The 72,089-nt window shown below is 38.2% G+C and overlaps 1 protein-coding gene, 1 long non-coding RNA gene and 1 pseudogene across 8 annotated transcripts; 2 read left to right on the top strand and 1 right to left on the bottom strand.

Annotated features, from left to right (window-relative positions):
* Positions 1-3,865: 3,865 nt before the first annotated feature.
* On the bottom strand, positions 3,866-5,334 carry LOC147499231 (mitochondrial fission 1 protein A-like; annotated as a pseudogene). Its single transcript, XR_015195756.1, has 4 exons — positions 5,133-5,334; positions 4,605-4,743; positions 4,367-4,488; positions 3,866-4,215 (listed from the first exon to the last, which is right to left on the bottom strand). The product of XR_015195756.1 is annotated as a mitochondrial fission 1 protein A-like (transcript).
* Positions 5,335-10,919: 5,585 nt separating this feature from the next.
* LOC147499230 (uncharacterized) lies at positions 10,920-11,422 on the top strand. Its single transcript, XR_015194457.1, has 3 exons — positions 10,920-10,982; positions 11,064-11,231; positions 11,327-11,422. It is a non-coding gene; the product is annotated as an uncharacterized LOC147499230 (long non-coding RNA).
* A 10,637-nt stretch (positions 11,423-22,059) lies between these two features.
* Positions 22,060-67,861, top strand: LOC147499229 (homogentisate phytyltransferase 1, chloroplastic-like). Of its 6 annotated transcripts, none has more exons than XM_086561032.1 (13): positions 22,061-22,244; positions 22,325-22,614; positions 25,066-25,149; positions 25,246-25,320; positions 25,421-25,504; positions 25,695-25,784; positions 26,016-26,117; positions 26,283-26,378; positions 53,548-53,619; positions 53,770-53,865; positions 53,959-54,063; positions 54,383-54,479; positions 67,593-67,861. In XM_086561032.1, the coding sequence occupies exons 1-12, from the start codon at positions 22,181-22,183 to the stop codon at positions 54,461-54,463; spliced, it is 1,239 nt and encodes a 412-aa protein (XP_086417158.1). In that variant the 5' UTR covers positions 22,061-22,180; the 3' UTR covers positions 54,464-54,479; positions 67,593-67,861. The 6 variants fall into 6 exon arrangements, with proteins under 6 accessions (XP_086417162.1, XP_086417158.1, XP_086417160.1 ...); XM_086561034.1 differs by lacking the exon at positions 67,593-67,861 and adding an exon at positions 64,748-65,013; XM_086561033.1 differs by lacking the exon at positions 67,593-67,861 and adding an exon at positions 62,862-63,111.
* Positions 67,862-72,089: the final 4,228 nt, after the last annotated feature.

The following is a 72,089-nucleotide window of genomic DNA, read 5'->3' as shown; positions in this document are numbered from 1 at the left end:
ATATATAGAACATAAAGTAAAGACATAGTGAGGTAAAAAAGAACCTGCGAAGTAGATAGGTACTGATCAAGGTCTTCATTCATACATATGACCTTCATCATATAGGTTCCAATCTCCAAAGATACTTGAATTCGAATTTTGGAACCCGCTAACAACGGGAGTGGAGATTGCTAAAGTAAGAATGCAATAAGATTAAATAATTAGCAAAATTGACATTAATCATATCCATTGTTTAGCTGAGAATACAGAGAGCTAACACACCTGCATTATTAATCATAACATTCATAGAACCTTGGCCAATATCCAAAACGGGGGTGTAAAGGTGATCTCCAATCCTAGATACTTATGACTCCAAGTGTCTTTGCAAAATGTTAAAAAGCTGAGATGTATCTAAGTTTTTGTAATCGATTGTTTGTCTAAAAAATATATATAAATAATTAAACAAAGATGAATAAATATGAATTCCAAGGTAATAGTAGTTGTTTGATGAAGTCTAAGAGGTGATGCAAAAAAGAAGAATTACGCAGTTCTGTAGTAAGTGTAGATGGTTGATCAAGGCCAAGTGAAAAACTATTATGCGAAATGGAATGAGGAGTTGGCTAAATTCATTATTGATGGAATTGGGGACTCGCTGACCTGCAAGACACGATAAGATAAGTGCCTGCGAGTAAGTCAAAGGACTAAACAAATAAATGTGTAAAAAACAATAATATAACAGTACATACATACCTGAATGATCAGATGTTAGTGAGTTTGCACGTTCCCTCTGAATTTCTAGTTGCTCCTCGGACATCATCTTGCGACACTCTATACTGATTTTGCCGTTGCTCCAACCGATCATCATTATTAGAATTAGATAATCGATCGACGCCCGAATTAGTAGCCATTATACACACACACACACACACACACACACACACACACACAACCCAGCTCCTAAAATGACCTTAAATAAGTACCAAATCTAAAACAATCACAATTTCACCTACAAAATGATTTAAAACCTAATCTTTTGTACATATGATCTACTAACCATAAAGAACATCTCTATAAAAATTCAACTCGTTTGACAATTTTTAACATTGGCAAAAGATGATTGCAAAAATTAGACATTTCTGGACCGTTAGATATTTTTCGAAAATGGACAACAAGTTTTATCTAAGTTAAAGGATATCAAACGAGTTGAATTTTTGTAGAGATGTTCTTTATGGTTAGTAGATCATATGCACAAAATATTAGGTTTTAAATAATTTTGTAGGTGAAGTTGTGGTTGTTTTAGATTTGGTCCTTATTTAAGGTCCTTTAGAAGCCGAGCTGTATATATATATACAAGCAGGTTCCGTTTACCATACTTTTTATACCATAGTTTATACCATGCCTAGGGGTGACTTCGGATCGGATTAACCTCCTTCGGAATTTTTCCAAAAAAATTTCGGAACCTAATATGCTAGCCAAATCCAATCCAATTTTTTTTTCGGATTCAAAATATATTTCCAATTTCGGAACTTTCGAACTTTCGGAATAACTCGGAAATTTCGAAATACTTGGTAAATTTTCAAAGATCTCTTTACTTTCAATTATTTTTGGAATATCATACGCCAATGTTCATTGTAGGGAGAGAAAACCATGTCCACAACACCAATGTACCAACAACAATACACACTTGTTTACTGAGAAAACTCATTTTCATTCAAATAAGTAATCTAAGAAAAAACGAGAAAAAAAACATGCAGCCACCAATAGCAAGCATTGCATTCTGTTGAGGTCTGGGTATTTGTAATGTTTCAATCTTTTTTCGTGTGTGGAAATTGAAGCGTGAAGTGTCTGCATAAATAATGGATTATGGTCTTGGACTCTAAGTAGCTTTACATAATATTCTATCTATTGGAATTTGGCTTTTGGATTGGTCTGGAAGTCATTGTATGACTCAATGACATTTTTTTTCATATCATTGTGTTATGGCAAACGGTGTAATGACAGTAGAGTGGTCCAATTCAAGTGGGGAAGTAGCGGTTAAGTATATATTTTCGGAATAAATTGGTAATAATATCGGAAATTTCGGAATTTTCGGATCGGATCGGATTTTAGAATTATATCCAAATCCGATCCAATTTTTTTTCGGAATTTTCGGAAATCGGAAAATCGGCCCATGAAAACTACACCCAGAGCCAGACCAATTTCGGATCGGATTTCGGAAAAATCGGAAATTCGACAAAAAGAGACACCCCTAACCATGCCCCACAACTTTACATACAACATGAATTATAACTTAGTTTTTTGTGGATGTGTTCAACTAGCCATGAAAATCACCTCTACAAATTTTCAGCTCATTTTATAATGTTTAAATATGTCAAAAGATGATTGCAAAATCGAAAAATCTGAGCCCTTTAAAAAAAATCAAAATTGAGAATGATTTTTAACTAGGTTAGAGATTTCTAAATAAGACCAATTTTTGTGAAGATGTTATCAATGGTTAGTAGATCATATCTACAAAGTATTAGCACTTAACTCATCTTGTAGGGAGGTGTGGTATAAATTATGGTATAAAAAATATGGTAAACGGAACTTATCTCACATCCCTTATTGTGCCACCCTTATTGTGCCACTCTTATCTCACATCCCTCCTGGCATAGTACAAAATATCCCGATATATCGCGATATTTGGGGATATCTATCCAGATTTTAGAGAAAGATATATAAATATCACGATATGTTCAGAGATATATACGACTGCAAATATCAGTGATATTTTGACGATATTTACTATATTTGTGATATTTGGGGATATTTTGTGATATTTGGAGATATTTAACGATATTTTGTATATATAACAATTTTATTTAATATTTATCATTATATTTCAAATAAATATAAATAATGTATCATGATATATCAAGAAATATCCACAATATCTACGATATTTGTCGATATTCTAGATATATCCACGATATTTGCATGTGAAACAATGTCAAATATCCCCAAAGAGAGGGATATATCCCACGATACATATCCAGAAATTGAATATCGATAAATATCCATATATCCTGATATTTTGTACTATGCCTCCTGGTCCCTTAGATTAGATCTCTTCTCAAGATCATCAGATCTAATTCACTCAAAAATCGCAAAATTTCAAAATTTCGCAGTATTTCAAAATCGAAAAAACGCGAAATTGGTTTGGAAAACTCATCTCGGTCTTCTTCTTCTCCACTCTAGAAACCAAACTTCTCTATCGATGACCAAGCTTCTCCGCTCCACGCGATGACCAACTCATTGAAGAGTATCTCATTAGGAGAATTCAAAATCGACCATTACCCGTCAACAATATCAAACAAATCAATGTTTATAAGCATAATCCATATGACCTTGCAGGTGCGTTTAATTTGTTTATTATCTTGGTTTTTTTTTTTTTTGTGAACATTTGTTTAGTATATTAATGCTTAAGTCATTAGTTTTATTAGCAACAAAATTAATCTGTGGATTGAATCTAGTCGATTTAAAAAATGAACTGATGTGCCTCTAGCTAGGAACTCATACCCCAAAGTTCCATTTATCATTTAAATTCAAACATATTACAGAGAAGTGAGAGATAGAGGAAAAGGAACAAGAAGAGCCTAATAAAAGAGCTGAAAATGTTATATTTTCTATTCCCCAAATCTATATAATCTTTTCTGCTACAAACCTAATGCAAACTAGAGTCGAGTGCTTACGAACTAGGGCTAGGCCTGCAAATATGTAGGGTCCAATCTGGGTGTCATGTCCAGAGATCATGCCCAACTAGTCCATAGCGGCAATGTGCTGCTGAGCATTCCGTCGAGTTAGATGTCTCACTACACAAGTCGATCCAACGAGACCACAAATGAAAAGGATCAGGTAATGCCATGTGGACCGTTTATGAGGGTCCACACAATAACAAGTCACTGAAAACATATCCAAAAGATAACCACATGGGTTTTGCTAATCATGTTAATATGCACAGTGAATACGGAGGGGGACAAATCATTTCTTGCGAGCCAGTGTTGCAGCAATTCCACCAACCACAAACCCTGCAGCAGTTGCAACAATGCCTATGCCGATCACACCATTTGCAACAAAAAGATTGCTCTCAGAACCGTGTCCATTATAGAGCAAATTAGTAATTATAAGTTTACCTTAAGCTATTTTGTCTTCAACTGTCTTCTTCAGGGTTAAGGCCTGCCTCCAATCAGGTGCGATCTGGAAAGTTGAGTCCATGAAAGGTTATTACAGCCGAGAAGAATAAAGCAAAGAGGCCAAGCTTAAAGTTTCTCATCCTAAACCTACAACAGGAGTATTCTAGCTGCATCATTTTGTGCAGCACCTAAAGTGAATAAATTAAAAAGAGCACCTCCAAGCTTTGTTCCAACAGATGCCTACTCCTTGAATAGTCACCACTCCTGAAATTCCCAACTGCCAGAAGATAAAGCTTCTCCCTCTTTTGTAGCGGACTACCTGGATTGACCAAAGAATCTGGAAAAACCAAGTTAGTAAGTCATAACATGATCGAAAGGAAGATTAGATCAGCACAAACATCCCAACACTATGAATGTCAATAAATGAGATGGAGTAGTGCTTATATGATAAACCTTCAAGCATGGCGAGCCCACGTTGCACATCTTCTGGTTGTTTAGAGTGAACAAGTGCCCACGATAACCTCATGATGCTCTCTTTCTTAATTTCATCTGAGGTACCATTTGTAACCTCTGCAACTTCTCTCTCGCAACCCTGTTAACCACTACAAAGGTAAACACAGGCAAAAGGAAAACAGAAAAAGGTACTCCTATAACATAAACAAGAATCGACATGGATTAAAAATAACTAAGTCCGTTCATTGCGTTAGACAGAAATAATTAACATAATGACCTCTAGCAAAAAAAAAAAAACTAATTAAGTATACGATGATATAAAAGTAGAAATTGTATGTTAGAATACTTTAGGTGTACTTCTTAAAAAATTAACCTTTTGTTCTTCTTCCTTTTTTCCTTCTTTTTTAAATCGACTAGATTCAATCCACAGATTAATTTTGTTGCTAATAAAACTAATGACTTAAGCATTAATATACTACACAAATGTTCACAAAAAAAAAACCAAGAAAATAAACAAATTAAACGCACCTGCAAGGTCATATGGATTATGCTTATAAACATTGATTTGTTTGATATTGTTGACAGGTAATGGTCAATTTTGAATTCTCCTAATGAGATATTCTTCAATGAGTTGGTCATCGCGTGGAGCGGAGAAGCTTGGTTTCTGGAGTGGAGAAGAAGAAGACCGAGATGAATTTTCCAAACCAATTTCGCGTTTTTTGGTTTTTTCGATTTTGAAATACTACAAAATTTTGAAATTTCACGATTTTTGAGTGAATTAGATCTGATGATCTTGAGAAGAGATCTAAGGGACCAGGAGGGGTGTGAGATAAGAGTGGCACAATAAGGGTGGCACTCTAGCCTAACCGATATACGGTTACCGATATATATATATATATATATATATATATATATATATATATATAGCCCGGCTCCTAAAAGACATTGTTAAGTAATTCAAGCAAAATTATGAACTTAAAAGTTGAATTAAGGGCCGATTTTTTGTACATATGATCTCCCCACCATGGAGAACATGCTCACAAAAATTTAGCTTATTCAAAGAAGTCTAACATTAGAACATGCTCACAAAACTTTTAGACCGTTAGATGAAAAGTTCAAAAATGAACACAAATGAACACTAATTTTTACATAGTTAGACATATCCAAATATTATGATTTTTTGTGAGAATGATCTTCATGGTGGGGAGATCATCTCCACAAAAAACTAGACTTTAATTTATTTGTATGTCGAAAATGTGGCTATAATGTGCGCATAATGAATGTGCCTCTCTCTCTCTCTCTCTCTCTATGTATATATATATATATATATATATATATATATATATATATATATATATATATATATATACGGTTTGTCTAGGGTGCCACTCTTAGAGTGCCACCCTTTATCTCACTCTCTTCATTTGAGCCGTCCGATCTAAGCCCTCTAGATCTCAAGATCTAATTCACCAAATTTACCGATATTTACCGATATTTCGATATTTCATCATCTTCTAAAAAAAAAAAAAACCCATCTTCACCAATACTCTCGGCTTCTTCTTCACCAATACTCTCTCTCAGCTTCTTCTTCACCAAAAAAAAAATCAACAAAAACCGATCTTCACCAAAAACCGATCTTCACCAAAAAAAACAGACCGATCTGTTTTTTATTAACAAAAAAATACCAAAAACACTTAAATTGGGTTGGGTTCTCTCTCTCTCTCGGCTTCTTCTTCTCCAATTTGAACCAAGCTTCTGGATTAAGGTATTTTCGAACATTTAATTCGTTCGATTTGTTGTTTAATTAGTAAACAACCCTTTTTTTTTTTGTTCCCTCCAATTGAAAGAAAGAGAGGAGGAGAATAAGTTAAAGAATAGACGTGTGAGAGAGACTCTTAATTATTAATATGGATATTTGAGAATTGAACTGGAAGCAAACTTTGTAGCAAAATAAGTGTCAAATTATCACTAGGTTCAGTGTACTGAAAAGAAAATTAAAGTTTCAATGATGAATTACATGACAAGATACAAAAGAGTAAACACAGTTTAGCTAAAAATAGATGTTGAGTTAAGTTACTATTAGAGAGAATAAATCATGGTTATTTTCATTATTGATTTTGAATTAATAATTTAGCGTAACGGAAGAAGTTATGCGAGAGGATTTTGCATTATAAACTCCTCGGCTACTAAGACAAATTTTAAAATGAAAGTATATTATGAATGCTAACCAATTTGCTGCATTTTTATTTTCTTCCTTTGCTTTTGGATTTTTTGTTTTGTTCGGTGAAAGAGAAAGAAAAAATGTTAAGGTTTGTACGTTTCATCACTCGTCACTAATGCTATACTCATCTTCACATTATCTATTATAAATTGATAATTATGGCTAAGCCTTAACTCTGCCATCCAACAGACATTTCTGTTTCAATATTAAGAATACATCCTCCAATCAATTCCATACATAGGACCCTGTTAGTAGTTGGTACTACTCAACAAACTACACAATCCTCTTTTGTGGAAGGAGTCGGGAAACAATGATTAGTTAAAATCAAGGTATTAAGATGATTGATATTTTTTGGTAAAGAAGTAGATGGATAAGTTTAACTGCATGTTTAAGCCCATACAATTAATAATAATACAATTCTTAGGACTTTGTTGAGGTTTCTGTCAGAGTTTTAAATTCTGTCAGAGTTTTGAACTCTGTCAGAGTTTTAAATTCTGTCAGAGTTCGGTGAACTAGCATATTCGGTGAGTTTTAAATTCGCCGAGTTCGTGAACTCGGCCGAAGTTCGTGAATTTCGTCGAGTTTTGAACTCGGCCGAGTTTTAAATTGTCGAGTTCTAAATTTCGCCGAAGTTCGTGAATTTGCCGAGTTTTGAATTGGCCGAGTTCTAAATTCTCGCCGAGTTGGGTGAACTCGGCGAGTTTTAAATTTGTCGAGTTTTGAACTTTGTCGAGTTTTAAATTTCGCCGAGTTCTAAGTTCATCGAGTTTAATTCGCCGAGTTTTGAATTTCGTGAGAGTTTTGAACTCTGTCAGAGTTCTAAATTCTGTTAGAGTTCGTGAATTCGCCGTCGAGTTTTGAACTCTGTCGAGTTTTAAATTGTCGAGTTCGGTGAATTTGTCGAGTTTTGAACTCTGTCGAGTTCGTGAATTAACATATTCGTGAACTCTCGGAGTTTTGAACTCTATTAGAGTTTTGAGCTAAAGTGGATTGATCCGTCGACGGGCTAAGCTGAAAAAGAAGCGGAGTCCTATATATTCTATCTTGTATTGATGGCTCATTTTGGCTCACTTCCTCGATATGGGATCGAAAATGTTAAGTACTCAGATTTCTTTGAGAGGTAGCGGGTTAGCTGCACAAGCAATTCGACCTCTTATAGGGGGATGGGGTTTAAAGCGACTTTCTAGGGCAGCCCGGAAGCAAGATTCTAGGTGCTTAAGTGGGGATTTTGGTCTAGCAATTAGAGATAGAGAAAAGTTGAGCCAACCAAGGCTTTGGTAAGAAACCAAGAATATGCTTAACACACCCAAGTCAAGGGCTACGAGTGGGGATTTCTAGGAGATTCAAGCCGTATGCTAAAAGCTAGCTTTAGTCGGCATAAGAACAAACAACTAAATGGGTATCCTTAGCCTTTTGTTAGCTTCGGTGGCCCGAGTCTTCTACGGGCATCTCTTCTTTATAGCTTTATAGATTATGAATTCGATTCGAACACACACAAAAAGCGTTGATGGAACCATGCAAACAAAGTGCTCATTAACTCACTAGCGCCCCAATCAAATCATTCCAAAGTACTTCCTTTTATCGCCAAGTGTCGGAACAAGCTCTTGGAAAAAGATCGGGCGTGTAGTCCGAATCTAAGATTATCCGTCAGAAGTTATTTCCTTTTTCTTGAGAAAGCTTTGCCGAGTAAGGGAATGCTCGTGGTAGTCGACACTTGCACTAAGCTTTTCAGAATATCTTCCAAGAAAAACCGACGACCGAGTCCGCCGCCTCTTAAGTGATAAGCACCGCTAAACCTCGCTTTAGTGCCTAATTTCTTCCATAGCACCCTTTATTAGAATTAGAGAGCCAGACCGGTGTATTGATCGGACATAATGCTCCCCTTTCATCATAAGGCGTGGTTTCTCACGCCTCTATAATGATGATCAAATCACGATCATGGGATAGCCCGGTTCTAATTCTATATGCGGATTAGAATTGAAATTAAGACCGGCTTATTTAGTTCCGTGATGATGTAGAGCCAATTCAATTTATTTCCTTAGGTTCCTAGCTCTCTCTCTCGGGTGGGTTGGAAAACTTTCATATCAAAGGGGTTAGCTCTATCGAACGAAGGTTAGGTTTTCAAAGTGGTAGGCTTAGAGCCAGCAATAAAGCTAGAAAAGTCTACCATGAAGCGAAAGTAGTCTTTGCCAAAGCAAAAAGGTAAATGCTTATTTCATCTTTACCGAGATGAAATGCAAACGCCGGTGGTCTTTGGGGTCCAACTTCTTTCTTTTTTGTCTCAGATTGGACTTGCCGACATATCCCAAACGTAAGTGAGTCGGAATCAAGCTCTTGTCGCTCGGGTCCATTCAAACGATGCTATAACTTAAGAAAGAGGTATGCCCCCTCTTATAATAATAGTAGATCATTTTCGCATGCTATCCATTTGAATTGTTTTCTCCTCCCTTTCCGCCCGATCATTTTCGATCATTTTTGCATTATAGTCCTCCTCAACTAAACAAAAACACCTAAGATTACCGAAGAAGGTCTATCCCTTCAATCCATTTTGAAAGCCAAGCAAGCTCGGGTAAATGGCCTAGAAATACATGCACACCTTAGATATAGATTGGCATGCACACCGCCTTTATTTCGTTCTTTGTTTTTCACGTTGGTATTGCAACAATTTGAATTAGTTGAATGTCTTATTTTTAACTCCTATTTATTTTGTAGCAATGCCTCGAACAAAGAATCTGAATGTGAAGAATGCAGCAAAAAGTGTTTTCACGGGTGCTAAGAAGTTGTTAGGTGGGGGAGTAGTAGTTCGGGTCAGCGAGGAGCCCGAGAAAAGAGAGAGAAAGGGCAACAACTACCTCGCATCGGTCCGTAGAGGGATCGGAAAGCCGGATGATCCCAAGAATGTAGTAAGTGGTGTAGAGTTAGGAAATCAAAAAAGAGAAGAAAGCAAACAATTATGAGTGATGTAGATTTAGATGTAGATGTAGATGTAGATTTAGATTTAGATTTAGATGAAGATGAAGATGTAGATGATAGATGATGTAAATATGGATCGTGGGAAGTGGGAAGAGTGTAGCTGTAGGTGATGATGAAGAAGATGACGAAGAGGGTGTTGATGACGACGGAGGATGAGGAGGACGCGGAGGATGAGGAGGAGGAGGAGGATGATGACGAGGAAGTCCCCGAAGTCCCGTGCACTGCACCTCCGCTGAATATTGTGAGAAAGTCCAACAATGACTTGGAGTTCCGAGAGGTGTTTATGGAGGTGGCCCTCGCGGTGTCACATCTATTGTATGACTATGCAAAGGCACGAGCTCGCGATGTTTGGGAGGGGCAGGTAATATTATCATATAGTGTCTATTAGTATTTAAATTTTGTATTACTTAAACTTGTGCATACATTAATACTAAATTTTTGTTGTTTTAGGGCGAGCGAGGGTGTTGAAGTGCCATGGGCACCTCAACAAGTTGGTACAATGGGATATCGAGGAGAGTGTTCGACCGTTTCTACTTTTCACGCGGAGCTTCAAAGGACCGGCTTATGTGCTCGGGTCTTAGGTGTATGTATACAGGCATCGATCCCGTGTTGGTCTCTCGCGTTTGTGGAGAGGTGGCATCCAGAGACCAACACGCTTCATATGCCGTGGGGCTTTAGATGACAATCACGTTGACGATGTTTCCCAACTCTTAGGAGTTCGATCGAGGCAAAGCGTTGATCGGGGACACCGATTTGACTTTGAACAGATTAAAAAGACTTCTCCACAAAAATCTTGGCATACCCATGGATAAGATAGATGCGGAGATGAAATCCAATAAGTTCACTTCCAAAGTTAGGATGGATTTCTTGATGAAGAAGTTTTTCTTTGGGAAGGTAAGAGATGAAGATTTACTTGATGAAAATGGGGTTGTTTGGAAGAAGCGCCAACCCAAAAGAGGTGCAGTTTTTTGTGAGAGCTTATCCGTTATTTTTCTTTGGATGTACCGCCTTTACCGACATCGCCCGAACCGCAGTTCCCGCTTGTTATCCGAGATCGCTTTCAAAATTTGCCGAGATCGAGACTACGCTGGGTGCAGCCTTTACCGGCTTACTTTGTATGTGGTCTTGGGACTGCCACAAGTGCCAAGGTGAAGGGTGTTTCAGGCTATTTCACTCTCCTACAGGTATTAGTTTTTTTGTTTTTCTTTTCAATGTCAATTTTATCTATCTATTACAATATTAACTCGGTGTCTATATTAATGTAGGCATGGATTTATGAGTACTTCCCAGTGTTCAGGCCATACCCAAATGAGGACTATCATTTGAGCATGTCCCGTGCTAATAGGTACTCAGTTACTCAATCTTTTTATGCTAGCACAACAGCTGCATTGAAGTATACCCGAGCCACCATTGATAATATGACTTGTACCGATGTAAGTATTTTTGTATGTAAATAGTTTTATTTATTAATTAATATTATTAGTATGTGATTAATGATTAATTTCCTCGATCATATGCTATTTGACAGGTTGAATGGTATCCCTATGTTGAAGTCCGAGCTACACGGCCGGTGGATGAAATAGCATTTTTCGAGGGATTTATATGCTTTCTTGATAATGTCGAAAGCGAAAGATAAATGTTTGCGAGGGTTAAAGGCCAGTTGGGTCATATGCAGTTTGTACCCTCGATCCCCAAAACCAAAGAGCTCGACGCCTAACTACCTCGGACGCTGGTATGATGTAAAATTTAATATCAAGGCCTTCCCATCGAGTAATTGGCGTAATCACTTGATTCAACTTGAACAACGCGGACCCATTCCGCCTTATCCATGGGAGTGTGTTAGTAGATACATGAGTTGGTACAAAAAACAATAGTCATATGAGAATGATAAACCCCGATCATCTTAGTCACTACTCCCTACGAGTCTTCCATATCATAATCCGTGAGTTAATATCTTACAACGTTAATTTTTATTTTGTTTTGTTTTGTTTTGGTATTTTATAAATGTAAATGTATATACTAATGTAGTTTTGTGTTTTAATTTTGACAAAGACTCGTCAAGCCGATGAAATTTCTCGCTTGCTCAATCAAGGGCCTGAATTGGGTGGGATCTGCGATTCCAGAGGATGCAATGTAACCAGTTCATGGAGGCATACAATTTGACCCGTGCAAGTTCATTCATGGACGATATCGCGGAAGGAGCATAGGATTTAGGTATGTTGAGTTTGGTTAGTTTAGGGTTTAGGTTTAGTGGCCATATATCTTGTTTTTGGTGTGTTGAGCATAGGATTGCAGCTTGTGGCCATATATCTTGTTTTTGGTGTGTCCACTGGGCAATGAGTGGAATGGGAGAGTCTCATTGTCCTATATGTAGGTGTCCATATAGTCACTTCCCTAGTATCTGTCAATTGCTTCATTTTTTGCTCTTGAAAATGTTGAGCATAGGATTGCAGCTTGTGGCCCCCAAGAAAGCATATACATAGATAAAACTCATACACAATACACATATGAAGAGGGAAAATTGGAGAAAAGATAGAGATTATTAACTTCATATGATTTAGTTATCTCTAGCACCACCACTTTTGAGTTTGAAATAGACACCCGGCTGTTCAATGGCATCAACAATAGTGTTTTATGCTTAAAAAGGAGGAACTTCGCGACCTTTTCGACATTAGTTGGATCTTTTCTTAGTAGACATATAACGACAAAGTTTGAGGACTTGCTAGGGTCTTAGAAAACATAGCTAGTTTGGCAAATTGTCATTGCAGTCACTTAAATATGATAGTGTTAAGTCTTGATTAGGTCATGTAACAGTGGTGTTTCTCATGATGCAAAGAATTACTTAATGTATTCCTCGGGTCTAGAGTGTAGTTAGTCTACTCAATGTGAAACTGCCACTTCTCATGAGCAGTAATTTCCCAAACTATGAGTTTGATATTTTTGGACAATGGCATATATATGAAAATCTTAGAAATCATGATTTTGCATTTGAAATTTGAATTTTATGTTATGCTGTTTGTAGCTCGAAATGGAGGACGGTGATGAAATTGATGCGATGCCGCACTGCATCGGGGTGCTCTCGACGGTATAATAATAGCATGATGAAAGCCGTAGTTGGTAGGGAAAAGGTCAGGTGTGAGAGGTGGTGTCCATAAGTCTGTTATTTTTTGGGTTTTGTCAAAGATTATCTTCGTGGTAAATTACCAAAGAAAAGGGTTAAGACATTTGTAACTTCGATACCTCCATATGGTTTTATGTTCTTGATCAATATGTAAAAATATGATAATCCAGCTTTTACTTCAGTTTTGTGGACTCATATGTTTTACTTTGAAATAATGGAAGTACAATTCTTCCTTCCTTCTTTGTAAATCATGTCGGGCTCGATGGTCTTATAACTGAATTATTTCTACGCGGATGTATGTTTCCATATATGCTTTTCGCCACAATCTCTCGGGTGATTAAAATAGAGTGACAAACTGATGTATAGGGATTCCGGGGCATTATCAACCTTGTTCATGTGATGAATTCATTAATAAGATTGGCAAGGAATAAGAGTAAGACCTTGATAGCATAACAACCACCATCTTGAAATTATGATCCGAAAGCTTGGCATTCTCACCCGTGCTTATTTAGTATATTCAAGAGGTAATTTTCAAAGAGAGAAATGTGTCCTATAATGCATAACGGCTATACCCGAGTAAATTAGCTACAATTATATTAAATGGAACATTTAATATTACAACCATTCGATTATTGTATACAAGCATTATAACAAAGTAATGCTTGTATACAAATTGGTTGTCTAATTTCAGATCTTAGCGAAAGCATGAGCCATACATTGCTTGATCGGGTTGAAATGCTTACAAGAATGTAGTAATCTAGCAATTGAACTTAAGCGCCATGGCGTCGTCGGTCCGTTTGGACTTCGAACTTGCATTAGAAAACGCATGGCGCGGTCTATTTGGACTTCAACTTTGCGGCAAAAATGGCGGTCTGTTTGGACTTCGAACTGGCGCCAAAATGGCGGTCTGTTTGGACTTTGTCCCCAAACGCATGGCTGGTCGAACCGTTTGGACTTTGTCCAAAACGGCATGGCCACACCGTTTGGCCTTAGTTCCAAAAACGGGTGTGCCGAGCCCGACAAAGTCCAAAGTCCGCCATGCCGTTTGGGACAAAGTTCAAACAGACACCATTTTTGCAAGTTCAAAGTCCAAACGGCATGGCCACACCGCTTGTCCTTAGTACCAAACGGTGTGGCCATGCCGCTTTGAGACTAAGGCCAAACGGTCCGCCATGCCGCTTGACTTTGAACTTGCAAAAAAATGGCGCGGTTCTGTTTGACTTTGTCCCAAACGGCATGGCCACACCGCTTGGTACTAAGGACAAACGGTGTGGCCACACCGCTTGGGATTAAAGTCCAAACGGGTGGCCATGCGTTTGGACTTTGAAAGTCCAAACGGTTCCGCCATGCCGTTGACTTTTGGTTTGTCTGTTTGGACTTTGTCCCAAACGGCATGGCGAACCGCTTTGGACTTTGTCCCAAACGGCATGGCCACACCGCTTGGCTTTTAGTACCAAACGGTGTGGCCATGCCGCTTGGGGACAAAGTCCAAACGGTTCGTCCATGCCGCTTTGGGACAAAGTCCAAACAGACAAACCATTTTTTTTCAAGTTCAAAGTCCAAACGGCATGGCCACACCGCTTGGCCTTAATTCCAAACGGTGTGGCCATGCCATTTGAGACTAAGGCTCAACGGTTCGCCATGTCGTTTTGACTTTGAACTTGCAAAAAATAGTGTCCGTTTGACTTTGTCCCAAACGGCATGGTTGCTTAAACCGTTTGATTTTGTCCCCAAACGGCATGGCCACACCGCTTGGTACTAAGTCCAAACGGGTGGCCATGCCGTTTGGGGACAAAGTCCAAACAGACACGCATTTTTTTATCCAAATTCAAATCCAAACGATATCGCCGCATTCAAGTCCATATCGCTGATGTTGATGTTTTGGCAATTTATCAGTTTGGTTTGTTTGTGTTGATGTTCATTGATGATCATATGAGTTGAGGTAAATTTGTTGTTGACAAACGCTGGCATTATAATCGGTGGTATAGTATCCTGATCAATACATCATATCAACTTACGGAACAAAATTGCAAGTGGGCACGCTTTGTGTAACAACAAGAACATTTATAATAAGCACATCAAAATGCTTTATGCAATCCCAAATATTATTGTTTCAGATACAACATTTAAGCACATCGTAATGAATTAGCAACAAGTATAGCCCGCCTCAAGACCTAGCTTTGGCTTGTTCAAGCCTTTCACCCAAGTTTCAGCTCTCTTCAACTTCTCCACCTTCTTTCAACACTTCGCTTCTTTCTCTCGCTCTTTTCACGACAATTTCTCCCGCTATAGCTAATAACTCAATTTTGGCGACTTTCTTCAATGGTGCATAGTCAAGGTGGCAAGTTGATACTGCGGGCATCTTGTGGAACTCAGAGCAAGAAGAAACATAACCGCAGAGAATGATGAAAAGATCAAGATCGATTGATGCAAAGTCGAGGGCTGGAAACGAACGATGAGTAGGCAGAGATTTTTACCTAAAGCAAAGCTTTGCCTCCAGATTCTCCATTTCTCCTTGAGCCATACTTCTCTTTTCTACAATATCAATGAGATTAGAACTCAGTCTAATTAAACTCCCCAAATGTAACCTAAACCAGCAATATTAAAATTTGAAAATAAAAAGGGAGAAAGAAGTTATCAAAAAAAGCACCGGTCTATCATTATGATGTTTCCTATCTAGAGCCTAGCTAGCAGACAACATTAGATACTATCCAATGGAATGATGCAATGGAACACAACCCTCGACACAGTTCAACTTAACAACACTTGATAAAACTCTAACAAGGTTGCCATATCTAAACCACTCTTAACAAGTCCAGACATCAATGAAGTCCATGACGCGCAGATAAAAATATCATTAGAACTAGTGAACATTTAGAATCAAAGAGTTTTGAATAAATCTATACTTACAATCGACAGATTACGTATTATTTTTCTCCGGACAATTTCTCGAGTCATGGTTAGCAATCATTCCACATCTGTGACACTTTCTTCCCTGAATTGTTTAGGGCTATCTCTTTGGGGATTTCCATCTATCCGCTTTCTTCTTCCCTCCCTTTGTTTGAGAAATGTTGGGATTCAAAATCAATAGCTGAAATAAAGACCTAATTAAAATAAATATTTATATCAAATTAAACAATCAATTAAACACTAAATTTATATCAAATTAAACATTCAATAAAAAACCTGTGATGTATTAACGAAGGTATCGAAGGCGCTCGCGAATCGAGGCTCAAGAATCGAGGCTTTGCAACCGAGGCTCAAGAATCGAGGCTCGCGAACTTCTCAAGGCCTCCTTTGTAGGAAGTCTCATTAAACTTTGAAATTTCAATAGCCATTTCACCAATCTTTTCAATAAAATATGAATAACCCTCAAAAGTATGCGACGCATCGTAAGCCACTTGAGAAGCAACCTTGATAGAATGAGCCACTCTCAAAGGTTCATTTGAGACATTCCCACCACAAATCCAAAGATCAAACTCCGCCTATAAGTGTTAGACTTTTGCATCCACCGCGTCAATCTAAAATGGTTTGGAATCTCTTCAATCTCATATCGCATAAAACCTTTAAGATATGACCACAAAGCAAACCCATAAACTGAAAGTACTTGCATTCGCAGTCTCCCTCTAAGGTTCCTCTATCGAAACTCACTCTCCAAACTGAATTCTTCAGCGGGTCTCTCCATTTCACCATGTAGCTTCGGTTTCCATAATTGGCCAATTTGTTCCCCATCAATTTTGTACTCCATCTTTGCCTTTTCTAGTTGCTCTTTAAATTTATTGAATATTGAGATCGATAGACCTTCGCGGCATGCATAAGGATGAAAGCATCGTTAGGCACAACCGTGAACTATGCTCGGCGCGTAATCGAATCTCTTTCTTTCCTAGCAAGCAAAGTCAAAGACTTCTCATTACCATGTACAAACTGCATAAGCGTAGTCGCCGAATTGACAAACCGGTCATAATGAGCATTCATCGATTCACTTCGACTACCGTGGTGCATACCAAAGAAAAAGGTGCCCATCGAGATAACAAGGAACCCATTTCTCCCGCGATTGAATATATCTCTGTCAACCAAGGATTTTCAGACAACTCATACTTTCAATGATTGTACACCATCTTCTCTCAAAATCAACAATCCTATACCTAAAAAGAAATAGTGTTCTTCAACTCGTTACCAATGTCTCAAATTTGGTAAATGACATCTTCTTTGAATTTCTGCATAATATGCCAAAGACAAGAACGATGACGAAAGTATTAGGAAACACTTTGGCAATGGCTGCCGCCATCGCCTATCTATCCCGTCGCTGATGATTGCAGCCATGACGACCACCCATGGTCGCAAAGCCAGCTTTAAATAGCCATATGAATGTATCTTCGGCCTCATCAAGCAACAATGCGAACCAAACTGAATCGACCGATAATGATGGTTGACTCCAAAGTAAAGGGCAAAAGGCATGGAATATGCATTGGTACGATATGTGGTATCAAAAGACACAACATCTCCAAATATTCATATCGCATCGAGACCTCCCATGAACCCTAAAAGTTCACCGCAGTCCCATTTTCATCTAAATCAATAGCGTAATAGAACCGGGATCCTCAAAGACTCTTTCTCAAGATAAAATATTGCAAAGACGGCAAATTTGCATCACCTTCTTTAGGCATCTTTTCTCGGGTCAAACCATAATAATGGTTCCAACAATCTTTCTCGGTAAACCCAACTTCCTCTCCATGGAAAACAGATGCCACTTTCCCAAAGATAAACCGTTATCACTAAATATCTCTCGGTCAAGCACTTCACGCTTCTGCATATGTTTGTTAGTTTTCATGCAAATTCTCTTCGATGGGGTCACCGTGATCGCGACTATGGTCATTATGAGCAACGCTTAACCTCATATATCTCTTCATGCATTCTTTTTTTAATACTTAATTCTAGCTTGGCAACCACACCGATAGTTGATGTATTTTTGATCGGACTTCATCTCTCTTAGAGTCTTTACCCCTTCACGGAGCAAACCAAGAAAACAACCACTAACCAAATCCACCCGATTTTGTTGCTTAGAAGTCGTCCAACACGAAGTCTCAAATCCCTCTTGTTGACCATACTCTTTGTAATAAGTCTTTGCCTCGTCAATACTTGTAAAAGTCATTCCTATATAAGGAGCAAATTAATGTTTGCGTGCCTTGAACAGGGGTTTTAGTAGACTAAGACCCAACCACGCCTTCTTCGATATTGATTGATGTCTCGTCTCCATTTCTATAAATCGAAAAAATTAAAAATATAAATAACTTAAACAAATAAAAATCCCAATGTACATAAACGGTGTAAATAACTTAAACATCTAAACTCGACAGAGTTAACCAAATATGTTATTATCAACTCGCCGAGTTCAAACTCTCGACAGAGTTCACCGAATATGCTAGTTCATCAAACTCGACAGAGTTCAAAACTCGACAAAGTTCACCGAATATGTTAGTTCAGTTCGAACTCGATAATCACGGCATGAAGAATATGACAGTTCAAAACTCGACGCGTCAAAGTTCACCGAATATGATACTTCACCGAACTCGACAGAGTTCAAAACTCTGACGTATCACGGCATGAAGAATAATATGAGTTAACCTAACTCCCCGACGAAAAACGACAGAAGTTCAAAACTTTGACAGAGTTCATCAACCAACTCGATGAGTTTACCGAATATGCTACTTCAACGAACTCGACAGAGTTCAAAAACTCGAAAGAGTTCAAAACTCGATAGAGTTCATCGAACTCCGATGAGTTCAAAAACTCGACGTATCACGGCATGAAGAATACGATGAGTTCACCGAACTCGAAAGAGTTTTGAACTCGACGTATCACGACAGAGTTCAAAACTCGACAGAAGTTCACCGAAGAGTTTCAACTAACTCGACAGAGTTCAAAACTCGAAAAGAGTTCAAAACTCGATAGAGTTCACGAACTCCCGACAGAGTTCAAAACTCGACAGAATATGGCATGAAGAATATTTACGAGTTCACCGAACTCGAAAGAGTTTTGAACTCGACGTATCACATTTTGAGTTCAAAACTCGACAGAGTTCACCGAATATGCTACTTCAAACTAACTCGACAGAGTTCAAAACTCGAAAAGAGTTCAAAACTCGATAGAGTTCATCGAACTCCATGCAGAGTTCAAAACTCGATGTAATCACGGCATGAAGAATACGACAGAGTTCACCGAACTCTAAAAGAGTTTTGAACTCGACGTATCACGACAGAGTTCAAAACTCGACAGAAGTTCACCGAATATGCTACTTCAATCTAACTCGACAGAGTTCAAAACTCGAAAAGAGTTCAAAACTCGATAGAGTTCATCGAACTCCTCGACAGAGTTCAAAACTCCGACGTAATATGGCATGAAGAATACGACAGAGTTCAAAACTCGAAAGAGTTTTGAACTCGACAAAATACGATGAGTTCAAAACTCGATAGAGTTCACCGAATATGCTACTTCAACGAACTCTGACAGAGTTCAAAACTCTGGAAGAGTACAAAACTCTGATAGAGTTCACCGAACTCTGACAGAGTTCAAAACTCTGACAGAATACGACATGAAGAATACGACAGAGTTCATCAACTCCCGACAGAGTTCAAAACTCGATTTAATCACGGTATGAAGAATACGACAGAAGTTCACCGAACTCTTCAGTTTCATCCAGTTCAAAACTCGACAGAGTTCAAAACTCTGACAGAGTTCACCGAATATGCTACTTCACCGAACTCGACAGAGTTCAAAACTCGACAGAGTTCAAAACTCGACGTATCACGGCATGAAGAATACGACAGAGTTCAAAACTCGGCGAAGTTCGGCATGAAGAATACGACAGTTCACCGAATCCGACAGAATCAGTTCACCGAACTCGACAGCAGTTTCGTAGTATCACGGCATGAAGAATACTGACAGAGTTCACCGAACTCGACAGTATCACGACAGTTCACCGAACTCGACAGAGTTCAAAACTTCAGGCATGAAGAATACGACGAGTTAACGAACTAATCGAGCCGTTCACTCGACAGAAGTTCAAAACTTTGACAGAGTTCAAAAACTCCGGAAATTTTTCGAATATAATACTTCAAAACTCGACAGAGTTCAAAACTCGAAAAGAGTTCAAAACTCGATAGAGTTCACCTAACTCGACAGAGTTCAAAATTCGGACGTAATCACGGCATGAAGAATACGACATGAAGTTCACCGAACTCGACGTATCAATCTTACGAGTCCAACCAAATTGTCGCCGTCTTTAAACGAGGGTATTAATCATAACTATAATCATAGCAACCTAAATTAAATCAAAATTCAAGGTTTTATGGTATAATGACAATCCAAGTGTCAATTAAAGCATTATTAATAGGCAAGCACCATAACCAAATGTGGACTATAGTTGAAGTGCCAAATGATACCTGTCAGAGAAGAAGAAACCAAGTGAAGAAACCTAATTGCCAAATGATGAGAAGAAGAAGCCGAGAGAGCCGAGCCGTAGAGAGAGAGAAATTTAATTTCGGTTTTTTTTTTTGGTTAGATCGGTGTGTAGAGTATTGGTGAAGATGGGTTTTTTTTTTTTTTAGAGAAGATGATGAAATATCGAAATATCGGTAAATATCGGTAAATTTGGTGAATTAGATCTTGAGATCTAGAGGGCGAGATCGGACGGCTCAAATGAAGAGTGAGATAAGGGTGGCACTCTAAGAGTGGCACCCTAGACAAACCGATATATATATATCCTCTAATTGAACAACCGGGTATAGCTTTCTTCAAGTAGCTTTCACTGAAAATGAAAAACATATTAACAAATCTATCTAATTTAATAGGTAAGATAAGATAATTATCATAAGATGAAGTCCAGCAACATCAAACGCTTACCCACATGGATGGGGTGCATAGTTGGGGTGCAATAAATTTGGACCTACAAAACTGGTATATAAGGAGATTAAATATTGAAATAAGATGAGATGTGTGAGATTAATTAATGAAGCTAAATGAGAATAGGGACGGAGAAGGAGAAGGAGAAACTAAAATCAGAGTCGATGAGACAGAAAGATGTAAAAGAGACAAATAGGGTTAAATCAGGTAAATAACCAGAAGGTACAGGGGCAAAAACAAAGTGACGAAGAAATTTAGAGATACATAAAAAATAGATACATAAAAAATAATATTTCACTAGTGCGGGACTGTAGATGAGAGTCGCAATTTTTAAAAGGGTCGCAGTATTGACACCACCATAAATAGGACTAGCACCCCTTTGACCAATTCAAAGGTACTAGCACCCCTCCATTAAATACACAAAAAACACTAATGGCAAGCAACTGCTGCGGGATCGCACAATCCACTGTATTGAGTTGCCGTGAGATCCCATATCTCACGGAAGGTGGTTGCCGTGGGTCATTTTTTCTTTTAAATTTTTTTTAATAGCCACCGTAAAAAAAGTTAGTTGCTGCAAGATGATTTTGTTTACTAAAATGGAGTCTTTGCTTGTGTTAATTATCAAAACTCTTCTTCATTAATTTGGTCACAAAATTTTCTTATAGCATATGAAAATATTTGCCGCGAGATAGCAAAATTATGGCTCGATCGTACATTTTTTTTGTCATGGTTTTGGTGTTATTCTTGGAGTGTATAAAGAAACTTTAAATAAGAAAATGATGTATCTATATGTCGTGTGTGTTCAATACGCAAAATTTGAAGTAAAAAAAACAAAAAACACAAAAAAATATATGCCACGGAAATTGCCTGCTGTGGAATATGGGATCTCGCGGCAACCCGATATTGTAGATTGTGCTATCTCGCGACAACTGCCTACCGTAGAACTATGAGATGTAGGATGTAAAAAGACATAAAAAATTATTATTATTGTTTTACTTTTTGTCAAATGGTGCTAGTCCCATTTATGAGGGTGATCAGTACACCTTTTCAAAATAGTTTAGATAGTCTGTCCCGCTACATTAACCACTGCAACCAAGACAAAATCACAAAATAATGTCTAAAAGTGACATGGGAGGCTTGGTTGCAGTGGTTAATGTAGTGGGACAGACTATCTAAACTATTTTGAAAAGGTGTACTGTCACCCTCATAAATGGGACTAGCACCATTTGACAGTGCACTCTTGGTTTTATAAAGCTAGCTTATGTACGTACCCTGTAACAAAAGTCAAAGAGGAAGAACAAATACAGGAGTTCCAATTTCCAAATACAGACACAGACCAAGAGTGAGTCTGTGAGAGAGATGTCAATCATAATTGCAGGTTCATCTGTTCTGACCTCAAGATACGCTCATCAACGGCAAGCAGGTTTCTATTTCTATCTCCATGCATTGACGTTTGGTGCGTCTAGTCTCTTGTTTCTTACAGGTTATTTTTCTTAATTATAGATTTGGTGATGAAGTCACAAGGTCAAGTAAATCATTTGTATCGTGGTTTTCACCAACACAACCTTGAGAAGCTCTCCCACTGTCATCTGCAAAGTTTCTCTTTATCCAGTAAGCGAGAAAGCAATAAGAAGTCGGTGCTTAATCATGGTACATCACTTTGTAGATGTTTCTGTTCAATACAAAAAGGCGACCATACGTCGGAGGCCAATCATACGTCAAAGACTACTAGTGTTTCACAAAAACTGAAGACATTACTTCTTTTTTCTCGTACGCATAGTTGGCCGGCCACTGTAAGTTTTCAGGAATTAATAATAGCATGTTTTCTTAGCGTGATTTCTTAATTGAGAAATGCTAGCGAACTACCCCCGACAAAATAAATTACCGACGTACTACTTTGATTTATTAATATTTTTAATTTGTTTTAATATTTACTTACCAAAAACTGGGATGTGTATGGTACCCATTATCCGAACCGGAACTGAAACCATTTATAGGGTTCTGGGGTTCTAAAATGTTAGACCTATTAATAGTGGGTTTTACTAACCGAACCGATAAAGAACGGAAACTATTAAATCTGAATAATAACAAAATCGATGGGTACTCGAAATGAAATCGAAACCAATTATTATGATTTTGATATATAAATAAGTTTAGTATTATTTTGCATTAATTAAAAGCAACCTAAACATTATAATATATAGTTTTTGTTTATTAGGTGTAAAAGTTTACTAAATTATATATGAAGTGTACAATCAAATTAGGAATTCAAAGAAGCACTCATAATTTAATTGTATCTTATGACTCATTCTTACAAATGACTGATTTTGATGCATGTATTGGGTGTTCAACATAATGGTGTGGGTATCATCTATCTGTCTATAAAAAGAATCGAAGAAGAAAGTTAAGTTGGATAATTTCGGGACTTGCAAATAAGCAATTCTAAAGATATAGGTGTAAGTTTTTCTGTTGCAAGAAGATAAAATTGGTGTTCACGCCCTAACATTACATGCTATCAGGAACCTAGGTTGTTCCATAGTACAAAATATCAGGATATGAGTATTTATCGATATTCAATTTCTGGATATGTATTGTGGATATATTTTCCTCTTGGGAGATATTTGACATTGTTTCACATGCAAATACCGTGGATATATCTAAAATATCGACAAATATAGTGAATATTGTGGATATTTCTTGATATATTATGATACATTATTTATATTTGTTTGAAATATAATGGTAAATATTAAATAAAATTGTTATATACACAAAATATCGCATAATATCTCCAAATATCACAAATATAAAAAATATCATCGAAATATCATCGATATAAAATGTGATATATAACATATCGATATTTTATATATCAAACTGGATAAATATCCCAAATATATTATAGTAATATTTTTCGGTGGGTTGTTCTACTCATGAAGAGCAACAATATTGTGTATGAAGTTTTCACCACAACTTGAAAAATTCATAGAAATGGCTCTAGAACTTTCTTTAGTGTGTTTTTGTTAGAAAAGAAATATTATCTTTTGATTCTACTATTTTAACAACATGTCACTTTTTGGGTGTATTAACTGTTTTTAAAACTTCTTATTTCTCCTTTTTACCCTTTCATTAATAATCTTAAAATCTAATATAGGTGTGTGTGTCAATCGAGGCCACTCATCGCAAGGGTGCGTGTGTATTGCTCCAAGATGTGCAATCAAATAATACAATTGTCTTATAAAAAAAACCCATTTGTCCTTTCACAATTTTCACAATTTGAATTACATCAAACAAAGTTTTAAACATGATATTCAAAATTATCGAGATGCATTTTAAATTGTTAAAGTCAGATTGAAATTAGTTGTAATCAACATACATTGATGTTTTCCATATTGTTTTTTGGTCTCTCTAGAAATTCATCTCACTTTTAATTGGAAATTTGTAGATTTTGGATGAATTTTAGTTATTTTGATTAACCCACTACTCTTTTGGTAACGATTTAGTTCAGAATTTTTTTTTTGTTGGGTTGTTCTGGGACTAATAAAAGAGGTCAAAATTGTAAAAGTCACCTCAAAACAATATTGTGTATGAAAAAAAAAAAAAGTTTACTATTTCCTCAACATAAGAAATTTTCCATTTTACTGAAAATTCATGGGTTGTTATGCACTTCAAAAAATTAGAAATTGAGGACACGATGGTAGAAGATAATAATTTATGGTAGCTTAATGGAGACCAATGTATATATACTAGAATTATTAAAATATCCACTCCAAGAAATGGAAAATAATTTGGAGGATGTGAAGTCCAATCTAGGATTTATTATCAATGGAGAGCTTGTGGGGGTGGGGGTGGGGGTGGGGGTCTGACTTGTTTAATACCATTGGCAAAAGCATGTTAGCCCTTGGCAATAGCCGGGTTGCAAAAAAAAAAAAAATTGACGGAACTTACAAAAAAAAAAAGACATCGCAACAAAAATACTAAGTATGTTCTTGAATTTTCAAATGCCAACAAAATTTAGTTCGTTACCGGCCAATTCAGAAAACAGGTAAAGTACGTTATCGATTTATGCTATTATTTTAAGCTTTCACATGATAACATATATCGAATGAGATAATACAATGTTGGTTACACATACAAGCCTCCTCGAGTCCCTATTTATTTATTTTATTTTTTGTCAGTTGGATTAGTTAAACATAAAGAAAGTGGAATGGAAGTACGTGTTCAATTCCTTGTTTTGTTATCAGATATTAGGAATAATAGCAACATCTCTTCTTCCCGTGGAAACAATGGCTGATCTCAGTCTCAACTATGTTGTGGAAGTAGTGAAGGTAATGAATGAAGGAATGCATATTAAGGATCAAAATTTTCGTTCAACTTAACTCAAAGTACGTGGGTTATTTAGTCATTGTGTGATGTTATGTCAGGCAGTTTTACCGGCACTACTGATGAACCTTTACGTGGGGGCACTGAATCAGTTGTCCGATGTTGAAAGCGACAAGGTATATATTAATATATACTGAAACATTTTGCATTACAAAAATCCAGGAATTCTTCATATTTTTCGATTAGTAATTTCTCTTTTCCCCCTTGCGTTCTAAGATAAACAAGCCCTATCTTCCACTCCCTTCTGGCGAATTGTCAATGAACACTGGGAAAGCAATTGCGGCTACCTGTTTCATCTTGGTATGTTAACCTTAAATCACTAGTAGGTAACGATAATGATAATTGATAAGCCTGATTTTGTTCTTTAAGAAGCTTTAGTATGGAGTGCTCAAACTTTCATTTGGCAGCATGTTGACTACGTGCAGTTCTGCAGTGTACCAACAGTACGTAGTACTAGTAATTCTTTCGTTTTTTTTTTTCTATTCTACAGAGTTTTGCTGCAGGATTGCGATTTTATTCACCACCGTCGTTGCTCGCCCTTGTCATTTTTTGTATGCTTGGAACTGTATATTCAGTTGATGTAAGTACTGAACTTTTAAGAATACGTTTTGCATGATACGATAAGAGGAACTGAACTCCTCTTCGAAATCAGATAACTCAGATGGAGCGGATCAATACATGAATTTCCTTCTCGATTCTCAAACTTCTTTGTGCATGCAGTTGGGTTGATTTGTCTGCAATTAAGATCAAACTTGTCTGTTCAAATATCTTGAGAAGGCCTTTGATTTTTGTTTAATGCATTTAAATGTAGCTCCCCTTTCTCCATTGGAAGAATCAACCATTTCTTGCAGCTGCATCCATTGCGTCCGTGTGGAGTCTACTTTTCCCATTCGGTTTCTTTATTCACATGCAGGTTTGTCAAGTGATCCATTCTTTTTAAACTGAGTTAGGATATCAATTGTACATTCCTGCAGTTATCTTGTGATTATCATATACATGCTGCATTCACTTCATTATGGTGATGATTTTTTTTTTTCGATATTAATTATGGTGATGATATCTATTATTGAAATTGCAGAAATATGTACTTGGGAAGCCTGTAGTGTTTACAAAATCTCTCAAATTCTTAGTAGCTTTCCAGTTCGTCTTTTCGTCTATGATGGCATTGTTTAAGGTAAATTCTTTAGTATCGTGCAACAACTAACTTTCAAAGCTATCAATACGTCTAATCCTTTTGTCAAATATTGGGTCCAAAAACATTTATAATTTTCTTCAAATTTGGCATTCTTTTAAGGTGTTGTTAACATTTGAGAAAATTACTGTTATTATTTTTTTTTTTTTTTTTTTTTTCTAAAATCATCTTATTGATGAGAATTAAAAAATTACACAGTGGGAGGCGACAAGCGCGCTACAAGTTGTACCGCTAGTCCCTTCTGAATAGCAAATCCAATCTTTCTAAATACATATTCATTGGAACCACTAGATATCACATTGTTGTCCATTACCTTCTGCAATCGTTTGAGGAGCTCTACATAATCTGATGCCAAAAATCCAAATGTATCGAAAGAGAAATGGATGAAGCAGTTTGTGTTGGTTTGTTGTGCATGCTCCCTCGTGTTTATGTATCTTAGCTGTTGTTGCATTGTTTCCTGCTTGACCAACCTGGAAGGCACTACTGCCAATCCCCACCATCGATTATACCTCGGTTACGTTTACATACACATATTTACCTTCAGACCAACTGTATATCAAAACATCTACTGGACATAGTATCAATCTGCCTTCACTATTGTTAGAAAATTTACCAGGGCTTCTTTCTTCATTTGTATGCCGGCTCGCCAAATCACATCACACAAAATGTCTCTCATGTGGTCATGACGGTACTTGAAACCTGGGAAGTGCTTACATTGTGCTGCATGGTCTCCAAACTTGTCCATCCGACTATTATTACACGCTGGGCATCAAGCACCATCAATGTATAAGGGAATCATAAGGCAGTAGCTGAGAATGGTTCGATACTCAATTGGGGCTATTCACTGTCCAAGACCTTCCATGGGAATAGTAAGAAGGAAATCTTTTGCATGTTCTAACTGGATACACTCAAGTATGGCTTTCTGATGAACTGACAACTTGAACTCCATCTCACCTGCACTAATCTTGCCAAAATACACTTCCGCCAAGGCATGTTACATTGTGGTTTACAAGAGACGGCTGCATAAGAGGTTAGAGTATTCAGGTTGAAATCAGGAAGGTAATGCTGAAGTTCAACTATGGCACTATCAAAAACATTACCCTAAGACCACAACCTCGCAAGATATGGTTATGGAGCTCATTAGTCTAAGTTCGTGAGGCGACAAATGCAAACTTACTAACATTAGTGGCACAATAAATGCCAAGACGCAACAGGAGTGTAGGTAGACGCCATTGGAGATCACTGAAACCAGGGCCATCCAAGACTAAGCTATAATATCCTGGAAAGTCCTACGAAGGGAGTGGTCAAACAATTCAGTTGTTTCTGTGAAGTGTACTGGCGGACATGTCCTTACAGTGAAAATAAGCTTTGTTAGCCCTGAGCAAGCTCTTAACAATGCCGACTCACATTGTGGATCCTTAAGCTGGGATAGGAGGCTCATCAAACGGAGGGTTTTCTTAACCCTTATGCTTACTAGACCACGGGTAAATGATACATCAGTGCCAACCACCCCTCCAAGCAACCTAACACCTTGTTGAGGACGTGATACATCTGAGGGGAAAAGGTCAAGGCTGGAATGACGATGATCCAATGAAGGCCAAACAATCTTTGTCTTGGTCACATTCAAAACAAGACTTGGGGGAGGCCCTGCTTCCCTGATAATGCTCATAGCCCTCGCCACTTGCTCTGTGTCACCAATAACTGTCCCATCATCCAAGTACCATACCTAAAGCTCCAACTGACATTTAGAATGCATCTGAAGTACTAATGGATGGAGCTATTACTGAACAACTAATGTAGGCCTCTCTTAGCATGGATGCCCAATCAACAAGGTTGAAAGCATTCTGGAAGTCAACTAGCATCATAGTGTGAAAAGTGTTGTCTTTGTTGGCATGAACCATACGGTTAACGACATGCAAAATTGCCTCTGCACCACCAGGCACACCGACACCAAACTGGAAGTGTTGTAACTTTTGGTCATATATGCACAACTACAATGAAGATCCATCCGGTAGAATATGGATATGTTGGGACTCAAGTTTCGTCCAAATCAAACACATCAAAAGCACATCCCAAATTATCCACTATGAGGCAACTATTTTACCTACAAATAAGAATTTCCTTCTTTCAATTATTTATGCAAGTAACTCCAGTAATGAAAGAAAACTCTTATGGCATGATCTCATCTCACTAAGCAATACAATAACCCATCCGTGGAGTGTGAGTGGAGATTTTAACAGCATCCTTAATTCTTCTGAAAGGCTTGGCAGTGATCTAGTTCACCCTAGAGAACTCACAGATTTTTCAAATTGTGTCAACACCATTAGCCTCGTTGACTTACAATTTTCTGGTAGTTATTTCACTTGGACTAACAATGCAGTTGGTACAACAAGGAGATGCTCAAAGATAGACAGATGTCTTGTGAATGTCCACTAGAATAGTTTATTCCCTACTTCAGAGGTCGAATTTACTCCCCAAGGAGTCTCTGATCATACCCCGTTGACCCCAACATGGTACACTACCACTAAACACTCATATCCTTTCAAATTTTGCAATGCATGGCCTCTTTGATGCCACTTTCATGTCTACAGTTGAAGCAGAGTGGAAGCAATATTTTGTTGGCAATCCTATTTTTATACTTGTCTCTAAGCTCAAGCATCTAAAGGGTATCCTCAAAACTTGGTCCAAAAAACACTTCTCTGACATCTCAAACAGAACTGAGACTGCACACTTGAAACTCTTTGATACTCAAAGATTACTCAGCCTCAACCAAGGCAACTCTATGCTTATTGCGAAAGAAAAACAAGAAAAGAAGGAATACAACACTTTCTTAGAGATGGAATATGAGGATATTAAACATAGAGCTAATTGTCAATGGCTCCATGAAGCTGATAGATGCACATCATTCTTTCACAACATAGTGAAAGAACGGAGAATGAGGAATAAAATCTGGTTTGTTACTGACAATATTGGTACTAAGATTATTGAACACTCCGAAGTTGTGAATCATATTAACTCACACTATGAGAATTTGTTAGGGGGACTTATAATGTCAATATTGAAGTTATTGAAGAACTTCATGTCAGAAACACTGTGGATAACAACTCCGTTGCTTTACTGGAGGGAGATGTAGCGGCTAAAGAAATCAAAGATTCACTTTTCTCTATGGATAATGCCAAAGCACCAGGACCAAATGGTTATAACCCTTATTTCTTCAAGGTTTGTTGGTCTACTATAGGAGAAGATTTTGTGAGGGCCATCTCTTTTGTGTTCGCATCAAACACATTACCCTCTGGTCTCAACTCTACTTTTATCAGCTTGGTTCCTAAAGTTCCTAATGCTTCTAAAGTCACTGATTTCAGACCAATTGCTCTATGCAACACCACTTACAAATGTGTTGCCAAGATCATTGCTAACAGACTTAAGCCTCTTATGAGCTCTTTGGTGGACACAAATCAGTCTGCGTTCATTGCGGGCAGGACCATCCAAGACAATTTACTCCTTTCTCATGAATTGTTAAGAAATTACACAAGGAAACATACCTTTCCTAGTTGCACACTCAAAGTCGATATAAGAAAAGCTTTTGACACTGTCAATTGGATGGCCCTTGAAGCTATGATGCAGAAACTTCACTTTCCTCCAAAGATCACTTGCTGGATAAAATTTTGCTTCTCAACACCACTCTTCTCTGTTATTATCAATGGCAAACCTGAGGGTTACTTTCATGGTAAACGAGGTCTTCGTCAGGGTGACCCCTTATCGCCATACTTATTTGTTCTTATCATGGAGGCTCTGAGTTGCTTGTTAAGGATGAATATGAAAAATAACACCATTAAACCTCACCCAAAATGCAAGAAAACTGGTGTTATAAGCTTATGCTTTGCGGATGACTTGCTATTGTTCTTTAAAGGTGATTATCACTCATCTGAAGCAGTTATGGAGATTCTAAGTAAATTCGCTGGATGTTCTGGTCTCCTTATCAATAAACAAAATACTACTCTGCTCACCGGAGGCCTATCTGTCAATGATAGCTTTCTTCTCGCAAACTCTCTCGGAATTAATCAAGCTCCACTGCCTATTACTTATCTTGGGCTCCCTCTCACCCCCACTAGGCTTGGAATCAGAGATTGCCAACCTCTTATTGAGAGAATCACTGCTAGAATTCAAGATTGGAAAGCTTGGTGCCTCTCACATGCTGGAAGACTTCAACTCATCCACTTTGTACTATTTTCCTTTCATATATATTGGGCTCGAACCTTTGTACTCCCTATGACTGTCCTTGAGCATGTTACTAAGCTATGCAATAAATTCCTTTAGAATGGCCCTTCTATGGGTAACAAAATGCACCATGCAAGTAGTTCTATAACTACTCTCACAAAACAAGAAGGTGACCTTGGAATCTTGAACTTAAAAATTTGGAATCAGGTTGCCTACTGTGGCCTTATCTTCAAAGTTGTAGCTAAGGGAGAAAGTCCATGGGTGCAATGGACATGGGCTCAACACATCAAGAATAAATTCTTCTGGATGATGCAGGTCCCAAAAGATTGTTCTTGGGTTTGAAGGAACATTTTGGAAACTCGAGTTCCTACTAGAAAATTCATTAGACACTCAATTGCCAATAGAGATGATACCTTCTTATGGCATGACATATGGTGTTCTGAGATCCCTCTCTTTGAAAAGCTGGAGGCAAAAAACTTAATCTATCTCCTTGATGATGCAAGAGTTAGTTCATTGATTTCTAATGGTGCTTGGAATGACATTGTGCTCAACCTGCCTCCATCAGCCCTCAAAAGCTTGATACTTGGAACTGAGATCAATACCTACCTTTCTCATGATGTGGTGGTATGGACCCCAAACTCTACTGGTAAGTTTTCTTCCAAATTTGCTTATAATGAACTTCGGGCTCCAAGGGAGAGGGTACGATGGTATAGTCTGGTCTGGGGAAAATATATACTGCCTCGACATTCTTTTATAGCTTGGCAACTGTTTGCTAGCAACTTACCCACTCAGGATAGATTTATACAAAAGAAGGTACTCCATACTTCAACATGTTGCTTTTGCAACAATGAAAGAGAAAACTCCGTCCACCTCTTCTTCGAGTGCGGCAATACCAAACACATTTGGAGGACTGTGAAACAACTCTTAAGAATTAGGACTCATTCTCATAGCCCAAATGGGGAATGGATTGAACTTCTTACAATTTGCAGTAAGAAAACCTTGACTGCTGAAATCATCAAAGTATTGACATGTGCCACTATCAGTCATGTGTGGCAAGAAAGAAATAAGAGATGATTTAACAACTCCACTCAGCCATGGAGAGCAGTCAAGAACAAGCTTATTAGTGAGACAGTCACATATCTTCAAGGTAAGCTCACCTCAGTTCATGCCAGTATCCAAGACAGAATACTCATTGATCGACTTGGTATTCTTGTGAACTACAAAACTAAGGTACTAACACTGTATTTGGCTGAAGCCCGATAAAGGTGTTACCAAGTTAAACATAGATGGATCCGTCTCTAACACCAGCTGTGGGACGGGAGGAGTTGCTAGGAACTTTTGGGGAGAAGTTCTATTTGCATTTGCAGGTGCTAATGGAAGAAAATTAGTTTTATTTCAAGAGCTATTTGCTATTTTGCAAGGGATTCGAGGCTTCTTAGATATGATCCTCACTCGGATCTCAGTTGCCTTAGATTATTTGGGGGCTATAAACATATTACTAGGTAGGGAGCCATCTCCATGGTACTGCCAGAATGTTGTCAGTGCCATTAGAGTTCTTATTAGGAGTTGTTATAGTATTAACTTTAATCATGTTTTAAGGGAAACAAATCGGGTTGCAGACCATTTGGCTTCCCTTGAAACTGAACACATATACTTCGTACTTCCTCTAAGCTCTCTGCTTACTACCTATGTTGAGGAGGACAAGAATGAAAACATCTATCTCAGATTCTAATACAGGTCCCGGGGTATGCCTAACCCTAAAAACTTATTCAAAAAAAAAGTATTGAACCATGTCCTTGGCAACTCCTTTCATTGCAATTTTTGACACTAACCGACGCCATACTATACCCATAGCTAATGGATGAATATTGTTATCTGGCTTGAGAAGTAGAGTCAACGGAGCGCTTGCTATAAACTCTGCTAAAGCACGTGTGTATCGTCCTCACAACCATAAGTTCATTACTGAGGTCAATGGATCTTAGGAGGTCTATAGCAACAGAACGCAACACCACTCATAGCATCCATCAAGTGTTGGGCTCGCAGTGTTGGAAGTTGCAATTCAAATCATCTACAAAGTCTTTGGTCTTAGCTAGTAGTGTATGTAATAGTAAGTTTGGTGATAACTACTATACCTTTGGTAGGCAAAGTGAAATAGATAGCCGTAAGAATTGAAAATATTGTGTGGTGTTATGCGTTGATGGTTGGTGACATGACCACCTATAAATAAGGAAGAAGAGTGTAGTCTATGTACTACGTTCAGTAAAAAAAAAAAGAAGAAGAGAACTTATTTGCAATAATAAAATTTATGCTTTCCTTCCGATCTTCATCTTTGTAACTTGAGTTATTAGTTTTCGTTGCACTAACACACAGACCATCACGACCACATGAGGTGGTTTTGGGGAAGGACTTTATGCATGTTAATGCCTTATCTCTCTCTACTGATAAAGCAGGCTCAGTAAGAGGGATAGTGGGTTTGGATGGTGGTGGGCCTATAGGGTGCTTCTCCTCCAAAATCTGAAGGGTTTCCGGGTTACTAGGGGCTATCCTAGAAGATGACAACACCTTTACAGCTGCTGTAAAATGTTCATTTGAAACTTTTTGCAAGCACTGAAGGATGTTCTGAGAAGTGGGAAACTGCTCATGAGCGGGTGGGGGTGGTGCAAACTCCACTAACAACTGTACAAGATGAAAAATACCTACAGGTTCATTCTATGTGGCCAAGGCTTGAAGAATCTGGTGTTGCTGACGATCTTTCCTTGTGCCAAATCTGCGTTCTTGGCAGGTCTGTGGTCTAAACACTCGCAAACTGCAAGATGGAATCAGAAGTAGGCGCACCCATGGTCCTACCACACTGGGTTCCCAAGTGACATCATACAAAGTAGACTTCAAGATGCGAGAGAAGGCTAACTGACACGAATGAGGGATACTCTTCGCAGTTCTGATAGGTGTACGAAAAACACAGTCTAGAAGGCTCTCATCGAAAGTGAGACTGTCAAAAGCAAAAACTCCTACAAGAAGGGGTAAGGGTGATGCACAAATAGTTTTTAGCCGTGGCCGTGGTATACCTACATGTTGGGTGTGAGTCTCTCACCATGTGACATGAAGAAGTATTGTTTGTGTGAAGAAGTGAGAGCGCGCACACACTCAGATTGGCCTTGCCCAAGGCGCGCCCACGCCCTTGCATGAAAAAAGAAGATAGTATTTTTCAGTTGTTTACAAAACATGTCTACTGGAAGTTGGAAAAAGTTGGTATAGAAGAGGGCGCGCACGCGCTCGAGTTGGTCTTGCCCAGAGCGCGTCCGTGCTCATACCTATATATATCGGGTTTTGATTTTTTGCTAGAAAATCAAGATCGTGTTTTTATACTGAAATTTCACCCCAATAAAAATAGAAGAGTTCAGGTTTTGGAAAACCAAGTTTTGAATAGAAACCCAATTTTGAGAACAACCAAAATTGAGAGAAAACCCTTGCAAAGAGAAAAGCTTGTAAGGAGAGAAAAAAGATCTAATAAGTTTGAAGAGACTTTAGAGGAGTGATTGTAATCTTCCTTCCCACACTTATAAAAAAATTTGTTCTTGTGGAAGTAGGCATCATTAGCCGAACCACGTTACATCTTGTGTCTCATTGTGCTAAGTTACTTTACATTGTTATTGCTTGTTTGTGATAGTTATATATATCCATAGTTTAGGTTTGTGGTTGTTGGTTGTAGTGAAAGATTAGATTTTTTATTGGAGTAGTAGATTGTCCAAGTGCAAGCTATCTTAATGGGTATCGATTGGTATCATTTTCCCCAACAAGTGGTATTAGCGCCGTGGTTAGATTAATCACAAAGATTGTTATCCAAACTTTACTAAGAAGGTGTTTGATAAAATTCTTAAGAGGAGGTTTGAGTTAAAATAGCTTGTTGAGATGGATCATTCTATAAACACTCACATGACTAGTCTAAATAGAGGTAACTACACCATTTGGAAAGTCAAGATGGAAGACTTGCTTTATTGCAAGGACTTGGCACAACCCATTGAGAATGGAGGAGTAAAACCGGATACAATATGCGATGCCGATTGGAAGACGCTTGATGAAAAAGTGATTGGGTGTATTAGACAATGGATTGGCGACAACCTAATCCATATTGTATCCCAAGAGAGCACAACTTTTAGTTTGTGGAAGACGTTAGAAGACCTCTACGAGAAGACAAGAAAGGACGCACAGAGTAGCTCATGTCACTCAGAGACCCTTGTTACAGAAAAGCAAGAGAGAGGCAAAAGTAGAGAGTCATCTCATTCTAGAGGTGATGACAAAAGAAAATCTAGGAGCGTGAGTACACCTCCTAAGAAAGACTTGTCGTGCTATCATTGTAGTATCCATGTCCACTTCAAGTATGAATGCATAGAATTGAAGAGGGATGAGAAGACTAGTAACGTACACGAAGACAAGTTATAGTTGAAAGAAAGCACCACCGTACCAGTCGAGACTCCACTATCATAGCTTCAAAAGGTGAAGTAGGAATTGCATTAAATTGTGATAAGTTATGCTTGAGCACTTCATGCCAGGGTACAGAGTGGGTGGTATATATAGGTGCTTCCTACCATGTCACACCACACAAGAGTTTCTTCACTACCTACAGATTGAGTAATTTTGGTAAGGTGAAGATGGGAAACAATGAAGTCTCGAAGATTATAGGCATTAGTGATGTTCATGTAGAAACCAATGTCGGCTACATCTTGACACTCAAGGATCGTAAGACATGTCCCTGACATTCAGCTAAGCCTAATTTCCACTGGGAAGTTAGATGATGATGATTTTCAGAGCTCGTTTGGCAATGGGGTATGTAAACTAAGCAAAGTTTCCTTTGTGGTAGCCAAAGGAATTGAAAGAAGAGTTGCTCGCTCTACAAGACACAAACTAGTTCGTATAAAATAGAGTTAAATGCGGCACAAGAAGAAGCTTCCACCGAACTATGGTATAAGAGACTGTGTCATATAGGAGAGAAATGTAAGGAAGTTCTTGCCAAACATCAAAGGTACACATTTAAATAGATGCACTCATTGTTTGGTTGGAAAGCAACACAGGGTGTCTTTCCAAAGATTCCCCTCGCTCTCACCGAAAGGAGAATGTCCTTGAGCTAGTACACACAAATTTATGTGGTCCTATGAAAGTAAAGTCCCATGGGGGTGCTTTGTGCTTCTTGACTTTCATTGATGGAAAGATATGGGCATATAATATGAAGACCAAAGATGAAGTTTTCAGTGTGTTCAAGACTTTCTATAGCATGGTGGAAAGAGAGGCAGGGAAGCCTTTGAAGTGTATTCATTTAGATAATGGGGGAGAGAGAGCATATTAGGTCGTTTGAAGAGTATTACAAGAGTCATGGGATTCGTCATGAGTAGACAGTTCCCAAGACCGCAGCACAATGGTATAGTCGAAAGGATGACCCGTACCATTGTAGAGAGGATGAGATGCATATTGTCTCACTCTAAGTTACCAAGGAGTTACTGGGTAGAACCAATGTGCACAGCTGTACATGTGATCAACCTAGCCTTCGAAGCCTCTGAATAGTGATTATTTAAAGAGAGTATAGTCAGGCAGAGATGTTGATTATGGATACTTGAGGTATTTGGGTGCAAAGCATTTGTTTATATTCCCAAGGATGAGAGATCAAAGCTTGATGACAAAGCCAAGCAGTGCATTTTTTTGGGTTATGGGGATGAGAAGTTTGGTTACAAACTTTATGATCCAATCAACAAAAGGTAATCCGAAGTCGAGATGTTGTGTTCTTGGAAGACCAAACAATATCAAACTTTGAGAATGGTGAGAAGCTAAAAGCGTTCATTTATGATCTTGTTGATTTAGAACTAGAAGTTCCTACTGTGGAACGTGCAGAATGCATTGAGAATGCAGAGAACCATGGGTTTGAAGCTCATGATGATGATCCTATTGCTCAAGATGGGATAGAACCTATTGAGATAGAAGATGCAGATGAAGTGCATGAACCACCACCTGAGCAAGAAGAAGTGCATCCTCCTAAGCCATAAAAAGATGTGGTACGGAGATTCGAGAGAGAGAGACAAGCTTCAACCAGGTACCCACCACATACGTATATTTTACTATCTGATGGTGGAGAACCTATGTACTATCAAGAGACTTTTGAAGGTACATACAAAGAGAAGTGGTTGAAGGCCATGCAAGATGAGATGAGTTCTTTGCATAAAAATCACACTTATAACTCAGTTGAGAAACCGAAAAGAAGAAAAATTCTCAAGAATAAGTGGATCTTCAAAGTCAAGCATGAGGAGAATAATCCACATCCAAGGCACAAAGCTTGCCTTGTTGTGAAATGATTCGGTCAAATGAAAAGTATTGACTTTGATGAAATTTTCTCTCCTGTAGTTAAGATGACTTCTATCAGGGTGGTATTGGGTTTGGCCGCAAGTATGAACCTAGAGGTTGAGTAACTAGATGTCAAGACAACTTTTCTTCATAGAGATCTTGAGGAAGATGTCTACATGGACCAGCCAGAGGGTTTTGAGGTCAAAGGCAAGGAGCACCTGGTATGCAAACTAAGAAAGAGTTTGTATGGGTTGAAGCAGGCATCGAGACAGTGGTACATAAAGTTTGAGTCCTTTATGGTGAAACAAGGCTACACGAAGTCCTCTTCCGATCATTGTGTGTTTGTTCAGAAATTTCCAAATGGAATTTCATAGTGCTCTTGTTGTATGTGGATGATATGTTGATAGTTGGCTAAAACATCAACAAGATATCCAAGCTGAAGAAAGACTTGAGTAAATCTTTTGAGATGAATGATTTGGGTCAAGCAAAGCAGATACTTGGGATGCGGATCACTCGTGACAGAAAGAGTGGGAAGTTGTGGCTTTCTCAAGAAAGCTATATTGAGAAAGTGTTGAAGAGATTCAACATGGATCAAGCGAAGCAAGTAAGTTGTCCACTTGGTGGCCAGTTCCACATGACCAAAGATATGTGTCCAAATGGTGAGCATGAAAAGAAAGAAATGCAAAAGATTCCTTATGCATCCGCAGTGGGCAGCTTGATGTATGCAATGGTGTGTACAAGACCGGATATTGCTTTCGCCGTTGGTGTTTTAAGTCGACATCTGTCAAATCCAGGTAAAGAGCATTGGAAAGGTGTTAAGTGGGTATTGAGATATCTCAAGAGCACTTCCAAGGCATGTTTGTGTTTTGGTTGAAGGAAGACCTTACTTGAAGGCTACACAAATGCAGACATGGCAGGTGATGTTGACTCGATGAAGTACACTTCCGGTTATCTGTTTACTTTTGCAGGGGGAGCAGTTTCTTGGCAATCTAAGTTGTAAAAGTGTGTTGCCCTCTCCACTACAGAAGCTGAGTATATTGCAGCCACTGAGTGTTGCAAAGAGGTGCTATGGATGAAGAGGTTCTTTAATGAACTAGGGCTTAAGCAGAACCAGTTTGTAGTTTTGTGTGACAGTCAGAGCGCCATCCATTTGAGCAAGAATCTGAGTTTTCATTTTAGATCCAAGCACATACATGTGCGTTATTATTGGATTAGAGAAGTTCTCGAAGAGAAGCAATTGTGCATTGACAAGATACATACTGACAAGAACGGGTTAGATATGATAACCAAAGTTTTACCGAAAGGCAAGTTTGATGTTTGTTGTGCTACCGCCGGAATGGTAGCACACTCCTCCTCTTGATTTGGGATTGCGTGGAGGTATCCCCCCTCATAGCTCGGAGGGGGAGATTGTTGGGTGTGAGTCCCTCACCATGTGACATGAAGAAGTATTGTTCATGTGAAGAAGTGAGAGCGCGCACGCGCCCTTGCCTGAAAAAAGAAGATAGTTTTTTTTCCCAGCTGTTTACGAAACATGTCTACTAGAAGTTGGAAAAAGTTGGTATAGAAGAGGGTGCGCACGCGGTCGAGTTGGTCTTGCCCAGAGCGGTCCCGCGCTCATGCCTATACATATCGGGTTTTGATTTTTTGCCAGAAAATTGAGATCATGTTTTTACACTGAAATATCACCCCAATATAAATAGAAGAGTTCGGGTTTTGGAAAACCAAGTCTTGAATAGAAACCCAATTTTAGAGCAACCAAAATTGAGAGAAAACCTTTGGAAAGAGAAAACTTGTAAGGAGAAAAGAGATATCTAGTAAGTTTGGAGAGACTTGAGAGGAGTAATTGTAATCTTCCTTCCCACACTTATAAAAATATTTGCTTTTGTGGAAGTAGACATCATTAGCCGAACCACGTTACATCTTGTGTCTCATTGTGGTAAGTTACTTTACATTGCTATTACTTGTTTGTGGTAGTTATATCCATAACTTAGGTTTGTGGTTGTTGGTTGCAGTGAAAGATTAGATTTTTTATTGAAGTAGTAGATTGTCCAAGTGCAAGCTATCTTAGTGGGGATTGATTGGTATCGTTTTCCCCAACACTACAATCACACTGTCCCTACCACCCACCATCTTAGGCATGTGTCCAGCATAAACATAACTACCAACCGACCTACGATCCTTGTCCTCATAGCTCGCTTCATAGTGACTCAGCTAAGGTAATCGATCTGACTTACAAAACGATCTCCAACCAACTTGAGGTATTCGCCACGCGAGCTCGATTCATAGTGACTCAATACTCACGAACGACCTCACCTAGTAGCGAGCTCCAAGACTCTCGCTCACCCCAACGGTCAGTAACATGTCTTAATTATAACTTTCAAGACTGCAGGTTCAGTCGCGCTCTTCATTAGAGCTCATAACTCGCCATCACATCATGGTTCACAAGTGAAATGAAGATCAGAACCTGACCTGACGCGCGAGAGCAGGAGGCTTGAGCACCTTGCCTATATAAAGAGGATGAGGAACTACGTCTGACCTGATTCAAGTCTCCCCCAAGTAGAGAGAACTTGATACGCAGGCAGTTCGTCCATACGAACCCGATCAAATCCAATCAATACAATCCATTCCCCTTTGATCAGCTTACATTTGTAAGGTTATCCCAAATACAACATTTACATTGGCGCCGTCTGTGACTTGATTTCTTGAGTTTATAAAACCTTCAATCAAACTTCCAACAAATACTCAAGCCCACGAAGCATGGAAAGCCTCCAAGATCAAGTAAAAAACCTAGTTACCCAGATGGGAACAATGAATGACAACATTATTCTGCTCCGGCAGGAGAATGCTACGTTAAAAGATCAGATTGCTACACACAACCCAAATGGTGCCACTGCAGAGGATGGCATCAACGAGGTCAACCAGCAAATCAACAGCCTCTCCCATCGTATCGAACAGAGCACTGTTAGGAAGGACGCTACCCAGATCGTCCAAAAGATGCTCAAAACTTACAGAGCATCCCTATTCACAGCAGAGGTACTCAGTAAAACCTCCCCCCAAGACTTCATACAACCCAGGTTTGTGATATATGATGGCAGTACGTGTCCCGGTCAACATGTAGCTCACTACATCCAAAGCCTTGCGCTCTACAGTGCACAGGAGTTCGACCACCTCCAATGCCACTTGTTCCCTGCAAGCCTGAAAGATGGAGCTCTCGATTGGTTATACTCATTAGAACCAAACTCCATTGATAGTTTTGAAAAGCTAACGAACCAGTTCGCTAGCCATTACATCCACAACAGGGACAAAAATGCCGACCTGGACTCACTCTTCTTATTGTCCTAGAAGAAGGATGAATCAATTTGCTCCTTGGGACGATTCAAAACCAAGTTGTTGTCCATGGATAGTGACCTCAAAGAATCCTTCGCTACATTAGCCTTCACAAAGGCTATCTAGAAGTGCACTTGGTTATACAGGTCGCTCACCAAGGAGCATCCTGAAAAATTAGAGAACTTGTACAATCGTGTGTACAAGTACATCAAGTTACAGGAATCACTGTACAAGGACGTCCAAGACGAAGAAGTGGTAGCAATCTCAGACGCTGCCCCATCTTCCAAGAAACGACCCAGACAGCAAAGATAGAAGTCTGGAAACAAGACGCAAACGACACGAGAGTTCATTGTGCTCACAAGATCTCCAAGTTACATACTGGAGAAGATAAAAACGGCAGCCTATTACCGACCTGAGGTAAAAAGGCCAGAAGACACACCAAGAAAGCCGTATTGCATTTTCCATAAAGCAAAGTGTCATGAGACCAACGAATGCCGGGGGCTTAAGCACTACCTCCAAGACCTCGTTGAGGCAGGGCATATCAAACACTATACTGATATTGCCGATGGTGATCTACGCCACAAGCTCATGGCCCGTAGAGAATGGAGTCGAACTCCTCCACGCTACAACAACAGAGATCGTTCTCACACTCGAGGACGCTCCAACGAGCGATCTCGCCATGAACGCCGCTAGCACTCATCTGAAAAGGATAACAATAGAATGATCAACATGATCACCTTCCTAGGTCTGTCACGTCCACAAGGGAAAAAAGGAGACAGGTAGGCGCTCTACAAGAGGTGTACCAGTTCTCCTCCCAAGAGGCTCCTGTTTCATGCACAACTGGCCGCAGCTCAGGAGATTTCACCTTCACTGAGGCCGACCTCAACAAGGTGTGCCACCCGCATAATGACGCTCTAGTGGTCCACGTAAAAATCAGCAATTGGACAGTCAAACACGTCCTGATCCCAGGCAACTCATGCGATTTCCTCTTCTATCAGACCATCAAGGATATGAACCTGCCAAAGTCGGTCATGATAGATGCAATAGCCCCTTCGATGGACATTATCCTACCCGTCTCAGTCGGGTCACACGAGGACAAAGTCAACATCAATATGCACTTCAGCGATTCGGATGTCAACTCGTCTTATACTGCTATTTTAGGACGCCGCTGGATCCACAAGATGCAATCAGTGCCTTCGACACTCCATCAGGTACTACGCTTCCCTGGCCTGAGAGGTATAATGGAGCTCAGAAGCAACCGACTTGATGCTCACAATTGCAACCAGATCCTCTCAATCAACAATCCCGTTGGGGCATCACTCAAAGGCAAGGGAGAGATCGCCAAGACAAAGATGGCAGAATACTTCATCGCTGAAGTCAAAACCCTTGCCAAATCTACATCAAGCGAACTGACAAAGGAGAACGCTGGGGGCTTAGCCAAAGGAATCACTCCAGACGACAAGTCACCTAAGGTCGCCCAGTCGACTCAGTGAATGGAGGCACCACAAGAGACAAAGACCCCAAAGGTCGCCCCTCCCACTACTGCAGCCACCCAAATTGAACTGAAGGAAAATGTCAACCTAAGAATAGAGGACGATCCTAAATTTGTTTATGTAGGAGCTAACCTTGATCCTACGCTCAAGGCATAACTTGTAAACTTTTTATCTCTGAATAAAGATGTCTTTTCTTGGTCGTACATCGATGTCCCTGGAATTGACCCTAATACTGCATGTCATAAACTAAATGTCAATCCAAATGCCAAGCCAGTTCGCCAGTGACCTAGGAAACTATCACTTAGGTTCCAGAAAGCAATAAATGACGAGATTGACAATCTCTAAAAAGTAAGTTTCATTAGAAAGGTGGAATACCCCGAGTGGATTGCTAACATTGTAGCAGTCCCAAAAAAGAATGGCACAGTTCGCCTATGTGTCAACTTTCCCAATCTTAACCAAGAAACCCCTAAGGATAAATTCCCCTTACCAAGAATTGACCGACTCATGGACCAGACCTGTGGCCATGAACTCCTGTCGTTCATGGATGCCTACAGTGGCTACAACCAGATCCCACTAGCAGAAGAAGACCAAGAAAAAACCTCATTTGTAACAGAGCAAGGCATCTACTGTTACAACGTCCTCCGTTTGGCCTCAAGAACGCTAGTGCAACCTACCAACGACTGGGCATCGATATGTTCCAAGACATGCTAGGAGATACTATGGAAGTCTACATAGACGACGTGGTCCTAAAAAGCAAGAAAGCTGGAGATCACTTAAACCATCTCGAACAAGCGTTCTCCAAAATGAGACGAACTCAGATGAAACTCAACCTCGAGAAATACCTCTTTGGAGCGTCCTCTGGGAAATTTCATGGGTATCAGGTCTCTCAACATGGGATAGAAGCAAACCCAGATCAAATTCGAGCGTTCTTAGATATGCCAGATCCAAAAACAAAGAAGCAGATACAGAAACTATCTGGAATGGTGGCAGCTCTAAACCGATTCATATCGAGAGCGTCAAACAAATGCCGACCCTTTCTATAGATTCTCAAGAAGGGTGAACAATTCTCATGGAACGAACAATGCCACCAGGCGTTCTCCACGCTCAAAGACTACTTGTCAACACCACCTGTCTTGGCAAAACCAATTGATGGAGAAACGCTAGGGCTATACTTGGCCATCTCTGACTTTGCTATCAGTTCGGTTCTCTTCAAAGAGGAACATAACACTGAAAAACCGATCTACTTCACAAGACATTATTGCCAGCTGAAAAGAACTACTCCCACATTGAAAAGGTAGTACTAGTGCTACTTTACTCAGCAAGAAACTTCAAACCATATTTCCAGGCACATCTAATCAAAGTTCTCACCGATCTCTCTCTAAAGAAGATCCTTCTGAAAGCCAACAAAACAACTCACACGGCAATATGGGTAGAAGAACTTGGGGAACATCACATAGAGTTCACCCCGAGAACCTCTCAGAAGGGCCAGGTTGTTGCAGATTTCTTAGCAGACTTCCTAGTTGACGATCTTAACTAGGAACCAGCTGTCGATAACCCGACCTCTAAGCAACATGACGCTTCAGTATGGTTACTCTTCGTAGATGGAGCAAGCAACCCAGGTGGCAGCGGAGTTGGTGTAGTCCTAGTGTCACTAGAGGACACCATGGTGGAAAAATCAGTTCGCATTGATTTCGCGACCTCAAACAATGAAGCTGAATATGAAGCCCTGATTATGGGGCTTCGCATGATAGTAGAACTCGATGTTCAGGAGCTCAAGGTCTTTAGCGATTCACAACTGGTCGTTTGCCAGATCGCCAACGAATATACCACCAATGAAAGTAACCTTTCTAAATACCTTCAAGTTGTAAATCAAATACTGCATTCTTTCAAGAAAGTCACCATACACCATTTCCTACGGGAAGAGAATCGCCATGCCGACAGCTTGGTGTACCTCACAACCCAAACATCGAACTGGGACCCTAGAAAACTACTTATCGAAGTAATCGATAGACCCGCTTACCAAAATGAGCACGTCCTAGAAATTAGTGACCTATGCCCACTCGCTAATACTCAGATGAGTCAAACATAGATGCAACCTATCATAGATTATATACAACTAGGCAAAGCACCAATAGATCAGCTCAAGGCCAAACAAGTTCGGTACTAGTCAGGTCGTTACTGCATAGTAAATGGTAAACTTTTCAGAAAGTCTGCCGGAGGACCCCATCTGAGATGCATAAACCCAGAACAGGGTCAGATGATTTTCGCAGAGATCCATGAGGGAGAATGCTGGAATCACGCAGGAGGTCGCTCTTTGGCTCATAAATCGATCTCACAAGGCTACTTCTGGCCAAGAATATAGATCGATGCAAAAAAGTATGTACTCAAATGCATTAAGTGCCAAACATTTGGCCACAATATCATCCAGCCAGCTCGAGAACTCATCAACATTGCCAGCCCTTGGCCATTTCACATGTGGGGCTTGGACATCATGGGTCCATTCATCCCATAGAAAAGTACCGGCTTTCGATTCGTCCTCGTGGCAACTAATTATTTCACCAAATGGGTGGAAGCAATCCCCTTGGTTCATGTCAAGGAAGCTAATATCAGAAACTTCATCTAGACAAACATCATCACCAGATTTGGCCTACCCCACACTTTGGTGATAGACAATGGATCCCAGTTCAAAGGAAAAACAGTCAAGGAATTTTTGGCTAAGTGGAAGACTGTTCACGCATTCTCAACCCCCCAGTATGCTCAAAGCAATGGTCTAGCAGAAGCCAGTAACAAGGCAATTTTAGAGAACTTGAAGAAAAAGATTGAGAAGAACAAAAGCCAGTGGTCCATGCAGCTCGAAAACATTCTTTGGACTTATAGAACGACAGCTCGCTCCAGCACAGGCAAATTACCGTTCTCACTATGCTACGGTACTGAGGCCGTCATTCCTTCTGAGTTGACAATTACAACGACCCGCTCTGAGATCGTTGAAACCGGTCAGAATGATGCCATTCTCGCTAGATAGGTCAATCTACTAGAAGAACGCCGTGACCTAGCAGCCATTCGAGTGGCATCCTACCATCAAACTCTGAGGAAGACGTACAACAAGAGAGTAAACCCTTGAAGCTTCCAACTTGGCGACCTAGTCTTGAAAAATACTAAGGATAACTCCAAACTTGCCCCAACATGGGAAGGCCCCTACATAGTGGAACGAGTCGTTTTTTTTTTTTTTTTTTTGGTAGGCAAGCGGGGTTTTTAACGAGGACCCCTACCCCTTCATTAAAGAAATAAATAGTAACTGAGTTGTTTACAATCTCACATACTCTATGCCAATGGCATCCTCATATATAATCTTCCTAATATCCTCTGAAAATGAGCTAGGAATTATATCAACAAATCTCACATTGGGTACATTATCAGCTAACGCATCAGCCAATTTATTCGCTTCCCTATACACATGAATTATATTAAACTGCTCCAAGTGTCTCACCAGCTCTTTAATGCTCCGGATTAGCTTCCTTGCGTGCCATGGGTACTGCCCTTTTGTGTTCATGAATGAGACGACATTCATTGAGTCTATCTTTACTTCAATTCGCTGTATACCTTGATGCCTTGTCATTTCTAGCCCTTTTTCCAATCCTTGTAGTTCGATCATGGCAATGCTGCGATGTTCTGACTTTCCTTTACTTGCCACAATAACTTCTCCCTTGTCTGTTCGAATAACTGCTGCCCATCCTCCCAAGTCTCCTTGTAAGGTCCCATCGGTGTTTAACACATGTAGAGCAGCTTCAGTTTTCTCCCATCTGCATATCTTTTTCACTGTTTCCCCTTCTTCAATCCTCACACTCCAGGTGCTGCTAAGAAATTCCAGCTCCCTTCCTGGCTCCATAGCTACTCTTAGCGACTGCAGTTTAATTCTTGGATCATTAAAGATAAAGTTCGCAACTTGTTCTGCTGTGTTCTTCTTGTTCTCGAAAATTCTCCCATTTCGCTCCCTCCAAATCCGATTATATCATCCCATTCCACACACGGCTTCATTGCGTCTTGCTTAAACCCTTCCCTTTTGTGATTTGTATAACCCATTCCATCTCATCCATCCATTGCCGCCCTTCCTCTGCTGTATCCAGTTTTTGTAGGAGATTTGCCCATATGAATTGGCTATAGTAGCATTCAAGAACGGATGCTCTTCATTCTCCACTTCTCCAACATAGTATACACACATCGATTATACCTTCCCCATTCTCGTGATCTTACCGAAAGTGTTTTGAGAGCTCCTTGCACTGCCATCCAACTGATGAATGAGTGTCTCGGTATCCGATTAGCATACCACACCAGCTGGTGCCAATCAGTATTTGCTTTCGTATTTCTAACATGATGGTAGGTGTCTCTCATGTTGTAATTCCCTCGATCTGACACAGACCATATGACTTTGTCTTCTCCCCCTGTTATATCCACCATTTCTTCCATTTTCATGACAATGTCAGGCATGTGTCTTCTAATACGCTGCGGCACTTTCCACTCTCCATTCTCTATGAACTTCGAAACTTTTGCATTCAAATTACCTGTGGAGTCGTATAAAAGAGTCTGCGGAAACAACCTTTTGAGAATCCCAGCTGGGTGCCAAGGGTCTAACCAGAACCTTGTATTTTGACCGTCTCCTATTTGGTGCATCACAATACCCTTTCCTTCCGTTTTGTTTTTTAGTATTCCCCTCCAGCTGCAAGAGCAGTCCATTGGTATAGCCATATGCTAGAAGTCTTTTTTTTTTATGAGGTTCTTCTTAACCCATTGTACCCATAATGTCTTCTTATTGCTGACCACATTCCAGAGGTGCCTTAAGTTAGCTGCTACATTCACTGCTGCAATGTCTCGCACTCCCAAACCCCCTTCTTCAAAAGGGTGGTAGACCCTTTCCCATGATATCAATACATGAGAGGTAGCGCAATCAGGCCCAGTCCACAGAAAGTTCCTACACAATCTATTAATATCCTTAATGATACTTTGCGGTAGCATAAAACATGAAGCCCAGTACATACTTATGTTGTTCAAAACTGCCTTGACTAGCTGTAGTCTTCCCACATAAGATAAAGATTTACCTTTCCATGATTGTATTCTGGTGGCCACTTTAAAAATTAATGGTGCACAATCAATGGAACTTAATCTTGTTGTAATAAGCAGCAGCCCGAGATATTTCACAGGAAGTGTCCCTTTTTGAAACTGAATAACACTTTGAATATCATCACATCTATTGTCCTCCAGGCCTGCAAAAAAGAGTGAACTATTTTCTATGTTTACTTCTAATCCCGTGCATTTGTTAAAGATCTCCAAAGTATTTCTCAGAGAAGCAGCTGTTCCCAGATCCCCATGCATGAAAGCTATCAAATCATCGGCGAATGATAAATGAGTGATAATGGGATCATGACATCTGTAATGCAGCTTAAAAGATCCGTCTCGTACAGTTTGCATCATTAATTCATGAAATAAGTCCATGACTAGTACAAACAAATACGGGGACATAGGGTCACCTTGTCGAATTCCTCTCTTGCTCTTGAAATATCCATATGGCGCCCCATTTATCATGATAGAAAATACTGGGGTACACACCTTGATCCACCCAATAAACTTAGCAGGTACTCCAATTCTTTGCAGAGAGAATAGTACTGCTTCCCATCTCAGAGAGTTATAAGCCTTTCTTAGATCAATTTTTGCAACACATCTTGGTGGTCCACCCTTTCTGTGATAATTATAAAGTAGCTCATGTGATAGAAGTATATTGTCCTGGATGCTTCTTCTCAGTATGAAGGCTGATTGATCATCTGCAACCACTATAGGTATGAAATCTTTCATCCTGTTGGTTAGAATCTTCGTGATGCATTTATATATGACTCCACAACAAGCAATAGGTCTGTAATCATTCAATGACTTTGGGCTACAATTTTTTGGGATTAAAGTAATGCAAGTAGCATTCACTTCTTGAAGCATTCTATCATATGTAAAGAAATTTTTTATGGCTTTAATAAAGTCCTCACCGATGATTTTCCATGTAGCCTTGAAGAATAGAGACGAGAATCCATCGCTCCCAGGTGCTTTTTCACTGCTTATGTTCGATAATGCTTGAATAATCTCATTCCTTGATATTTCAGTAGCAAGCTTCTCCTTCATACCTTCATTAATCTCTTGCTTTGGTGGCATTGCATTGAACACAGCAAAATCCAGCTCTGGAAGTTGAGCTGGTCTATACAGAGCTTTATAAAAATCTGCACATTCGCTTCCGATCTCATTTACATCATCTAGAATCTTCCCATTCACATCTTCAACACACGTGATTCTGTTCATTACTCTCCTCGCCTGTGTAGATTTAAAGAAGTAACTCGTGTTGTTGTCTCCAAGAACTATGGTCTGGTCCCTTGATTTCTACCTGTGGAAACTCTCTTCAGATTTGGAAGCTTGCACAAGACATATTTTGAATCTTGCACTCTTATTTACATCATCTAATGTCTGCCTGTGGAATGAGTCGTTGGTAATGGAACATATTGGATCAAAACACAAGATAGGCAGACATTACCACGTCCTTGGAATACCTTCTTGTTAAAGAAATTTTATCAATAAAAAGTGCATTTGTGTGAGTTCCTACTCTGAACACTATACACATAGTTTATGTTTGCATCACTGCACATCAGTTTCTCCAGAAGATCAACCATACACATATAGCTCGCTCTCCAAGAGCTCAAACGTTCTATGCTCCAAACACTAATGTGAACTAAAATGCTCGCCAAAAGCTCAAACGTTCTACACTACAAACGCTTATGTGAACTAAAACGATCTCCAAGAGCTCAAACATTCTACGCTCCAAACGCTTATGTGAACTAAAACACTTTCCAAGAGCTCAAACGTTCTACGCTACAAACGCTTATGTGAACTAAAACGCTCTCCAAGAGCTCAAATGTTCTACGCTCCAAACACTTATGTGAACTAAAATGCTTTCCAGAGCTCAAACGTTCCCCATAACAACACGCTCACTCGAGCTCACAGGCTACATAGCCTTAACATTTCTTACTAGTTGAGCTCAACGCTTAGGGCTACATAGCCTTAACATTTCGTACTAGTTGAAACCTACAATGCTAGGAGCAACTCAGTGAAGAGCGCTCTCTAAGAGCAACACGCTCGCTCACTCGAGCTCACAGGCTACATAGCCTTAACATTTCTTACTAGTTGAAACCTACAACGCTAGGAGCAACTCAATGGAGAATGCTCTCTAAGAGCAACACGCTCTCGAGCTCACATGCTACATAGCCTTAACATTTATTACTAGTTGGAAACCTAGAATGCTAGGAGCAACTCAGTGGAGAATGCTCTCTAAGAGCAACTCACTCACTCGAACTCAACGGCTACATAGCCCAAACACCTCTCATTTCTTGGAAACCTACACTCCTAGGGTCAACCCCGTGTAGAACGTCCAACAAAAGCAACTCTGTGTAAAACACTCACGCTATCCCTAAGAGTTACGCTATAACACTCGTTCACTCGAGCCTAAAACTCTCTAAGAGCCATAATTTATTGATTTTGCAAAACAAACAACCTAAGCAAGACTCCAATGAAACAAACTTCAAAGCAAGAAAAGACAGTGAAAATGGGAGAGAAACTAACTTGGATACCCTAAAACCCTTTGCAAGTTCTGAAAAATGAAAGACAATAGCTCTCCAGTTCTCCAGATGCGGTTTTGTCCAAGATAAAACCTTTCAGTTCCCAACGCACGTCATGATTACGCTAAACTCTAGAGTGACACGTCCCTTTATGTAGCATCTTTTCAAATTCCAAAAAATGAGGCGGTTGCTATTTCTACTCACAGACTTCTCGCATCCTCACATGGGCTAAACACGTGCTATTGTTCTCTCTCAGCAGATCGCTCCATCGTACAAAGCGACCTACTGAGATGGGGCTGTGTGAAGGAGTAATATTCACATCCAATGAATATCAAGCACATGTCCAGCATAAACATAACTACCAACCAACCTACGATCCTCGTCCTCATAGCTTGCTTCATAGTGACTCAACTAAGGCAATCGATCTGACTTACAAAGCGATCTCCAACTGACCTAAGGTATTCACCACACGAGCTCGCTTCATAGTGACTTGATACTCACAAACAACCTCACCTAGCAGCGACCTCCAAGACTCTTGCTCACCCCAACGGTCAATAACATATGTCTTAATTATCACTTTCAAGACCGCAGCTTCAGTCGCGCTCTTCATTAGAGCTCATAACTAGCCATCATGGTTTGTAAGTGAAATGAAGACCAGAATCTGACCTGATGCGTGAGAGCAGGAGGCTTGAGCGCCTTGCCTATATAAAGAGGATGAGGAACTACGTCTGACCTGATTCAAGTCTCCCCCGAGTAGAGAGAACTTGATATATAGGCAGTTCGTCCATACGAACCCGGTCAAATCTAATGAATACAATCCATTCCCCTTTGATCAGCCTACATTTGTAAGGTTTCCCCAAATACAACCTTTACACTTACTATCTAAGTGTCGACACGACTTACTATGAGCATGGATATTAAAAAAATGGCTACATATCCATACGCCTAAAGATCTCAAAGAAGTATCAAGAGACGAAAAAAGCTCCAAGTCAACCGCTACTACCTGTCGTATCCTTTGAGTATTATGTTCAGTGTGAAAGTGAGGCTTTTGAATGTGGGTGAGGAGGTAGGACGATGAAAATCCTTGGCGGTTAACTCCATTCGGGCATTCGTCAAACTATCAGAAGGGACAATTTACAACTGCTTTCGGTGCCATAGCTTGTGCGGACGCAGACTAGTTAAGGCATGGAAGTGATAAAACTAGAAAACGGTGGCAGTAGATGCTGCTAGTTGAAGACGGTGAGGAAAAAGCAAATACCGGTGGTTGATGGTGGTGGTGAAGTTTTCTTCTCCTGTCTCTGGTCTCCTCTCCCCTCTCTGATCTCCTCTCTCTCATATTGGTTGTAGATGGTAGAAGTAGTGATTAAAACTGGTGGCAGTGGACGGAAGAGTCATGACACGAGTTGTGCAGTGTAGAAGATAATGGTGGTGGTGTTGTTTAATCTTGGCTTAAAACCGAATTCCCAAAGACCGTATCGCACCGTACAAGATAACAAAGTAAACTAAAGCAATAAGAAAACAATCACACAGAACAAAGAGATTTTAAGTGGTTAAGTAATATGCTTAGTCCACTGGTAATAGATCCTGATTAGCAATATATGGTGAAGAAGAAGTTATTACAATCTCTCTGAACTATTCTCTGTCTTACCATATACCTATGGCTTGGGTTCATATTTATAGACACAGAAACGTAAGACACTTCTAATACAAAACTGACTCTGTTTCTAAAACCAAAATAGGAATCCGTGAGCTTTCCTATTCCAAATAGAACTCCTATTCTGAACAGAACTATGACTTACGAGCCATACATCAACAGGTGGGTGCTGCAAGGTCAGGTTTTTAGAGGATGTTAGTGGTGGTGGGTGGTGATGACGATGGGTGGTGGATGGTGGGGGTGCAGCACGAGCAGTGTGGCATGGTTGGGGTAGATGGTGGGGTTGTGGCAAAGTAGTTGTTTTTTTTTAATAGATTTGAGGTTATGGTAGACCTCGACCTGCATTAAAATCTGTAATAGATTGTTTCATTTTTGTCCTCAACAATAGTCATAAGAGTTGAGCTCAGAGGAGGTACAAAAAATTCTAATACATTTTCACTTGCTAAGGAAGCTAAGTGATCAGTAGCTCGATTCATTTCCCTATACACATGGGTGATCTTGAAACTAACAAACTGCATCAGTAGAACTCTAATCGCAGCTGTTAAGTTAGTACATTGCCATGGGGTCTTTCTTGGTTCTTCAGAATTCTTACTACTCGTAGAGAATCAGGAGCTATTTCCACCTTCAATATTTTCACCATATATCATACATCCTTGTAAGCCATTTAGTATAACTTTTAGTTCTTGAAAGAGAATTGATCTTAGACCTCCTGCTTCAATGTAAGCAAGTATCACGTCACCATTAGCATCTCGAATGGTTCCTCCATTGCCACATCTGTTCTCTGTCAGGGAGTCATCAGAATTGAGTTAGAATGTATTAAACATAAAAGAAAAGTACAAAAGGCTGTGTTTTAGGGTGAGCAACATGCTGCCCCCTAGTTCAAGCACAAACTCGATCAAACTACAACCATTTATAAGAATATATAAATGGTGTATTGTTTTTCAACAAAATCTAAGAAAAACTTCAAAAGGAGCTTCCCATTTTGTTAAATTCATCAAACTTTGATGTTGATTTCAGAAAATACGTACAACATATAATTTTATTACTAAAAGAAACATTGAATAGAACTTTCAAAATGTTTCAAGAGATCGTCTAATAAACCAAACGGCATGCTTCAGTGGACTGTTAAAAAAACCCCAAATGTGTTAAAGCTAATGTAGTGTTAAGTATCAAATAGTAGCTGGGCAATGTAGTGACATGTGGTCCAGGACAAAATCAAAGCAATAATTTAACTTAACCACATGACGGCATTTTGGACGTTAAGATTAAACTTTTTTTTTAAAGAAGTTATAGGGTTAAGGAGACCCAACCTATAATAATGAACCCTGTCATTAAAACAACCAGCTGCATCTTCTTCCACTATGGCTTTGCAAGCATTTATTCAGTGGAGGAATAAAATACATTACAATATCATCTTTTACATTTGATAATTTAGCTAACAGATCTGCTGCCCTATTAGTTTTGTTGAAACCATGGTGTATGCTGCAAGATATTAATATCTAATGTTTGAGCAGTACCAGGGGGGAGTAGAGCCCTTAGATATTTGTACCGCTAGCATAGAGTCCGGTGAAACCTCCACTTTGACACATCCAATCTTCAAGCATGCCTCAAGACCTGCATCAATAGCTCTCAGCTTTTAAAAGATCACTAAATTGTGGTGGTTGCTACCTGTGCAGGCCAAGAGAACCGCTTCCTCATGATCCCTAATGGCCCCTCCAAATCCCGCAGATGTAGAATTTAACGAGCCATCTGTATTGAGTTTAACAGTACCACTTTCAGGGTTGAACCACTTGCATTTTGTGATGCTTTGACTCCTAAAATCAGCATGGATTCCTAGATTGCTTAGAAGAACTCGATTCCTCATCACATCTGGGACTTCCTTGATCCGTCTTTGGATATAATCCTGCATATCTAGCATAACCTTCTTCTGAATCAACATAGAACTCATCGACTTGCCTTTGAACCTTCTAGAATTTCTTTCTATCCATAGTGCATAAACAGTTGCACACTAACACTTTTATAATCTCCTCATCAATTCAAAAGAGGTGTTCCTGCATATAGAGAAAATAGAATACGACTCTTGTGTGGAGTTCAACACCATATTATACCATACCCCAATTTTGTCTTTATACCTTACCACACCTTTTTAGAGAAAGGACAGTTGAGTAACAAATGCTTACAATTTTCATTAGCATGCCCACAAAGACAATAAGAGGAGTTGTTCAGTAATTTCTTCTTCACCATTCTGTCTTGAGTCAGTAAGTAACCCGAGAAAAGCTGCCAACATACAAATGAATGCTTCGGTACAACTAACTTACCCCAGACTAGCATGTACCATTTTACCTTGGCATAAATCTTTCTCAGAGCAATGTAGTCAGACCTAGCTGTGAAATTCTCTGAATGAGTTGGGGTCCAAACGATGAAACTCCTTTAAATCTAATGACATATGTAACCCAGTTTTTACTGTTTTTGTTCATGTCACCGTTCAACAGGATATACCAGACGTGGAAGGGGATACGAAATTTGGCTACAAGTCTTTTGCTGCACATCTAGGCCAGGAAAAGGTAAGTTCAATTTCTATTGCCCTCCATCAATGGTCGTAAAAGTATTGATCGAGTCATCGTGCAATGCCTTCCAATGTGCTAAGTCCATTCAGGTTATTGTTCCTTGGATTTTTGATATGAGCCTCATTGCGTTGGTACTCATTCAAGCAGGTATTCTGGTTTTGCATTAATGTGTTGTTGACGGCATATGGTACTGCAGTGGTGATAGGAGCTTTTTCACCTTACATATTTAACAAGCTTGTAATTGTATGTGACACACATCTCCAATTATTAATCAGCCTCAACTTCATGTGTGATTCCTAGTGCAAAATGTTTATCACAAATATTTGTTGGTTGTAGGTCCTTAGTCACTCTTTGCTTGGTTTCATGCTCTTGGTCCGTGCTCGATCTATTGATCTTACAAATAAAGATTCTGTATCATCAGCATATGCTTTTATAGGGCAAGTAAGTTAGTTGAAACTTGAAAGGTTTATTTCGTACTATAGCTAGAATAAACACATAACGGGCTAATGCAATTATTTCTTTTGGGCTATGCTACTAATGCTAGAGTTCCTAGGAGGTCACTAATTCACTATAGTCATTTATTCAACATGCATGTTTTGCAACATTAAACTTTGGAATAAATTTTAGCGGAACTCATAAAACAACAAGTTATATGTACAAATTATTGTGATATCTATAGCTTCTGAGAATTTGTGTTTCGTTTAGGATATAGATCGATATGATACTATACTAATAGTCCAGAGAATGTTTTCATGCATAGCTTTTCGTGGCGGAGTTCCTTCTAATTCCTTTTTGTTCATTGAGGAGCTGTGGATGGAGTAATCAGAGACTGAGAGACTGAAGCTCAAAGTACTTAGGTATGTTGATTGCAACTTACATGTACTTATGTGGCCAGAGTTAATACAAAGTCTGCGACTAGAACAATGAGACAATGAGACTTTCATTTCATTAAACCTTCACTACTATTACTAGGGGAAGTCTTTGACTTGGTTTTGATTGCATCACTTTATAGATTCTTCCTTGTTTATAGAGCATTACAATCTTGTGTAATGTGAAGTTCATTTAGTTGGTGTTAGTTCAAGCAATTGGTGATTTTAGACCTACCATTGTCAAAGTAGAGTTGTAGGAAATGTGGGTGGTACGTATATTCAATCTAAATATACACACCAGATGGTCTCCAATGGGGAAATTGGAACGGTGTCGTTGGTTAAAGTGACGTTTGAGATCAACATATGTTGAAACGAGACTAAAAATGGCATCCCGCCCTTTACATGATGCTGGTATTCTTATTCTACTGTTGTTATTTCTTTTGTCTAGTTGTTGTTGATGGGTCCGAGGGTGTTGCTGAGTCGACTCATTGGCGTTTTTTTTTTGGTGGTTGTTGTTCTTGCTGTTGGTTCAATTCCTACTTTAATTTGTGATTGGTTACGTACCTTATCTTGTTTGTCAAAAGGAATCAAATTTCTGGTTCTATTCCATCTTAACCTATTAATTGTTCACTAGGTGGTAATCCATTAACGGCTTCAGTTTAGCCCAATTGAACCGATTAAGGAAGTTGTCGGTAGCAAATAGTAATTTTTCTACTAAGGTTTCTTCATTTTTGTCGAGTTTTGATTCAGATGGTTTTAAAGCAAATAACATTCCATGTGGTCGCCCAATCAAGTTTTTGTCGAGTTGTTGTTGGGTTTTGCACTTTGGTGGTGGTTGTTTTACAGGGTCCAGTTGTATTGGTAAGGGAAGGTTTGGGATGGGAAAAAATGATGATAGTGTTTGGGCAGAAAGATTATTGAAGCATCATAAGCTTGTTTAAGTTTCATCGTTTAATAAATTAGGTTATTGGGGTTGTGACTTGTGAGTCGTCCATGTTTTAGTGAGTTGAGTTCTTCATGAAATTGGGGTTATTCTTCTTTCTTGGGTTGGGGTTCTTTTTCTTTGTTGGTCGCTACTCAAGTGTGTGCACTGTTCTAAAAATCGGTCTAGGCGGTGGCTTAGGCGGTCTTTAGGCGCTAGGCGGTGCCCAACCGACTCGCCTAGGCCCTAGTCGTTTAAAAAATCGGTGGACCGACTAGGGAGGTCTAGGCGGACCGATTAGGCGGGCTAGGAGGGTCTAGGAGGCCTCTAGGCGGTCCAGTCAAGTTTTTTTTAAATGATTAAATGTCGAAAAATAAAGGCCCGTGAAGGCTTAAGATTTGAATGAGTTTAAAAGACTTAAGTCTAATGTAAATTATATGCCACTATAACAAAGAGTATGTTTTTATATGAAGTCAATATTCCTCAACTATTACGCATTTTTGTAATAAGTATATTTGTTTGTGTTTATTTTTTGAGTTATGGTAAATGATTTTCTTCATTTCTTGTAGTATATGTGTGTATTCCTATATATATTAGGAAAAAAAACCACCTAGCGCCTAGCCCGTCTAGGCACTGCCTAAAAGGCTTAGGCGCTCTCCCACCGCCCGACTACCGCCTTGCATTTTTTAGAACACTGAGTGTGTGAGAGAGATGTTTGAGGCAGTGGTTGGATCTGGAAAGGTCCATATATTTTGGGCCGGACTATATCAAGATACGTAGAAGAACAATAACGAGCTTGGATTTGCTTTTTGTATAACGGGTCAAATGTCATTTTAAGTGGCGTCCGAAGTTTTTTTCATTCACACCTTTGGGTGTCACCCGAGTGTATTTGTAACCAAATCCATATAATCAAGCTTGACATATGCCAGATCACTTGAGCACCAGGTTTACAGAATGTACAATAAGTCAAAACAAATGGTAACATATATATGAAAAATACAAACAAAATGTCCAAAATCAAGCTCTATGATAATTCTTAAGAAATAAATGATTTCATTGTTGATCAATTATTAGTTCTTCTTACATTTATATACTACTCTTAGTTAGTTACAAAAGTTGTTGTATTAGAAAACAAGAATTAGTTATGGTGTGATTAGTTAGGTGTTGTCCTTGACTGTTAACTGCATTGACTGACTTTCAACATATATTTCCTTAATACCCCCCTTCAAGCTGAAGGGAGATTGTTTAATTGAAAGCTTGGATAGTAGCATCTGAAATCTCTGAGTAGACAACCCTTTTGTGAAGATATCTGCTAGTTGATCCTTAGTGCATAAATACTGGACATCTAGAAACTTTAAAATGACTAACTCTCTGACATAATGGTAATCAATTTCTACGTGCTTGGTCCTTGCATGAAAAACATGATTAATTCGCCAAGGATATTGCACTTATGTTGTCACAGTGTAGAAGAGGACTTCTGGGCAAAGAAATATGAAGATCTTTAAATAACTTGCAGAGCCAATAGATTTTTGCAGCAATATGAGCACGAGCTCTGTATTCTGTTTTTGTAGATGATCTGGCTATAATATGTTGCTTCTTTGCTAACCAAGAGATAGGATTTGATCCTAAGAACACAAAAAATCTAGTAATGCTTCTTTTGTCCACTGGACAACTTGCCTAGTCAGCATCTGTGAATGCATTTAAATGTAAAGAACCTTTTGTAAACAATAATCCATGAGTGATGGTACCTTTCAGATACCTTAATATCCTTGGATTATGCATAAGTTGACACACAAGATTTATAGCAAAAGAAATGTCAGGCCTAGTCCTAGTGAGGTATTGTAAGCCACCAACAAATAGACCTATCCAAGAGATATTCACCAGTATGAGCATCAAGTTTACAACTGTTAGAGATGGGAGTAGAACATGGCTTGGCATGAATCATGTTGGCTTTGCTGAGAAGATCATAGACATACTTGGTTTGAGAAAGAAATAATCCATGCATTTGATTGTCTTTTGACTTCAAGACCAAGAAAATAATGTATTGAACCAAGATCTTTCATAGCAAATAAAGAGCTGAGTTGAGAGATGATCTTTTTGTAAGCTGTAGGACAACTTCTTGTAATAAGAATGTCATCTACATATACTAGGACATAAGTTAGGGATTTTGAATCCTTAACTATGAAGAGAGAATGATCAACATCTGATGTAGTAAATCCAAAACTGAGTAGAGCTTGGCAGAGTTCCTCATACCAAGCTCTAGGAGCTTGTTTCAATCCATATAGTGATTTCAGAAGTTTACACACATGAGTAAGCTTTTGAGGATCTTCAAAACCTTTAGGCTGAGACATATACACTTCTTCTTTCAAATGGCCATGAATGAAGGCATTTGACACATCCAATTGTCTAATATCCCAGTTAAAATGCATTGCCAATGACAAAATTTTCTTGACGCTTGCAGGTTTTGCTATAGGACTAAATGTCTCTTTGTAATCTAAACCACTCTTCTGATGAAACCCCTTGGCTACTAACCTAGCCTTAAACTTATCTAGTGAACCCATCTTGCTTCTGTTTAAGCTTGAAAACCCTTTTTTTTTCCCACAATGTTAATTCTTGGTGAAATGGGAACTAAAATCCAGGTTCTAGTTTTGATATAAGGCATTGAATTCTTGTGCCATGGCTTCTCTCTAGTGTGGACCTTTGATGGCTTGAGAATAACATGTTGGAGTAATAGGTAAAGATGAAAGAGATGTATGAAGAGCATAAGAAATAGGATGTTTAGTTGATAAAAGAGATTTATGTTTAAAAATGCCATGCTTGGATCTTGTGGTCATTGAATGAGAAGGAGTGATTAGATTGTTTGAATTGATAGAAGTTGATACAGGAAAGGAACTTGTATTAGATGATACAATAATAAAAGAAGAATTAGTACAAATTACATCAGATAAGATGTTAGGTGGAGTACAGAAAGATGAAGTTATAAAGGTATCAATGGAAGCAAAAATGGATGATGTTTTAAAAGGAAACTCTTCCTCATTGAAGATGACATGCCTAGAAAGATAAATTCTCCCAGTTGTACTATCAAGACATTTGTAGCCTTTGTGTTGTAAGCTATACCTTATGAAAACACATGATTTAGATTGAAGCTATAATTTATTTGATGTATAAGGTCTTAACCAAGGGTAGCACCTACAACCAAAACTTTTGAGAGAAAGATATTGAGGTGGATTGTTGTATAGTTTTTGCCAAGGTGACAAATGAAGAAGAGATGAAGAGGGAAGTCTATTTATAAGATAAACTGAAGTTGAGAAAAGTTCTTCCCAATATTTAGTTGGAATATGAGACTGAGACAGTAAGGTTCTAAACATGTCTAAAATGTGTCTATGCTTTCTTTCCACTACAACACTTTGTTCGGGTGTATGTGGACAAGAAAATTGATGAACAATGCCATGATCTTTTAAGAAATTTTCAAATATAGTACTTGTGAACTCACCACCAACATCAGTTCTAATACATTTGAGTTTTACAGTAAAGGTGTTTTCAATAGCAGATTTGAAGATTTTAAATACTGAGAAAAAAAATCAGATTTCAAAGTAAGTGGAAAAATCCAACAATATTTGGAGAAGTCATCTACAATGCTTGCATAAAATCTCATTCCATTTATTGATAAAACTAGAGATGGACCCCATAAATCCATATGAAGTAATTGAAAAGAAGAAGTACTTTTACAAGATGAAAGCACAAAAGATAGTTTAGTACTTTTTCCTAAAGCACAATCTGAACAGAAGTGAGAGCTTGAAGAGCCTTGTATATCAAATGCTTTTAGCTTGAATGAGTTTATGTAAGACATTAGGAATAGGGTGGCCAAACCTGTTGTGCCAAGTTGTAGCTGAAGCTTTAGTGGAAATGAAGGCAGTTGAAGTAGGATGTTGAGGTTGATGATTGAGATGAATAGGATATAAACCATTTTCAGTTTGACCTTGGAAAAACATCTTCCCCGAGGCAATGACCTTAACATAAAAAACATTGGGAGCAAAAATTAGAACACAATGATTATCTGTAACAAAGTTGTTTACACTTAGAAGATTGTGTGTGATATAAGGTACATGAAGTATGTTTTGCATTTTAAACTGATGCTTGGAATGTAAAGGAGTTAATAAGGAGGAGCATGAGTGTTGTATAGACAAACCTTGTCCATTCCCAACAAGTATCTTGTCTGATCCTTTATAATTAGTATGCATGGATAGATTTGATAGGTATGAAGTGAGGTGATTGATGTAGAATAGTTGTGAATATCTTAAAGTTGTTGATGTGGTTCACCATAGATTGTTTAGAGTTTGAATGGTTGGGAGTTGAAGAAAGGAAGGTAAGATCTTTAGTTTAGGACTTGTTAATAGTTTATGAAGAACATTGAAAATCTTAAGTTGTTTAAATGATTGAAATAACACAAACTTGAAAGAAAAGGATTGAAATGATTGATTGAAAGAAATAACAACAAGAAAGAAGATTGATTGATTGAATAACAAAAGCAAATAACAAGATTGAAATGAAGAACAATAAAGTAAATGACTTGAATGAAAAAAAAACTATAAATTAAATCCTACATGACACTAGAATAAGTCTAGGTGTATTCTCTCTCCCTAACTTTTAGTTCTTATACCCATACTTTATGCAAATGACTAATTTACCATTCTCCATTACATTTGATACACCTCATCATTTACTTTATGCTTTTGCTTTTTGATTTCTTCTCGATCAAGATAGGTTTTAGAGAAAGCCATCTTTCGAGTTGAGGACATCTATCGATCTCTGGTCTTCTGAGTTGAGGACTTTGACTTTCAGCTCTTTGGTTATAAGTCCTTGACCTTTGACCTTGACTTTGACTTTGACTTTGACGTTTTTCAACACTTTTTCATAGCAGCTTCAGTCTTCATAATAAGTGTAATTAAGGCTCCTTTTGGTGCTAAGATGCAGCTTTTATGATAAGTGGTCTGAATTTCTCTGTAACCTGAAAAAGGCAATAAAAACTATGAGTTGTCTTTTCATTAAGCATAAGAAGGGTTCTAATGCAGTAATGTAAGGGTAATAAAATGCAAATTTTGGAGCTAATCACCACCCACAAATAGCATCTTGTTTGTCCTCAAGCAAGGATGAGAGAAAAAACTAAAATCATAAATGAGTGATTTATTATAAGTTATACTAATCTCGTTTTGCTAAATGTGATTACATTTACCATATACAACAAGGCCTTAAACCACTAGGAATTCCCTAGTGGACGAGCTTTAAGCCTCGTGAGATTTTTCTAGTGAAGGCACTTACAAACTTCTTCTATCCAGTACAAAGGGGTCTTGTTTCCTTATTTTTTCTCAAAAGTCTATACATCTCATTAGCGGGAAATAAGGACAAACTCCTTTAAACTTAAAATAACATATGTACATTAATTTAATCACCTAAAGATAAATGTGCAATACATGAGCAATGAAATGCAAAGCAGAGTCGTTTTCGAGACTTTTGGAGAGCGTCTTTATGGTGGGTTCTCACAGGGATGTGTTAAAACACAAACTCTCTGATATATTCACTCAAGTTTTGTTCTCTCAAGTACAGTGGGCACTTACATTCCTCACATACTCAAATGACGCCCAAAAAACTGGGGTCGATTGATCATGCTTGTCAGTTACTATCATACCATCCTATTCCTAATTGAGCTAGATGTCTTTTATTAGGAGTTACGGGGTTAGGGTGATGGTTTAGAAAGAAAAAAAAAAGAAGGAAAACAAAATCTGATAAGTTAAGAAATTGGGTCTTCAAGATACTTGTAACCAGAGAAGATCCTCATTTTGTTCATTGCTTCCAAATTGTGATTCTTTTAGCCATTGGTTTTGTGACTCCATATGATTTTGAAATTTGTGAGTTCTAACTTTGCTTTTGTTTCTTTTTTCTTTTGTTTCTGATATCGTCTCCTTTTGAATTTGAACTTTTGGGAGATTCGATTTTTGACTCCTTTGATTTTTTTGGAGTGTTTGGTTTTTGGTGGTTTTTTTTTTTTTTTTCGAAGCAACTAACTGATCTATTTTTGTACAAGGTCTTCTCTTCTCTTTTTCTGATATCCATCCAATTCTTAACTCGTCAGCTGGGTAAACTTTTATTGTGCGTGGTAACGGGTTAGGGATTTATGGCGAAGAATAAAAAGACTTTTAGAAAATGGTGAAGGCTAAAAAAAGGGGTAACTAGAGGAAAACTATCTTTTTGGGTTTTTAACGTTTATTTGGCTGTATAGATCCAAAAAAGGATTAATTCTCTCATAGGATATGGCATGGTGATCAAGCAAGTGGACGTGTTGTCTTTTTATCCGGACATCCTTTATGTCATCACTTAATAATCATTCAGATGAGGCTTTTGGCTAGATTCTCACAGAATATGGAACTTAATTGTTCTAACCTTGGTCTCAGAAACTCACTGCTATATACAAACAAATGCTGATGCATGCCATTCATGAAAAGATGCAAAAACTATTGTACGTATATTAGTCTAAGTTCAAATAACGAATCCTTACTCTATTGTTATAATGAGACTTCTAAACTTTTTATTCATCATAGAAAAAGGAAACAAGACTTTTTAATACTAAACAGAAAAATATTTTTGGTCTTTTTCAAAAAAAAAATTTAGAAAGGAAGAAATATGCTATTATATCTACTATAGAAAATGCATAGTTTTTGCAAAATTTTACTATACCACCCCCTAATAGAAATATGTTTTGTCATCAAAGTATGAAGAAATAAGGAAAGTGATTACCTTAGAAACATGAGCAAAAACGGCAATACACCTGTATTCTGTTCTTCATGATGAAAATACGCCACCCCAAATTGCTTATCTCATTTACAGTGTAGCAAATTTTCTCTAACAGTCTATCTACCAAGATCGACTAGTATATAAGAAGGTACTTACCCACTTCTCCTGTTGCCTTTGTGATCATAGCCGTGAATTCTCAAACAACCTTTTCTTTGAGTGCGAGTATTCAAAAGAAATTATAAATGACATCAAAGCTCTATTAGGTATCACAACTGACACTAGGTCCTCAAACCGAGAGTGGTCTTCTCTGTTGTAAATCTGTAAAGGAAGTTCACTGGTGGTTGTAGTCTTAAAAGTATATATCTGTGCAATAGTCAATACCATATGGAATGAGCGCAATTCTAGGAGGTTCCAAAATAATTCTTGGCCTGCTTCTGTGGTTTTGAATAGAATCAAAAGGGAAATGAAGAATTATATTCAGGTACATATAAGTTCTGTGCTTGATTCTCCTGAAGCTAGACTTCAATGTCAATCTATTGGAATTCAGGTATAATACAAGACAAAGGCAATTGTTGGGTGTGTGTGGGTTCCTCCACAAGAGGATATGGTGAAGTTTAACACTGATGGGGCTTTAACTGAGTTTTGTGCTGGTCATAAAGGGGTTACCCGAGATAGTAGAGGAAGAGTATTAGGATCGGGTGGAGAACAAGCAATAATCTTCCAAGAACTAAAAGCTATTGAAATTGGACTCAGTAGATGCTTTGAGCTGGGCCAAATAAGGTAGAAGTTGCATCTAATTCATTACTTGCTATTCAAATCCTTAACAAGATTGCAGCCCCCCCTTGGAGTTGTTTGGATATGTTGGTGCATATAGAGAGTCTATCATTAGATTTTTGTTTCTTTTTCCCCTGTATTTAGAGAATGTAATAGACCTGCAGACCTCCTTGCAGGTGAAAATGTTGGTTTCCTTCTTTCATTGTTAACTTTTTAACTTTTGGTCCTACATATAAGATAGATGATGACACAACTGGAATACATTTAATGTTAGATGATGATACAGGTGGGAATACCTTTTGTATCTTAAAAAAAACGTCTATTCCTCATCTCCTCCACTTCCTCTATTTCCATTCTTACAAACTTAACTGAATATAATATAATAATAATAATAATAATAATAATAATAATAATAAATCTCTCAGTCTCCCTATCTTTCTCCACTTATCGAAACACATATTTTTTACTTTTTCAACATATCCATCTTGGCTTTTATACATAATACATTCATTTTGTCTACCCTCTCTAACAAAAATGAAGAAAGCTATCAAACAGATTTCTGCCCATCCTACTCCCTTTCAAAGATGAAGGTCCAACACCATATTTTTTTCCCCAAATTCCATCTTTGACTTTTGATGGTCTTGTTTTAAGGTTTTGGTAATTCATTGGGGTTCAGATTTGAGGAAGCTTCTGCAGATTCAATTCTGCTCTAAACACGCTGCTCTGTAGGAAACCATATACAATGCAAAAACTACAAATTTTGCATTTTTCTTCTATTAAACAAACTTATCTTTCAAAGCCACACTTCATTAATATTCTTCTCCAAATAAATATTGCAAAATAAATATAACTTCACCTTGTGAAATAGGTGTAACAAATATACGAATTGGAATAACAATTAAACCATTAATTGTAAAAGCAATGGGGAAAGAACAAAATAATTTTGTACATTTATAAATACCAAATCATTAGTTCGAAGAAGTAAAACAACCAACTAAATGAATCAACTAAAACCTAAACTCAGTTCAACAAACTGGAAGAGAAAGATTATTTTTCATCAATGGCTTCAAAAGCTTGTCGTCAATAAGCTCAATGGGATTGAGACTGTGGATATAAAAAATCGGTTTAGAGATCGAGTTTTTATATCCTTCTTGAAGCTTGGTTTTTTTAGATCTCCTTGTTCATTCTCAGTGAAAACTAACAAAGGGATTTTCCCTTCTTAAAGCCTCAAAATTAACGGCCTTATTAACAAATGAAAAAAATGAAAAAGAATGGGTGGGGCTACCAAAAAACTAGGCAACCCTAATAATTTCACAGTCGAGCAATAACATGCGAGGCTTTATGATACAAGATTTTTACGATCATAACAACCGAGATAATTGGTTTGCATAGTACATGTTATTAGGGAATTATGTATTTTTTTTTGCCAAGCGTATCGTAACAAAGTCTTTAGCAATTTCTAGTGGATAACAAGGTAATTTGCATTATGTCAAATTTATATTAAAGACAAACTCTTTAGCATGTTTCATTTGATGCTTGTGAATTGTGGTCGTAGACATTTCAATTATAATCTAATCTAAGTTGGTGTGATAAAATTATCTCGCTAGAGGGGAAAAAAATACATATAAGATCTATCTAAATAAGTCTTTCGTGTTAGTTACTTTATTATTTTTTTGCACTGAATAAAACAGATGAACATAGTCTCCAGCCCTAAATAAAAACAATATAACCACACAATACCATCAAGCCAATTCAATGTATCATTATACAGGACAACAATCTTCCTTTATGTCGTAGCAGCACTTCGTAAGTTGTTGGTTGAATATGGGAGCGAAAACAACAACCAAGACAATGAGCATGACTCTGATGGTATTCTTAATGTTTTCCATTGTTTTTCGTTTTAATATAGATTATTCCGCTTCTAGGTGTTTTAATTGTTGTCAGCTTCTTGAAAAGGTCTTCTTCACATTGTATATATAATCATATCATTTTGGAATGTTTATAAATTTATTCTTCGATTCATAACAACCACATTTATTTTTGTTGTTTTCATTACTAAAACTTATATTGGAACTAAGTGGTAACTAAAACGTTCTAATAATATTGCAAATCAATTAAAAAAAATGGTAATTAAAACTTTTAGTAAATGTCAAATTCAATTAAAGTTTTTACCTTTATTTCAAGAATATTCAAAGTAAGGTATTTATACCGTTAGTTTAAATGTATTAATTAAAGCTTTCCTAAAACCATTCTAAATTTAAGACTGTATTTAACAAATTAAGTGCTAATTAATTTTTTTCTATAATTGAGCAAATAGATTAAGATTTCTACTAATTTTCTCATAAACAAACTTACAAAATTTGCACTATCCATATGAAATTTAAATGAATGTATTGCTCGCAATATATATATACATATGTATGTACATAAATATCTAATTCCTAGGGGCATGTTACCTTGATAGCTTATATTTATACCCTATCTTAACAACCTCTTTCAACCATCCAGATCTATTGAAATCAACAAACAGATCAACATACTAAGTAACAAAACAAATGGATATGGGTAGACAGGTAATTTTCACATTCTTTTCTTAAATTGAACACAAAATCAGTAGATATGTTTCTCCCATTCCCTCCACATACCAAACGTCTATTCCTCATCTCCTCCTCCTCCTCTATTTCCATTCTTACAAACTTAACTGAATAAGAAAAAGAACATTCTCCATCTCACTCTTTCTCCCCTTATCGAAACACATAGTTTTTCCTTTTTCCACATATTCATCTTGGCTTTTAAACATAATACATTCGTTTTGTCTTCCCTCTTTAACAAAAACGAAGAAAGCTATCAAAGTAGATTTCTACCGTCCAACTCTTTTTCAAAGATAAAGGTCCAACACCAAAAAAAAAATTCCTCAAATTCCATCTTTGACTTTTGATGGTCTTGTTTTAAGGTTTTAATAATTCATTGGGGTTCAGATTTGAGAAAGCTTCCGCAGATTCTATTATGCTCTAAACACGCTGTTGTACATGAAACCATATACAATACAAACACTACAAATTTTGCACTTTTCTTCTATTAAACAAACTTGTCTTTCAAAGCCATGCTTCATTAATATTCTTTTCCAAATAAATATTGCAAAATAAATATCGCGGATGTAACTTCACCTTGTGAAATAGGTGTAACAAATATACGAATTGGAATAACAATTTAACCATTAATTGTAAAAGCAATTAATGAAATCCTACATGACAACAAGAAAGAAGATTGATTAATTGAATAACAAAAGCAAATAACAAGATTGAAATGAAGAACAATAATAAATGACTTGAATGAAAAAAATACTAGAATGAAAATTGAAATGATTGATTGCAAGGCCCAAAATATCGCCGATATATCCGATATATCGCCGATATATCTCGGTAAATTGGTACACCGATATCGATATTTTCGATATATATCCACCAAATATTGAACCTTTTTTTTTCCGATATATATCGGAATTTCCGATATGAAACTTTATATCGCTGATATAATCGATATTTCCGATATAATCGATATATATCGGTTGACTTTTTGACCATTTTAAAATATAAATCCGATATTTCTAATATATTTCCGATATTTCCGATATATCCGATATTTCCGATATTTTAAATAGTTTGGACTGGTTACCAAAAAAATGGATATATCCGATATATCCGATATATATCGGTTTTTGGGTACACCGATATATGCATCGATATCGAAATTTTGGGCCTTGATTGATTGAAAGAAATAATGACAAGAAAAAAAATTGATTGATTGAATAACAAAAGCAAATAACAAGATTGAAATAAAAAACAATAATAAATGACTTGAATGAAAAAAAGACTAGAAATGAAATCCTACATGACACCAGAATAAGTCTAGGTGCATTCTCTTTACAAATCATAAAGTGTATTTATTCCTTACATACACGAATGACGTCCAAAGAAAATTGGGGTTAATTGATCACACTTGCCACTTACTATCACATCATTCTATTCCTAATCGAGCTAGAGGTCTTTTATTAGGAGTTACGGGGCAAGGGTGATGATTTAGAAAGAAAAAGGAAGGGAAAAACAAAAATATGATAAATTGAGAAATTAGGTCTTCAAGATACTTGTAACTAGAGAAGAACCTCGTTTTGTTCTTTGCTTCCAAATTATGATTCATTCTTTATCTTTTTGGCTTTGTGACTCCATATGATTTTGAAATTTTGGGAGTTCTAACTTGTTTTTTTTTTTTTTTTCTTTTTGCTTTTGTTTATGATCTCGTCTCATTTTTTATTTTGAACTTTTGGGAGATTCAATTTTTTGACTCCTTTGATTTTTGTTTTGGAGTTTTGGTTTTTGATGGGTCTTTCTTTTCTTTTGAAGCAACTAACTGATATGTTTTTGTACAGTGTCTTCTCTTCTCTTTTTCTGATATCCATACAATTCTCAACTCGTTAGCTGGGTAAACTTTTTATTGTGTGTTGTAACGGATCAGGGATTTATGGTGAAGAATAAAAAGGCTTTTAGAAATTGGTGAAGGCTCAATAGGGATAACTTGAGGAAAACTATCTTTTTGGGTTTTTAACATTAATTTTGCAGTTGTATCGATCCAAAAAGGGCCTAAATTCTCTCATTGGATATGGCGTGGTGATCAAGCAAGTGGACGTGTGGTCTTTCTATCCGGACATCTTTTGTGTCATCACTCAATAATCATTCAGATGAGACTTTTGGCTAGATTCTCACAGAATATGGAACTTAATTATTCTAACCTTGGTTCGAAACTCACTGCTTTATACAATCAAATGATTATGCATGCCATTCATGAAAAGATACATAAACTATTGTACGTATAATAGTCTAAGTTCAAAGAACGAATCCTTACTTTATTGCTATAATGAGACTTCTAGACTTTTTATTCATCATGGAAAAGGAAACAAGACTTTCAATTTTTTTTTTTTAAGAAAGTAAGAAATATACTACTATATCTAATATAGAAAATGCATAGTTTTTGCAAAATGTTATTATACCCCCAAATAGAAATATGTTTTGTGCTCAAAGTATGAAGAGATAAGAAAATAGATTACTATAGAAACATGAGCAAAAACAGTGTTACACCTATATTATGTTCTTTATTATGAAAATATGTCACCCCAAATAAGTTTGGGCGGGTTGTTTGATATAGAATGAGAAATACATGGTTTATTATACTAGGGATTTACATAATTATTCTACTCTGAAATTTTTGGGTTTTTGTATTTTTGAAAACATATGTAACGCAGAAAAGAAAAATGAAAAATTTTAGCATGATGTATTTGTATTACCTTCTACTCATATTCCAAATTCCACAGAAAAAGAAAAATAGGCATATATAGAATTAATATTATACTATCGTTATAAAAAAGAAAAATTAAACAACAGAAAATACAATAAAAAGAAAACATCCAACTATACGGACACTAGGGAACTTCCTAGTCATAATCCGTGTGTGACTTGTCACAACGTCGAGAAGATCGTTCTTCTTGCTGACGTTGGGTCCTAGGGTGTTTATCGCTACGCAGGAGTGCATCTCTAATGCTCTGCAGTGTCCTTGTGACACTATGCTGAAAACATCGCTGCTCCTGCTGGAAAGACTGCTACTCCTCTCTAAAGGTTTGCTGAGCCGCTCTAATAACTTCCTGACCTTGCCTAAGGTGGTGGTCGTGCTAGTGCAGAATCCTTTGGACCTCTTGGAGGAAATGAATTCCGTCCATGGGCTAAGTGAACTGTCGAGTGGCACCTTCAGCGAAGTAGTCCACTGGTTCGGTAGGGCGTTCTTGTTCGGCAGCTCTGGTGGTAGGTGGATACCAGAGTTTTTGGACACAGTGGACATAGATAGGACCTATAGTAGCGTCTCTTACCTCCACTAGAGCGTCTATAGCATCGAACCCCCAGTGTTGCATGATCCTAGTGACCAACACTGGTAGAGGAGCGGTGGACCTCCTGGGTTTGCAGAGTTGCTCCCAAACGAAGGTGGCGATGCAAAAGTTGTTCTTCTGCTCCTAAAGAATCCATAGGATGTGCAGCATCGCCTTACCAATATCAGAAGGCTTGACTGAGCCTATCAAGTTGAAGGTTGTCCATTGAGATACTGCCAATTGATTCCTTCGCAGCGAATTCTAAAATGTGCAGTGTGACGCATAGTTTTTTCTACCCTCGAGAAGCGTTTCTGCCATCATAACATCGATGGTCTTGTTGTATGGGGACTGTTCCATCTGAGTATAGACCTTCATAGGAATCCCCAGAGCCTCACTCACCACCTCCTTAGTGAGCTCAAACGTGTGCCCATCCCTGATAACCATGATGCGGTCATCCTCCCCTCACTCCATGTGGTTATAAAACGAAAGAGTGAGAGGGAGAATAACTCGCACCTTCCAACAAAACCAAGGACTCCCATCCTCTTCTTCTTATCTTAACCTTGAAGTGCACTTCAAATAGATCGGAATTGAAGAGGGTTTGAAAATTTTGCTCCGGCACGATTTTGAGAACTCGAACCATTTAGAGTAGGGATTGATGAAATTGGGATTTTTTGTTGGATTGGGGGTTGAAAATGGAGCTTACTATAAAAATTTGGAGTGGCGGTGTGTATAGGTGAGAGGGAGGTCGCGACTATGGTAGTGGGCGGGCACGCGCTAGCTTGGTGTGGCTAGGGTTTGGGAGATTTGGGAAGATGAGGGACGGTCGGGCGGTCGCGTGGCTTAAAAAGGGTGTGATGGCACGTGCCTCTTTAGTTGTTTTAAAGTTTTGGCCCAAGCCCAAATGAAATCAGGTAATTCCAATCATATCTTTAGTGCCTTGACAACTTCAAGAGCCGATCTGCGCTTCGTTACTCGTCTGATCTTGACCCGTAAGGTACCAAAACGATCAACATTGAAAATTCTATGTAAGGGTATAGGGTACACTCACATCCAACGGTGGATGAAAAATAGATAAAGGAAAAAATGGAAAAATAACTTAAGGGAAATATATACAAACAAAAGAAGGAAAAATTTTAATTAATTTTTTTGGGTTTTTAATAAGTTTGAACCGAAACTTTAAAAGGTGGGTCATTTTAAGTCAGATTCCCAAGACTTTGAAGTTTTTAAACTTGAGTCAATCCCAACCAGATGGTTAGATTACTCTCTTCAGCTATGCTCGGTGAGCAGGTGGCTGACACATGAAAATCTTGAAAACTGAATTTTCACTATGAGGTTGAAGACCGAGACAGGTTGGTGTTTGACAGTTCGAGCACCAGCCTTCTCTCATAGCTCATCTCTTACGTGCGTATGACCTCTTACCCAAACCAGGAATGGTTTTTGGTATATTTGTCCATATCTTCAATTGCAGTTCTCTAGGAAGTGCTTACACACGATCATTGAAAATGATCCATCTAGTCTTGCTAGATGGAGGGTTTTTGTTCGCAACAGAAGACATTTTTGAAAGTTTTTAGAAAGAGAGAGATTGAGAAGGGGAAAGGTTTTGAGAAGAAAGTAAGGATTTATTTTGAAAATTTGTACAAGTTTGAGTCTTTTAATGTTAGATTCTCAAGACAAATAGAGAGGTGGAGGCAAAAAAATAGAATTAAACAGAGAATAGTTTCATTTTTTTTTTTTGGTAGATAAGTAGGGTTTTTAGAGTGGTCCCTTACTCCTTTTCATAAAGATCAAAAGAGCTGACTACATCCTTGCATATTCCTTGCCTATTACATCCTTATATACAATTTTCTTTACATCTTCAGAGATGGGTTGCTATATTTGTTTAATTCTCGTTTGGAAACGCCTCGTTTTTCTTTTCTTTTTTTAGCTGGTTTTCTCAAGAAAAAGATATCTCTAATCATATAGATGGTTTACCAAGAAGATAAAATGATACATATAGATGGTTTAACAAGAAGATAAAATTATACATGAATATGGGATCATTTTAGTTACTCCGGGTCGAATAATTTTCATTTTTATATTCTCTAGTTTTGAAAACTATGGAGAGATGTTTTAAGATACTCGTACTCAAAAAGTTGTGATTCCTGACTTTAATATTTGAAAAACAAACCATAACAGGTAATCTTAGGAAATTTTCGTGTCAGCTCTGGGGTGAACCCAATCTAGGCAGACTGAGCTTCAGCTACGTGAGTTGGGGGATTTACTATGCAAGACATGGAATGTCTTGACCCGGCGAATAGCGTGGTGATTTAGATAATTCTTAGTAAGCAAAACTAATCTCAAACTGCCCCTAGATTGCGTTGTTCTAAGGGTTGGTCTGTGTAGAATCTATTGCCCGTTTTGTTTTTGGAAAATCACATGACTATTGATGTATCGAGAATCTAGCATTAATAGAATAGAGAAAAAACAATTGTTTTGAAAAAGAAATGTAAAATAAAGAAAAGAAAATTTGTATACTCGCTCCACAGGTTCACACTTACTCAAACGACGAGTAAAAAATGTTTTACAAAGAATATGCAAGATACACGTGAACTAAGGCTCAAAAACTTACAACCACACACTCCAAATGGATGGTCCGGTTACCTTATTGATGTATTTCCTTTAAAGCAAAAGGTGGAATGGAATGGGGAAGGAATACATCGAGGAAAAGAGGATTTAATCCTCGTAGATAGGATATCAGGAAAGAAGTTTTATCGCTCTAGCTTCGTTCACGACACTTGTTGTTTCAAAGGCTGTGTTTGTTGGTTTAGGGTTTGGGATAGCTTGTCCTGGAAACACGCTTTTTTGGGTTTTGTCTTGGGCTTCAAAGATTTTTGCATGGATGCTAGGATTTGAGTTTGTTGTTGCATGATAGATAGCATTATCTCGGTAGGCTTATCTATTTGGACACTAGTTGATGGTGTATGACTGGAACTAAGTCTCTTTGGTTGCTGATAGGTGGGTTTTGGCAGTCCTGGTTAAAATGGGGTGGAACCAATGTTCTGTTTTGATTGTTATAGGTACTTTTCCTTGTCTGAATGTATTTGGTGGTTTATTGAAACCTGGAGGTGGTTGGGTTTATGGATTATTAGTCCATGCAAAGTTTGGATGTTGTCTCCATGGTGCATTTGGTACATTGAAAGCACATACTTCTTTTGGTTGAAGT

The sequence above is a fragment of the Coptis chinensis genome, chromosome 5 (genome assembly GCF_015680905.1).
Source record: "Coptis chinensis isolate HL-2020 chromosome 5, ASM1568090v1, whole genome shotgun sequence".
In the NCBI taxonomy this organism is placed as follows: Eukaryota; Viridiplantae; Streptophyta; class Magnoliopsida; order Ranunculales; family Ranunculaceae; genus Coptis; species Coptis chinensis.
This window is presented reverse-complemented; position numbering and strand designations above follow the sequence as displayed.

What these genes read in the sequence shown, in the direction of transcription:
- LOC147499229 (XM_086561032.1), top strand. Translation starts at nt 22,181, where the DNA reads ATGTCAATCATAATTGCAGGTTCATCTGTTCTGACCTCAAGATACGCT. An exon ending in CGCATAGTTGGCCGGCCACT is followed by an intron (nt 22,615 to 25,065) that starts GTAAGTTTTCAG and finishes TTTTGTTATCAG; the next exon opens with ATATTAGGAATAATAGCAAC. An exon ending in CATATGCTTTTATAGGGCAA is followed by an intron (nt 54,064 to 54,382) that starts GTAAGTTAGTTG and finishes TTTCATGCATAG; the next exon opens with CTTTTCGTGGCGGAGTTCCT.